Consider the following 60,948-nt stretch of genomic DNA (forward strand, 5'->3'; position numbering starts at 1 on the left):
CGCCGCCGGCCACCATGCGGCACACCGCCCATACCATTCGAACCCCCTCCCTCTGGCGCACCTCACCACCAATTCCCACCCCCATCCGGCCAGCCGTTTGGCCGGAAAACACCCTTGAAGCTCCACGGTTTTTAGCTCGATCCGCCTCCGTCGCTCCACCTCCGGCCACCATTTCTTCACCACTTCATCACCGGTCCCTTGCCGTTCTAACCCACCTATTTTCGGCCTCCAACGACCACCGGAACAACTCCCACGAGCTAGCTTTCCTTTTTGAGAAATTCGGCCTCTCTCCGGCATTTTCGCCGCCACCCACGGCCAACCACCACTTCCAATAGCTTCAAAATCATCCCTAGACCATTCCCTATCGATCCCAAGCTCTGGTTTGTCCCCGTTCAAAAGTGGGTATTTCACAACCCACGGCCACAGTGATTTTTCACTATAACGTTGCTTTTTCTCCGCCGTTTGCAATGCCGGGTGTTTTCTAAAATTACCGTATAGCGCTGTAAGTATTTTCCAAACCCTATTTTCAGATTTAAATATATATCGCTCATTCAATTTATTTTATCTGCTGGTTGGTTGATTCCGGACTGAGTCCGAGGAGTTTGGGAGTCGGATGGATGGAGGATGGAGTTGCTTGTTTTATTGTATTATGGTTGGTTGTTTGTTTTGTGCATTGATAATTGCATTTGCATGGTGCATGCACGTGTATTTTATTTTATTTGAGAAATCCTGTTTTGCTGGCGTGAATGGATTTTCGGGTGCGTGTGTCTCACGAGCCCAAGCCGGGATGGGTTATTATCTCGGTGGAGCTCCTCTGGTCACTCGGGAGTGGATAATACTGAGTGACGTCCCCTGAGTTGTCGCTGGGCGCGAGTCTGGGCATCGCTCTACTCACCGACTCCGTGGCCCTTCGCTGGCGAGGGCTAGAGGATGGCCTGGCCAGGTACGCGCTGGGCGCGAGTCTAGGCATCGCTCGTTTAGGTGTCACATGCGTAGTCGTTACCTGCGGTGTGGCACAGAGCTAGGATGTGCAGATGATCCCTAGGGGAGATCATGGTGCATGCAAAACCAGATTGTTTTTATGGTTTTCGGATGTGGGCCATTTTCTGGGAAAATGGCGAGTTTTGGTTTTGAGGCTTTTGATCCATTTTCTGGGAAAATGGTGGTTTGGGCCGTTATCTGGGATAAGGGCGAGGCTTGGTTTTGAGGATATGTTTTTATGGGCCAAATGGGTTTTTTGGCGTGCGTGGTAAAAATGTGGTTTTGCGGGACATGTGCATTGGCTTTTCTTGCATCCATGTTGCTTGAATTCTATGTGTTTTTATCTGGTGGTGTTTGGATTTTATGTACCTGCGGTACCATTTTCGGTTCCGTAGCTTTTGGTGCAGATTTCGAGGATGAGGAGGAGGAGGCTGAGCCCAAGGATGCGGCTCCGCCGGGTTGCTGATGTTATGCTTTGTATTTGATATTATATTATATTCGTGTTTTGTAATATTTATTTATGTCTGTTTTGAATAGCTTTGTATTAAACAAGAAAAATTCTGGTACTTAGTTATTGACTTGCTTTTCGCTGCGTATTTCTCGTGCACATTGTTGCTTTTACACACACTTGGCACACATTGTTAGGGTGGTGACCCGTGATGTCATTATCCGGACGTCTCGATTTCTCCGTGTCCGTGCGTGGGAATTTGGGGGCGTCACAACAATTATTCTCAAGTATTCTTAGATATTCGCATATATTTTCTTCTCAAACATAACATTTCTCAATTTCATTTCTTGAACTTTTTCTTCTAATCATTATCTAATTATTACAAATTCTCCAATCTTCTAGACCAAATACAAAAAATAATATAACTTTTTCAAATTTCAAAACTAAAATAATATTACAAATTTATGCTCAAACAATTTTTTACATCTTTATTCAACATTTTCTCTCTTATTTTTCAAAATCCAATTAAACATTTTAACTCAAATTATTTTACTACTATTCATAAATAATTTCACTATTATTGATAGATATTCTGAGATATTCTAAGTGTTCAAACGAGCCCTTAGACTTGTGATGTTTGTCATTGCAAACTAGTTGTTATGTAAGAGAAATTATATTTGCAGTCCAGGAGTGCCCAGTCCCTGCGTACTCCTTTAAAAAATATGGATAAATGTGAGACCCACATGAAAATATTTTATTCTAATGGTAGCCTCAACTCTTTTTTCATAAGGAATATGTAGGGAGTACACACTCTAGAATTGTATATATCATTACCCGTGTGTTATTGACTAATTATGGTTTCTAATTTGTGATTATTTTTGTCTTTTATATGTTCAGATAGATTTTTCGTTAACTCGAATTGATGTTGACTCAGACAAACTTGGGAGATACTTTGATAGATATCCAAGTTTCAAAACCCTTGAGTACCCCTATCCATAGTACTTGTCCAATTCCTAAGAAAAGAAAGAGGAAGGATCTAACGTCATTTGTGTGGGATCATTTTAAGAAGGTAAAGGATTGTACCGTATATGAACCTAAGGCTAAGTGTAACTATTGTGGCAAGATGTAAGCTTGACACTCAAAGAGAAATGAGATTTTTATCATGCAAAATCATTTGCCTGCATGTCCCAAAAATTTCCATAAACGTGGGTCATTAAATAGGTGATGGGCTCCAAGGTGGACCTAATCATAAAGATCCGTTGTAAGTTCCAGATAGGCTAATCACAAGATCGAGAGCTAAGAAGAGTAAGGAAGCAATGCAAGGATTGGTGCAATCCACTTGGGACATGTCTAGCAAGAGCCCAACATTCAAGATGGGCTTAAAAGATGAAGATCCAGTTTTAATTCATTTGATACAAGCTATGGAAGAGGGCAACAACATGACTTAAAGGCTTTGAGCACTTGAAGGCTTTCAACTTAGTTAATTCATTTAAATGACTTATTTTATTAATTTAGAATAATTGAGTTTATTATGAGAATGACTTAAGGGCATGTTGGAAAAGTTATTATTTTGTTTAACTAGGGTTTCAAATAGTTACTATAGCGTCGCACTGTTCACTTAATGGTATTTTTGGAAATGGGCCTTGGTTTTGGCCTAGGGTTATTTTTGTTGGGAAGTATTTAGACATCTTGTGGCCGCCTACTTCAAGTTAGACAATATTGAATTTTCATTGTGAGTTGAGTTTACCCCTCTTGTTCTTGATTGAACTTCGAACTTATCAAAAGTAAATCACAAACTTTGTAGCGTTCTTTCATGTAATCTGAGTTCTTGAGACAGGTTTTTCAACAGATCTAGATTTTAATATAATTTAGGTTCTTGAAATGAGTTCTCAACGGATCTAGATTCTCCATCCATTGACTTATTTTGCTTTCTTGGTGAGTTTTCAAATTGATTGTGGGTTTAAGGGATTCCAATTTCGCGAGTTCATATCAATAGGTACCAAGAAACATTAGTGAATGAGACAACACTTAAGGATGGGGTTGAATATAGTATTGGTGGTAGGATGAAGATCCTTGTAACTCACAAGTGTCGTAAAGAGGCTTTGAGGTTGGCCATTGCATAGATAGTAAATATTGATGAGTTGTCATTTAGAGTTGTTGAAGGTAAGGATTTAAGAAGGCGAATTGGTATCTTGAATCTCGGTTTAAAGTGTCATGTCGTATCACGGTTACAAGAGATTGTATGAAATTGTTTGCATTGGAAAAAGAAAAGTTCAAAGCGTTGTTTAAGGATGGTGGCATGAGGATTTCATCAACTACTGATACATGGATATCGATACAAAATATTAATTATGTGTCTTGTGATGACCCGTTTTTTAGTGTATTTTCGCTAATATGGTTGTTTTTATTTTAACTAATATATTAGTTATTTATTTTAATTTATTTGACGTTGTGTTTTATTTCTTTTAGTTGTTTTGTGGTTTTTAATATCTTTGCGGCGGTTTAGTTTTGTTTTCCGGAATGAGGATTAGACCTCATTTTTTTCCCTACATCTCTTTTTCCTTTTTCCCTTTTCTTTTTCTTTTTTCTCTTTTTCCTTCTTTCTTTTTCCTTTCCTCTTCTTTTTCTTCTTTTTCTTTTTTTTCTTCCTTTTCTTTTTTTCCCTCTCCCCCACGTCGACCCCCCCGATCTCTCTCTCTCTTCTCTCTCCTCACCCACGACCAGAGCTGTCTTCAGCCTAGACCGCCGCCGTCGACCGGCGTGGCCGACACAGCCACCGGCGTTCGGTTCGTCCACCTCCGGCGCACCACCCCACCGAAAACCACCCCCATCCGGCCGGCCGTTTGGCCGGAAAAGCTCCCCAAAGGCTGCACGGATTTTGCTCCGATCCGCCGCCGCCGCTCCACCTCCGGCCACCATTTCTTCACCACTTCATCACCGGTCCCTTGCCGTCCTAACCCACCCATTTCCGGCCTCCAACGACCACCGGAACAACTCCTACGAGCTTGCTTTCCGATTTGGGTTTTTCGGCCTCTTTCCGGCGACTCCGCCGCCACCCACGGCCAAACATCACTTCCAATAGCTTCACAACCATCCCTAGACCATTCCCTATCAATCCCAAGTTCTAGTTTGTCCCCGTTCAAAAGTGGGTTTTTCACAACCCACGGCCACAGTGAATTTTCACTGTGACGTTGCTTTTTCGCCGCCGTTTGCAACGCCGCTTGTTTTCTAAAATTGCCATATAGCGCTGTAAGTATTTTCCAAACCCTATTTTCAGATTTAAATATATATTGCTCATTCAATTTATTAAATCTGCTGGTTGGTTGATTCCGGACTGAGTCCGAGGAGTTCGGGGGTCGGGTGGATGGAGGACGGAGTTGCCTGTTTAATTGTTTATGTTGTTGGATTATTTTATTATGCATTGTTATGGCATTGCATGGTGCATGCACGTGTGTTTGTGGCAGTGTGTGAAAAGCCTGTGTATTGGCGTGAGTGGTTTTACGGGTGCGTGTGTATCACGACCCCAAGCCGGGATGGGGTATTATCCTGGTGGAGCTCCTCTGGTCACTCGGGAGCGGAATAAACTGAGTGATGTCCCCTGAGTTGTCGCTAGACGACGGGAGCGGGGGCTAGGGGTTGCTTGGCTACGAACGCGCCGGGTGCGGAACCGGGCATCGCCCTACGCACCGACTCCGTGGCCCTTCGCTGGTGAGGGCTAAAGGATGCTTGGCTACGCACGCGCGGGGCGCAGAACTGGGCATCGCTTGTTAGGTGGCACATGCGTGGTGGTACTCTGCGGTGTGGCACTGGAGCCAGGGTGTGCGGATGACCCCTAGGGGAGGTCATGGTGCATACGGTTAAAATTGGATAATGGTTTGAGAGGCCAAATGGGACTTTTGGCGTGGTATTGGGCCAAATGGACTTTTGGCGAGATATTGGGCCAAATGTGACTTTTGGCATGTTAGTTGGAAAGGTTGTGTGTTTTTGGGCCAAATGGGTTTTTTGGCGTGTGTGGAAAACTTGTGTTTTATGGGCTTTGTGCATTGGGCATGTTTCATGCATATTGTTTTAGTTTTATGTGTTTTAATCTGGTAGTGTTTGGGTTTTACTTACCTGCGGTACCATTTTTGGTTCCGTAGCTTTTGGTGCAGAGTTTGAGGACGAAGAGGAGGAGGCTGAACCCGAGGATGCGGCTCCGCCGGGTTGCTGATGATATGTTTTATATTTGTTTAAAACTGTATTTGGGTTTTTGTAATATTTTATTTATGTATGTTTTAAACAGCTTGTATTACGTTAAGAAAAATTCTGGTACTTAGTTAATGACTTTCGTTATCCGCTGCGTGTTTCTTGGGCACATATGTTACCTTTGCACACACTTGGCACCCGTCGATAGGATGGTGACCCGGGTTGTCACCATCCGGACGTCTCAATTTTCCCGTGTTCGGGCGTGGGGATTTGGGGGCGTCACAGGTGGTATCAGAGTGGTTTGGCTCTGGGTAAAACCACATGTCCCGTAGGTAGTACCAGAATGTTTTTTTTAAAAGTTGTGTTTAAAAAAAAAATTAATTATGTTAAATATAGTTGTTTTATTTGTTTTATTTGCTTGAGCTTGTTTGTTTGTTTTTATTTATTTAGTTATGTTTTTGGCATGCTGGTTTCTTTTGTTTCTTGTTGTGTGGTGTTGTTTTTGTTTTTGTTGGTTTTATGATGTTTTTTTTCGTTTTCTTAAAGGAGGGTCAAGAGTGGTGTTGTGGTAGGAATATGGGGAGACCAAGGAAATCTACCCAGGAACCACAGGACAATACCTCCAGGGATGACTCCATAGCCGAAGCAATACGGCAGATGACGGAATTTATGCAGCAGAGTGCGAGGTCTCAACAGACAGGGCCTTGGCCACCACAAGGGGGTCCTTGGCCACCATCAGGAGGACCTTATCCACCGTCAGGAGAGCCTTGTCCTCAACAAAGAGGGTTTTGGCCACAACCAGGAGGTCCTTGGCCATATCAGGGAGGGCCTTGGATGTATCCAGGAGGGTCCAGTAGCATGGTGCAAGTCGGATGCACCTATGAGCGCTTCCTGGCGCATAGGACTCCACACTTCACTGGAAATGAGGATCCACTTCAGGCTGGAAAATGGATCAAAGATCTGGAGAAAACCTTTGAGGTGTGTGGATGCACTGAGGCCAACAAGTACTCTACACCAGCTATCTCTTGCAAGGTATCGCTTCTGATTGGTGGGATTCCAAGAGGGTGTTGTTGGAATCTGAACTGGGATCTTTCGCTGCGGTGACCTGGCAGCGTTTCAAGAAGGAGTTCAATGACCGCTTCTTTCCCGCATCGGTAAGAAAGCAAAAGGCAAGAGAGTTCTCCAATCTGGTCCAAGGGGGCGCAACAGTGGAACAATACGCCCGGAGGTTCATAGAACTTGCGCGATTTGCTCCTCACCTTGTTGCCACTGAGGAGATGCGAGCAGATTGTTTTCAGGAGGGGCTACGACAGGACATACGCCGTATGGTGGTCAGCCATCGGATATCCACTTTTCAGGAGTTAGTGGATGTGGCCACCCTTGTAGAGCGGGAAAATAATCTGAGTATGGACTCCCCTCCAGGGCATAAGAGGCGGAGTTTCTCTGGTGAAGGAAGCAGCTCGGGTTCGCCCCAGAAATTTGTTCAGCGGACCGGAACTCGACCTCAAGCATCCTCAAGTGTTCGCATGGGAGGACGTGTGCCTGTTTGTGAAGCGTGTAATAGAGCTCATGAGGGCGAGTGTCGGACGAGTAGCGGACCCCAGTGTTACCGGTGCGGCCAAGTGGGACATATCGCTCGGGATTGCCCCGTCAGAGTTCAAGGAAGCCGTGGAGGTAGACACGGTGGAAGAACCAACCCGAGACAAGCAGTGCAAGCCCGGGTTTACGCTGTCACACCCGGAGAGGTGGATGATGAGGCACCAGCGACCCATGATGCGGGAGTAATCACAGGTATGGATTAATTTAATTTTTTTTAAGTTGGATTTAATTTTTGGTGCATTTGGTTTCTTCTTTGTTTTTTTTTAGATTTCATGGGTTGTGTGTTTGGTTCAGGAAGAGTCCGTTTGTATGAGTTTTATGCTTGTACTTTGTTTGATTCCGGTGCTTCACAATCGTTTGTGTCTTCCACGTTTGCACGGGTGTGTAATTTGGTCACGGAACCGTTGCCGAAGGCTATGGTAGTGGCTCTACCCGATGGTGAGATGGTGTGGTGTTCCAAGGTTGCTTTGGGATGCCCGTTAAATTTTGAGGGAAGATTCTTGGATGCTGATTTGGTGGTGTTCAAGCTGTTGGGTTTTGATATCATCCTCAGGATGGATTGGCTATACCGATATTCTACGAGTATTAATTGCAGAAGTCGGATAATTAGCTTTCAGCTTCCAGATGGTGATTGTCTGGAATTTGCGGGGAGTAGATTAAAAGAAAAGCCGATGATTATATCGGCGATTCAGGCAAGAAGAGAGATTTCATGGGGAGCGGATGCATTTTTGGTTCAGATGGTGTCCACGCCGTCTGAGAAGAAGTCCTTGGCAGACATTCCAGTTGTGGAAGAATTTCCCGATGTGTTTGTGGATGACTTGCCCGGACTACCCCCTGTGCGAGAGATGGAGTTTGTTATAGACCTGGAACCTGGAGCGGCTCCTGTGCATAAAGCTCCTTATCGCATGGCCCCGGCTGAATTGAAAGAGTTGAAGACTCAGTTGCAAGAACTGGTAGAGAAGGAATTTATTCAGCCTAGTACGTCGCCGTGGGGTGCACCAGTTTTATTTGTTAAAAAGAAAGATGGAACCCTCCGTATGTGCATTGATTATCGGGAATTGAACAAGGTGACCATCAAAAATAAATATCCTCTCCCGCGGATTGATGATTTGTTTGATTAGCTTCAAGGAGCAGCCGTGTTCTCTAAAATTGATCTGAGGTCGGGATACTACCAGCTGAGAATCAGAGACCAGGACGTGCCTAAAACTGCTTTCAGGTCGAGGTATAGGCATTATGAATTTAAGGTGATGCCGTTTGGGTTAGCTAATGCCCCTGCTGCTTTCATGGATTTGATGAATCGAGTGTTTCGACCTTATCTGGATTCCTTTGTGGTAGTATTTATTGACGATATACTGATTTATTCCCGAGATGTTGAAGAGCATGTGTATCATCTTAGTCTGGTACTTGAGAGATTGAGAGAACACCAGCTATACGCCAAGCTCAGCAAGTGTGAATTCTGGTTAGAGGAAGTTAAATTCCTTGGGCACGTAATTTCCCGGGGCAGAGTGGCAGTTGATCCTAGTAAGGTAGAAACCATTTTGTCATGGCAGCGCCCGACTACAGTGCGCGAGGTTCGGAGTTTCTTGGGGCTGGCGGGGTACTACCGAAGATTTGTAGAGGGTTTTGCTCGCCTATCCGGACCTCTCACAGCTTTGACTCGGAAGAATACAGAATTTGTTTGGTCAGAGAAATGTGAGAGAAGCTTCCAGGAATTAAAGAACAGGTTGACGACGGCACCAGTGTTAGCACTCCCAGAACCGCATAAGCCATTCGTAGTCTTTAGTGATGCGTCTAAGTTTGGTTTGGGTTGTGTCCTTATGCAGGAAGGATGGGTTGTAGCCTATGCATCTCGTCAGCTAAAGGACCATGAAAAGAATTATCCAACGCACGATCTAGAATTGGCTGCGATTGTTTTTGCCCTTAAGATCTGGCGGCACTTCTTGTATGGGGAAGCTTGCGAGGTATTTACCGATCACAAGAGCTTGAAGCATTTGTTTTCCCAGAAAAATCTGAACATGAGGCAGAGGCGATGGCTGGAGCTAATCAGTGACTATCAGTGTGAGATCAAGTACCACCCGGGGAAGGCTAATATAGTTGCTGATGCTTTGAGCCGGAAGTCTCATTTGGAAGATGAAGCCGAGCCATCGGAAGTGGATTCGTTGCTTTGTGGGATGAGAAGGCTCCTTATAGAGAGTTCGTAGCAAGTAGAGATCTTATCTTCAGTTCTTGATATTCGGGTAACTGATTTTGAAGAATTGAAGACTCTCCAGAGAAAGGATCCGAAGCTGCTGAACATCAGGAAAAGAGTCAGAAAATCTCGAGGGCCGTTGCATTATAGCATGGATAACGATGGGATACTTCGGTTCCGAGATCGCAGAGTGGTCCCCAAGGACTCTGAATTCAAAGAGCGGATCATGGCGGAAGCTCATGCGGCCCCTTATTCAGTTCATCCCGGCAGTACAAAGATGTATCGGGACTTGAAGAAAAATTACTGGTGGGATGGAATGAAGAAGGACATTGCCTTATATGTTGAGAAATGCCACACATGTCGTCAGGTAAAGGCTGAGCATCAGAGACCTGCAGGTATGCTCCAACCCCTCCCTATTCCGGAGTGGAAATGGGATGATATCACGATGGACTTTGTTGTGGGTTTGCCGAGAACGCCTAGTGGGAAGAATTCTGTTTGGGTGATTGTGGACCGGTTAACGAAGAGTGCTCATTTTCTGCCTGTTAATAATATCGACTCTTTGGGTAAGTTGACCCGTTTGTATGTCAAAGAGGTAGTGCGGCTACACGGCATACCAAAGAGTATAGTGTCGGATCGAGACCCGAGGTTCACATCGCAGTTCTGGAAGAGTTTGCAGGCAGCTTTGGGTACTAAGTTGAAGTTCAGTACTGCTTATCACCCGCAGACAGACGGCCAGTCAGAGCGCACCATTCAGACCCTGGAAGACATGTTGCGAGCATGTGTCATGGAATTCCAAGGGAGTTGGGAAAATCATTTGCCGCTCATCGAGTTTGCCTACAATAACAGCTTCCATGCGACCATTCAGATGGCTCCCTATGAAGCTCTCTATGGGAGAAAGTGCAGGTCGCCCTTGTGTTGGGACGAAGTTGGGGAGAGTAGGATAATCGGACCCGAAATAATTCAAGAGATGCAAAGCCAAGTCCGGATCATTAGAGATAAAATGGCGGCAGCTCAGAGTCGCCAGAAAAGCTACGCTGATACCAGGAGGAGAGAATTGTCATTTGAAGTTGGTGATTGGGTTTATCTTAAAGTCTCTCCCATGAGAGGTGTTAAGCGTTTTGGTAAGAAGAGGAAGCTAGATCCGAGGTATGTCGGCCCTTTTCAGATTTTGGAAAGAGTAGGGTCCGTCGCCTACAGAGTTGCTTTGCCAGATTATTTTGGGGATGTTCATGATGTCTTCCACGTATCATCCCTGAAGAAGAGCTTTGGACAGCAAGAGCCGCGCTTCGTCGACCCAGCGGGTATTCAGTTGCAACCGGATCTCACTTATGAAGTTGTTCCGTCGCAGATTTTGGATTGGAAGGAGCAACAGTTGAGGTCCAAGACGATACCTTTGGTTAAAGTGGCTTGGGGAGATCCGTTAGCTCAAGACTTCTCTTGGGAGCGAGCAGCGGACATGAGGGAGCAGTACCCGTACTTGTTCGAATAGAGGAGGTATGTATCTTAATCTTGATCACAGTTGGTTTATGTGCTTACTTGTGGCTTGCTTTAAGCTGGTGGTTGATTTGCAATTTCAAGGACAAAATTGTTTTTAAGGAGGGGAGGATGTGATGACCCGTTTTTGAGTGTATTTTCGCTGATATGGTTGTTTTTATTTTAACTAATATATTAGTTATTTATTTTAATTTATTTGACGTTGTGTTTTATTTCTTTTAGTTGTTTTGTGGTTTTTAATATCTTTGCGGCGGTTTAGTTTTGTTTTCCGGAATGAGGATTAGACCTCATTTTTTTTCCCTACATCTCTTTTTCCTTTTTCCCTTTTCTTTTTCTTTTTTCTCTTTTTCCTTCTTTCTTTTTCCTTTCCTCTTCTTTTTCTTCTTTTTCTTTTTTTTCTTCCTTTTCTTTTTTTCCCTCTCCCCCGCGTCGACCCCCCCGATCTCTCTCTCTCTTCTCTCTCCTCACCCACGGCCGGAGCTGTCTTCAGCCCAGACCGCCGTCGCCGACCGGCGTGGCTGACACAGCCACCGGCGTTCGGTTCGTCCACCTCCGGCGCACCACCCCACCGAAAACCACCCCCATCCGGCCGGCCGTTTGGCCGGAAAAGCTCCCCAAAGGCTGCACGGATTTTGCTCCGATCCGCCGCCGTCGCTCCACCTCCGGCCACCATTTCTTCACCACTTCATCACCGGTCCCTTGCCGTCCTAACCCACCCATTTCCGGCCTCCAACGACCACCGGAACAGCTCCTACGAGCTTGCTTTCCGATTTGGGTTTTTCGGCCTCTTTCCGGCGATTCCGCCACCACCCACGGCCAAACATCACTTCCAATAGCTTCACAACCATCCCTAGACCATTCCCTATCAATCCCAAGTTCTAGTTTGTCCCCGTTCAAAAGTGAGTTTTTCACAACCCACGGCCACAGTGAATTTTCACTGTGACGTTGCTTTTTCGCCGCCGTTTGCAACGCCGCTTGTTTTCTAAAATTGCCATATAGCGCTGTAAGTATTTTCCAAACCCTATTTTCAGATTTAAATATATATTGCTCATTCAATTTATTAAATCTGCTGGTTGGTTGATTCTGGACTGAGTCAGAGGAGTTCGGGGGTCGGGTGGATGGAGGACGGAGTTGCCTGTTTAATTATTTATGTTGTTGGATTATTTTATTATGCATTTTTATGGCATTGCATGGTGCATGCACGTGTGTTTGTGGCAGTGTGTGAAAAGCCTGTGTATTGGCGTGAGTGGTTTTATGGGTGCGTGTGTATCACGACCCCAAGCCGGGATGGGGTATTATCCCGGTGGAGCTCCTCTGGTCACTCGGGAGCGGAATAAACTGAGTGATGTCCCCTGAGTTGTCGCTAGACGACGGGAGCGGGGGCTAGGGGTTGCTTGGCTACGAACGCGCCGGACGCGGAACTGGGCATCGCCCTACGCACCGACTCCGTGGCCCTTCGCTGGTGAGGGCTAGAGGATGCTTGGCTACTCACGCGCGGGGCGCGGAACTGGGCATCGCTTGTTAGGTGGCACATGCGTGGTGGTACTCTGCGGTGTGGCACTGGAGCCAGGGTGTGCGGATGACCCCTAGGGGAGGTCATGGTGCATACGGTTAAAATTGGATAATGGTTTGAGAGGCCAAATGGGACTTTTGGCGTGGTATTGGGCCAAATGGACTTTTGGCGAGATATTGGGCCAAATGTGACTTTTGGCGTGTTAGTTGGAAAGGTTGTGTGTTTTTGGGCCAAATGGGTTTTTTGGTGTGTGTGGAAAACTTGTGTTTTATGGGCTTTGTGCATTGGGCATGTTTCATGCATATTGTTTTAGTTTTATGTGTTTTTATCTGGTAGTGTTTGGGTTTTACTTACCTGCGGTACCATTTTTGGTTCCGTAGCTTTTGGTGCAGAGTTTGAGGACGAAGAGGAGGAGGCTGAGCCCGAGGATGCGGCTCCGCCGAGTTGCTGATGATATGTTTTATATTTGTTTAAAACTGTATTTGGGTTTTTGTAATGTTTTATTTATGTATGTTTTAAACAGCTTGTATTACGTTAAGAAAAATTCTGGTACTTAGTTAATGACTTTCGTTATCCGCTGCGTGTTTCTTGGGCACATATGTTACCTTTGCACACACTTGGCACCCGTCGATAGGATGGTGACCCGGGTTGTCACCATCCGGACGTCTCGATTTTCCCGTGTTCGGGCGTGGGGATTTGGGGGCGTCACATGTCTAATTGCACATTTCATTGATAAGAATTGTAAATTGTACAAAAATTCTTTAATTTTTGTTTAATTCCTAATCATCGAGTTGAGACTATTGGGATATGTTAAGAGGATATTTACTGTAACTGTTGATAATGCAAGTTCAAATGATCTTGCAATTAAATATTTGTGACATTTTTTTACAAGGAATGTGTTCGAGGGAAAATATATTCACATGAGATGTTATGCTCATATTTGAACCTTGTTGTGGATGAGGGTTTGAGGAAATATAATGACGCCATCATAATGGTTCAAGATGCGGTTAGATATGTGCACTCGTCCCATACAATATTAGATAATTTTAAGAGATATGTAGAAAAAGCAAAAATTGATTCTAAAAAAATATTGTCTCTTAGTGTACTAAGTCGATGGAACTCAATATACATGATGTTGAAGGTAGCTGAAAATTTTGAGAATGCTTTCAAGTGGATGGAAGGTGAGGATTACAATTTCCTCTCTTATTTTGTTGTTGGACACATGGGGCCTCCTAAAGCTAAGGAATGAGACATAGTGTGGGTGTTTGTAAAGTTAAATGTTTTACGAATCTACTATGAGATTTTTTGGATCTTTGTATGTCATGATCAACATCAATTTCTAGGAAATTTGTCAACTCCAAAAAAAGTTATTTGGTTGAGCCATAGTGATAATCATTATTTGGTGAGCATGGCTACAATCATGAGAATGAAATATGATAAATATTGGGGGGTCATTCATTAGATAGGCTGAATTTGTTAATGTTGATTACAGTTGTGCTTGATCCATGTAGCAAGTTAGGACTTTTTAGTTTCTACTTGAACAAAATTCATAGTAGGCCCCGGACTGAAAAGTAGGTATCCAGTGTGATAGTTATTAGTGGATTAGTACGAAGATTATAAATGATACATGCGGTTCTACCATGACTAGCCAAGAACATGAACCCCCCTTAACATCTACAATCATAGATACTAAGATACGATGGTATGATGAGTGGGATCAAACGTCATCCACCTTGGATTCTGCTATTGCCAAAACAAAGGTGGGTTAGTATTTATCATATGGTGTTGCATCATAGTTCATTGGTTCTGAGAACTTAATGATTTGGTGAAAACTTAATAAGGCGCAAATTATATCTTTTGAATTGTTGATTTGATGAAAGCTTAATGAGGCTAACTATCTATACTTGTGAGAATTGCATAAGACTTATTAGTTATACATGTTTTTCATAGTTGCATTATAGTAGCATTTAGTATGAGAAGTCATGTGCTTGATCCTTTTTAGAGTTCATTAGTTTTGAGAACTGTCGAAACCCTTATTTGTGCTCAAAATTAGTTGAAATATCTATCGACATCAATTAATATTCAAGAGTCTATGAATAATGTGTTGAGCTTCTTTGTGGAATTTGGTAATGCTTTGATATTCATTCGATATTTATTTTCTTTTATAATTTAATTTTAGCATTTTTCATCATCCATATTCTCTAAATTAAATGTGTATCACAAGCATTGAAGATTGAACCAACGAGAGTGGAGAATAGAGAACTGTTAAAGATTATTTTTCTCATGTTTTGTAATTGTATATTTAGTAATATTTGTATGGTGCATTGGTGCTGGGGATAATTAGGTCTGTATTTATAATGTGTATTAAGCATCTAGTGGAGTTATTTTTATTTATCTTTTTAGTTATCTAATTATTATTTTACTATTTCTAATTTTATTTTTTTAACCAACATTACAAACATAGTTAAAAAGATTAAAATAAAACTTAAATATGAAAAAAGGCCTTTGTCACTAGATCAAATTAGGACTTTGATTCGGCCCCAAATTAATAATCTAGACATAGTTTTTTTTTTAAAAAGCACAAAAACTGCCCAAAACTGAGAGGAAAATCGACAAAATATTTGAAACCTATCAGGCCAGTTTTCTCCTCCTTAGTCAGTTGGTTTGACTGGTTTTATACAAATAAAAAATTGTTCAAATTGATTTTGGATCGAAATCGAATCGATCAGTTCATTTTGTAGCACTATTTTTAATGATATCACAATATTAATATCATTCTATTTTTCTTCTTTGCCATAATCACCATCACTTGTGTTATCTGGAATACCATAACATTATTCTTCATTTATGTAAAAGAGAAGAAAAGGAAGGGGAAAAAAAAAAGGATAAAGATGCAATACTTAAGAACAAACATTACTAAAAGTAAAAATATACATTTTAAAAAATTCAACCACAAAATTAATTTAAAAAGAAGAAGATAAATCTCATAAACTTCTTAATTGGTTCATTAGAAAACATTGGAAAAAGAAAAAAAATAATAAATCCCTAAAATAACATCATGATAGTCATTATTGTTTTTATAGATTTTTCAATGAGATTGATATAGTCCTTAAAAGCAATAAATATTTATATATGTGATTTTGTAAGGACTACCTCACTTGCATCCCTAAGAATCTCATAGTCATTTCTATCTCATTTATTTCCCCACAACAACCATAACATCTTCAATGCTACGACTAAATTTTTGGGATGATGTTATAATCTATTTTCATGTACATCACAAAGACATGTCAAATGTTGATCAAATATTTGAATTCCTTTTTTTCTTTTCCTACCTTAGAGTAGGACTAAGCCATTTATTTTCTTTCATTTGAGTGACTAACTCAGCCTGAATATAATCAATGTCATATAGATTAAGGGTGTATTTAGAAAGTGAGAAGATTTCATCTAATCTCAATATTTCTCAGAATTTTCTTTTCAAACATCACTCGAACACAAACACTTTTCAATTTCAAATTTTTAACTTTTTCATCTAATCATTATTAAATTATTATAAATTTTCCAAACTGCCAAACAAAACACAAAAAATAATACAAACTTTTTTAAATTTCAAAATAAAAATTATATTAAAAAATTATATTCTAATAATATGTTAACTTTATAATATTTTTATCCAGAGTTTTCTCTCTCCTTTGACACATTATTAAAACCCATTGTTTACCCATACTTATTATAGAAGGTTGTAATTTATGCTATTGTATCCATAGCTCCATGTTTTTTCTACCCTAATTGTTAACTCAACTACAAATTTAAACCAAGAAGAACACATTCCTAAGATAACCTGAGATCAAACTTATATAAGTTTTGACCTGATTCAATTATTAAACCTAACATAAAAACATAAAATGATTAAGAAATTCGTGGAAAATAAATAAATGGACGACAATAAAAACAATGTGCAAGATCACAAAGATTGAGATTATAGTCCCCACCAGTAACACTTGATTTACAGCTCTGGGTATGTTAATCTAAACATGTATTGATGTACATTATTGTTGTTTACTTGTAAAAACAACTCTATTTTTTTTTTCCTTTCATCTTTATCAATGTTCTAAATCCATGGATCTAGAAGTTCATGAATGATGATAATCATCTTGAGCCATTGATGAGCAATAGGCAGACAGGCTCTCATTTGTGTGTGTGTGTGTGTGTGTTTTTTCTTTTTATTTTTTTTTTTTTTTTTTTTGTGCTAAGGAGTATCTGAGCTAAACATTAAGAATAGAAAACTAATATGAGATAGAATTGTAATAAACAAAATCTAAGAATAGTGGATTTGTCGACAAAATGGGAGTATTTGCATTAAAATAGCCAAAGAAAAATGCAAAAGATCCAAATCAAAAAACCTCAAATTACTTTTTCATAGTTCACCACTCCGCCACAACAAAAATTATGCTGAAGCTACTTAAAACGCACTATACTTTATATCTTCAACTTTTGAGACTTGCTTTTCCTTCACCTTATGAGTCTTCAAGACCTTCTTCATAATTTTTTGCTCTTCAACCAAAAAGGCTTGAATGATCCTTTCTTTGGTACCACCTCCAAATGGTACCCCACCATAAGCTCTGTAAACAGTTCTTTAATTCCTAGATAACCTAGACCTCTTGTTACTTATATTCAGCAGGTCTCAAATGAGGAATCCCTTGGGCCTTGGATTCTCTTTCTAGTGATAGGACACTTACACCCACTTGCTCTCTTCTTAGCACTATGGTGATTTTATTTGTGAGAGACTCACATTTTTTTTTCTTTTTTCACTTACTTTTGTGAAAATTTTATTTACTATTCACATGCTTTTTTTTTGTTCACTTATTAATAGTAATACAAACTAAAAAAAAAATCCAATAACTTTTATATCATTACTTATTAGGTACTTTTTAGGTTTATTCTTGATCTATAAATTTTTCTTAAAGCATAGTGTTAAGGATGTGTTTTGTACACCTTTTGGCCAGACTCCTGGCGGTCTGGGTCTTCCATTTCTGGGGCCTGCAATAATGAAGAAATGATCGAAAAAGGTGGCCCAGATACCCTTCGATGCCTAAGTCAGTAATAGCTTACTAAGTAGTGGGGAAGCAAGAAGATAGTGAGTGTCAGTGTTTGAGCGGGAAGATTTGATTAGAGAGAAAGCTCATCCCTTTACCTGAAAGTCGAGGAACCTTATATACCTAGCCTTGAAGGTCAAATGGCTATACCCTATAGAACTGGGGGGAAGGGAAGTCCTCTTGGAGCTCCCTCCGCCATACCATCTTTAATGCGGCGTGGTCCTCTGGGATCAGTCATTAATGCGGTGTGATTGTCTAGTGAACTCATTTAATGCGACGTGATCTCCTGGTGCTACTTTAAGTGGCGTGCTCCTTTCCCTTTCTGCTGGTCTGACTTCTTGCGCTTCTTTTATAATGTCTCATCTTGACACAGGTAGGTATGCCCAGTTTATATGGGTCATGGGTTCTTCTTGAGTCGTTGGAAGGCTCTTATGAGCTTGGGCTAGGCCATTTTAGGCTATTTTGGAGTATGAGGAACCTGCCTGATGTTGGGCCGACGCTGGCCCCCGACGAAAATCCCCCAACACATAGAAAACAATGAGCAAGCCGAGAAAAATTGATTCTTTTTAAAAAAAGAAATATGTGGATAATTTGGAAAATAATATATGTTTAGAGAGCTCAATAATAACAGAATGTGATGCTTCTATCACTGTTGAGCGTCCCTCTAAAACTTCAAAAATCCAACCTAAAGCGATGGATGATCCCTCTTTGGAACATGATCAAGGATTATATCTACAAATATGGGAATTTCCTACTAACCTACAAGATGAGATCTGACGTGCCTATCTTAAACGAAATCCATATCATTCTAAACTTTCAGAATATCCATTTTCAAGAACATCCAATCAGCGTCGCCAATTTTAATTTTCTTGATTTTAAAGATATTCAAATTGGTTTGAGTATTCATCATCGAAAAATGTTGTATTTTATCTCTTATGCTATGCTTTTGCTAAGAAATCAACGGGTCGTCTAGGATTAGATGGATTTACCGATAAAGGTTTTGACAATTAGAAAAAGGTGAATGATAGAATAAACTATCTTTTAATAGAACATGTGGAAAGAGATCCAAATTCCCCACATAAAAATACAATGAAATGTTATGAGGATCTAATGAATCATTCAAGACATATCGACAAGTTAGTTGAAAAACAAGTATTACAAAAGATAGAGAATAATCGGTTGCGGCTCAAAACTTTAATAGATGGAATTCGATGGCTTACATTCCAAGCTTGTTCCTTTAGAGATCATGATGAAAGCTCTGACTCAAAAAATCAAGGTAACTTCATTGAACTGATAAATTTTCTTGCGAGTTAAAATGATCAAGTTGATAGAGTTGCCATGGAAAATGCTCCATAGAATACCAAATATACATCACCTAAAATTCAAAAGGAAATTTTGCATATATTTGCAAATAAAGTGCAAAATGTGATTCGTGAAGAAATCGAAGAAGCCAAATTTTGTATTCTCATTGATGAAGTTCAGGATGAGTTCAAAAGAAGAGAGAGAGAGAGAGAGAGAGAGAGAGAGAGAGAGAGTTTTTTTTACGTTTTTTCATGATAGGGTCAACTTTTTTTATAAAAGGTTTCCCTGAATCTTGTACATTTGGGGTTTTATATATCATTATTCATAATTTTACTCTTTTATATGCCCAACACTTTTCATCAACTATAGTTTTTTCAACACAATAAAAAATAAACGAAGTCGTTTATTTACCCATTAAACACGTTAGTAATTTTAAAAAACATCTATTAACCAATTAAACATAGTAACTAGTATCAAAGATGTTTATATTTTTTGTTTTGTAATATTTATAATAAATAATATATTTATATACAAACACTTCAATAACATAATAGTAAGGACATTCTAATTTTGACAAAAACTAACAAAAGAATAAAACAACATGTGGCTCTCCAAATTAAGTGGGCAGCTTATTCTCAACATGGTTGGACTTTGAGACAGAATTGTAATTTAGTTTGACAAAAATGAGTGGCACGGTTTGCCACAGTGGAGGATAATCTGATACCCCATTTTTACGTGTATTTTCACTAAAGGGTTGTTTTTAATTTAATTAATATATTAGTTTATTTATTTTAAATTAATGTATTTTAATTGGTTTTTTTATTTATTTGATGTTGCGTTTTATTTAATTAGTCGTTTTACGGTTTTTAATATCGTTTTCGGCGGATCTGTTTTTGGTTTCCAGAGTGAGGATTGGACCTCATTTCTTTTCTTTTCTCTTTTTCTTTTTCCCTTTTCCTTTTTCTTTTTCTTCTTTTCTTCCTTTTTCTTCCTCTTTCCTTCCCGGTTTCTCTCTCCCCGCGCAGCTCTTCTCTCTTTTCTCCTTCCCGTCGCCGCCACTTTGACCGCTCAGTTCTCCGCCGTCCGGCCACCGTTTAGTGCACCACCACTACCATTCTCTTCCCCTTCCACCAGAGATCATCCCCACCAATTTTCAGAGCCATCGGACCAGCCGTTAGCAACCGAGAGTCGCCGGAAGTCACTGCACCTGCTCTATTTTTGCCCCTGTCGCCGGTTGCTTTCGCAGCCCAGAATCGCCGCTCACCGGCGGCGTGGCCTACACCACCCATCCAGTTTTCTTTCCCTCTCACCGGTGAACATCCCCACCAAGTTTCACCTCCATCCGAGCCACCGTTAGCCACCACGAGCTCCTCCAAGCCATACGGTTTTTCACCGTTTCCGATGCCGTCGCACCACCCATTTCCAGCCTCGATCCATTACCGGAGCAGCTCCCACGAGCTCAACTCCGTTTAGCCCCTTTTCGGCCTTCGACCACCATTTCCACCACCACCCACGGCCAAAACTCATTTCCCTTAGCTTCATAAATATCTCAAGGCCATTTCCTATCAATCCCGAGCCTTGGTTTTTCCCCGTTCAAAAGTGGGTATTTTACAACCCACGACCACAGTGTAAATTACACTATTACGTTGCTTTTCCTCCGCCGTTTGCAACGTCGTGAGCTTTCAAAAAATACCATATAGCGCTGTAAGTATTTTTCAAACCCTACTTTTAGATTTAAATATATTTTTCTCTTTCAATAATTAATTTTTGTTGGTTGGCTGATTCCGGACGGAGTCCGAGGAGTTCGGGGGTCGGATGGATTGAGGACAGAGTGCTTGGTTTTGCTTGTTTGTGTTTGCTTGATTATTTGAGCCATGAGGCGTGAGTTGCATATTGTGTTTATGTGCATATTGTTTTAATCGAGAAAATCTCGTTTTGTTGGCGTAAATGGTTTTTGGGTGCGTGTGTCTCACGAGCCCAAGCCGGGATGGGTTATTATCTCGATGGAGCTCCTCTGGTCACTCAGGAGTGGATAATACTGAGTGACATCCCCTGGGTTGTCGCAGGGCGACGACTGAATTGTACGATACGGTAACGCTGTCGTGACGACTCCGTGGTCCCTAGAGTGGCGGGGACTAGAGGATGGCCTGGCCAGGTACGCGCGGGGCGCGAGTCTGGGCATCGCTCGTTTAGGTGTCACATGCGTAGTCGTTACCTGCGGTGTGGCACAGAGCCAGGGTGTGCGGGTGATCCCTAGGGGAGATTATGGTGCATGCATAACCGGTTTGTTTTTATGGTTTTCGGATGTGGGCCATTTTCTGGGAAAATGGCGATGTTGGTTTTCGAGGCTTTTGATCCATTTTCTGGGAAAATGGTGGTTTGGGCCATTATCTGGGATAATGGCGAGACTTGGTTTTAAGGATATGTTTTTGTGGGCCAAACGAGTTTTTGGCATGTGTGGAAAAATATGATTTTATGGGTTTTGCGCATTGGCATCACTTCATGCATATTGTTTGAGTTCTATATGTTTTTATCTGGTGGTGTTTGGGTTTTACTTACCTGCGACACCTTTTTTGGTTCCGTAGATTTTGGTACAGAGATCGAGGATGAGGAGGAGGAGGTTGAGCCCGAGGACGCGGCTCCGCCGGGGTGCTGAAGTTATGCTTTGTATTTAGTTTAAAATTATGTTTGTGTCCTGTAATATTTTAATATGTATGTTTTGAACAGCTTTGTATTAAATTAAGAAAAATTCTGGTACTTAGTTATATGACTTTGCTATCCGCTGCGTGTCCCTTTGTGCACATTTGTTGCTTTTGCACACTTTTGGCACACGTCGTTAGGGTGGTGACCCGTGATGTCATCATCCGGACGTCTCGATTTTCCCGTGTCCGTGCGTGGGGATTTGGGGGCGTCACAGATTAAGGGATTTGGCTTGCCAGTAACGGTAGCCATTGGAGTATATATCAGGAAATGTCATGTTATTTTTGCAACAGGAGGCAAGTTGGATCCTAATAATAATAATAATATACACATGTTATTGTTATTTTCCAAATAATATTCTACACCACCAACTGTTCACCACTTACATCAAGGTACAATAGACAGAACATAGTTTGTCGCCTGACTAAAAAGTACATTTAAAAAAAATGCAAATAACTAATAACATAGACATGCATCTGTATCTATGATTTGGGCAAGATCGGTTCTTTTCTCTTGAGAAACTCTTCTTGAGCTACATTTGAATCAAGGTCTACTACTCCGGTAAACGAAAGAGGAAGGGGAGCCACCATAGTGATAATTCTAAGAATCTCAGTAAGTTAAACATCTATGACAGTACTACTAATGAGAGATAATGCAAATGAATATGCATATACTATTTCATATAAATTGATTTGTCAACACATATTTTTGCACAATAAGAAATCACATCAAGGTGACAAATCACACTCTTATCAAAACACGTAAAATCCATATATCTCATATAAATACCAAGTGGGAAATCACTCCACCACTTGACGCAAGGACTCACTCTACTTGATCAACTTGCAAACTGATTCTCCAATTCCAAATCATCTAACACGGAGAGTCACTCAATCCAATTAATATGCCCAAAGAAAACACACATGATCAACCCAGAGAATCTCTCTACCTGGTCAACCAATTCGAAAATACCACACATGATCAACTCAGGGGTCTCTCTACCCGTTTGTCAAGGGAGAGTGATAAAAAAACAGTCCACCCCAATCATAATGGGGACTCACTCTACCTGTATGAAACTCGTGGCAATGTGTCGTAGGAATGGTGCGAGAACTCTTCAACCCATCCATGATAATTGACATACGATAAGATTCCACACCCACTTGGAAATCACAATTGTCACCATTTCACATCATTCAAACTCATTATCTCAAAATCATAGCGTAAAGATAATCCATGGACATAATAAAGAAGATATATTATAACCCCACATTCTCAGTAAACGTCCTTTACTTTTGGGTCACATGGTACTTTCTCAGCAAAGTCTCCACAGTTCAATTGCAAAAGTGAGAGCCTCGATCAATTATTAGAGCTCTTAGAATTCCAAACTTGGAGAATATGTTGGACTTGATAAAATCTATAACAACTTTAGAATCATCAGTCCAAGTAACTTTAGCTTCCACCCATTTCGAGACATAATCAACAACAAGAAAAATATAAACATAAACAAAATATACAGGGAACAGTCTCATGAAATCGATACCCCAAACATTAAAAATTTTGCAAAATAGTATGGGGGTTTGTGGCATATCATTCCTTTGGTATACATTACCTATCTTTTGACAAGGATCACATGACTTACAAAAAGAATATGAATTTCGGAATAAAGACGGCCAATAAATCCACAATCTAGCACTTTTTCGCCGTCCTCTTAGCTCCAAAGTAACCTCCACATTCCACAAGCATAAGAATGACAAAATGTGAGAATAGAAATAATTTCATTTTCATGAACACTCATTCTTATCACTTGATATGCACAATGCCTCCATAAGTATGGGTCATCCCACACATAGTATTTGGTATCATTCTTGATCTTATCTCTTTGAGTTAGGGCTGAGCAAAAATCCGAAAATGTAACTCCGGCTCTGACTCCGACGAATCGGAGTCAGAGTCGGAGTTCTTTTTTCACTGAAAGTTGGAGTCGGAGGTGGAGGTGTCCCGACTCCGAACCCGCTCCGATCCAACTCCGACACACCAACTCTGACTCCGATTAATCCTCCGACTCTAACTCCGACTCCGATATTGTGCATATTTTATAAAAATATGTGTTATCAATATATTAACATCTAATAAATAATAATGTATAAACATTATAATGAATAATATAAGTTAATATAGTTACTATAAGTTAATTTACATTACTAATTTACTATAAGTTACTATAAGTTAATATAGTTACACTATAACTTACTAATTACTATACCTTATATAGTTAATTTACATTACTAATTTACTTTAAGTTACTATAAGTTAATATAGTTACTATATAAGTTACTATACCTTATATAGTTAATTTACATTACTAATTTACTATAAGTTATTATATAAGTTACTATAACTTATTTTATATTTTACATTACTAGTTTACTATAAGTCAATATATAATATATAGTTATATTATATATTAAGGTTCCCCAAGGGGGTTTTTTGTGGCAAAAAGGTATTTTTTTGTGGGAATATACTTTTTCCCACAAGTTCTGCCCGTGGGAGTCTCGTGGCGTATAATTCACCTCAAATGCTCACATTTCCCATGATAACTCTAATTGATGGGGACTGAATGTTATATTTCGTGGTTAAATCCTCTACACTTTATCGCAAAAGCCAATTAATTTGCTATTAATATCATGGGTAAAAGAGATAATGCCACTAGATGCACCCGTGGGAAAAGGTATAATTCCCATCAGTACAACTCATAGGCAATGGAGTAATTCCCACCAGAGTTACCCTTGTGCAACAGTATAATTCCCATTAGTGGTACTCGTGGGTAATGAAGCAAGTCCCGCCTTAAAAATTCGTGGGTAAAGGAGCAACAGTGACAAATGGATTTTGTGGGGATACTTATTAGCCACTACTTTGTTGGTGGCAAATAAGCCCTGCTCCAAACATATATTTGTTGACTACCCATGATTGTGATGTGGGAATTACTTAATTTCCATGAATTAAGTGATGTGGCAAAAAGACATAATATATTGCCTCTAAATTTTTTTTTTTTTTTCCCCACAAAACTTCACTCCTAGGCAAAACTTTTTTGCCATGAGTTGAACCTTTAGGAAATGTGTCTGATTTTAACTGTGTGATTTTTTCCCCACAACCATATTCCATGTAATACCTATATTTTACATGGAGACATCCTGTGGCAAGGAACCTTTTATGTCTAAGGTAGTATTGATTCCCAGAAGTTCTGTTAGCCATGAGTTGATCGAGATAGACACCACCATTTACCAACAATTCTCGCACAACTTCAGTAAACATAATTCCCATACATTAATTACAAACATAATTCTTACAACCATGTTCCCATTAAACACAACTCTGCTGGGATATAGACAACAAATGTTACAAACATTTTCCCCATTTATATATTTACAACATTGATCAGGAATGTTCACATATGCATAGTCTTTGAAGGAAATGGAAAAACATTAATGTTTACTGTGTGGGAAGGAGAAGAGGGTCATCAGCATTTTTAACAACTACTTTGTTTATATGCATACAACAACTAGACAGTTCTACATGCATAGATTTTCATGGTGAAACTTCCTCCAAATTATGTTCACTGGTAGCTCCATTGAAAGCAGGTATGACATTATCGGAGTTGATCTCACCAGTTGACATTGATACTACCAGTTGATCCACATGCACACATGCCTCTCTATACTAGAAAATACTCACTGGCTGAATGAAAAAGACTTGAAAAGAGTTGTACATCGTGTTATGAATTTTTTTTTAAACACTAGCAGCAGCAGTAGTAGCCCTACAATTCAGCAAGCTACAACCTAACTTCAACAAATGACAACAAAGACCCTCTACCATCCAAAGAGCACTAATTAATATATCTGGATATGAACAATATTCCACCCAAGGATGTTAGAATGCAATCCCATGATAGCTGACAGAAAATTCCTACTGCAATTATAGGTTTTTATCCAACAATGCAAGTTTAAATGCGTATATTGACACCAAATACAAGATTTTGCAATCCCTACAATTCAGGTTATGGCACATTGTTATCAATTACCACTGAACATTGTTATCAATTACCACTGGTATCCAAAGTAAACATCCTTTAACAACAACCTGATCATTGTAGATGTCATTTCCGTATGGAATGTATGGTCAATATAGTGGAGAAGAATCTATTGATTGTATGTGTAAATGCCAAGTCCTAACCTATCATACTGAAATCCCATATTGAGGTGCTAATAAAAGAAAATTTTCTTACACATTTTTGGATAGCATGAAAATTCCTACAAACAAAAGTTAAACTGTACTTATCTTTCCCTATTTTCCATCAACAGTTACCTGCTGAGTTAGTAATCCCTAATATCCCCTATGGTCATATACTGTTGAAAAATTAAAATTCATTAATGCTTAATTCCCAGTCCATTATGCAAAACAGGGCAAGAAAACCTAGTTGTTCATATTCATGCTGCAAGGATCATATGTCCACATGTTTATAGAATATGGTATCCTATGAATTCAAAACCCATATTATCAACACCATGGGAAAATTGAACTTTTAGCCTAAATTGTGATATCTGTGTCCAATGAGGATGCATTACAGCTCCAATATGGAATTGTTTGCAACCAATCCTAACCAAAGTGATCGATAGCATTATACTATAAGTTATGGCAATATTTGCTTAACTTGCCATACAACTCTAGTGAGTGACCTAGGGAGTTACAGTGCACGTGAAAGCTTGAGGATTTTTGCTTACCATGTGGATTCCTCATTCAGATTCTAAAATAATACTGCTCTTAAGTAAATGAATTTTAAACCTTTTGCTCTAACCTTTTCAATGTTAACATATATATAGCCCAAATCTTGACTTCAAAATGTAATCATCTGATATGGGTTACAATATCAACCAATTTTGTTGGGACCAGACATATGAAGGTGGTTAATTGACTAAATACAGATAATTACCATCATTCCCCCCCAATTCGTAATCCACCTAATTACCTATTTCAACCCACTAGTCATTTCCTAATCAGATATATTTTCAACAAACATGTACAATGATTTCTCATTATCAAATTGTTATGGACTACCCTGAGGAGCATATAACAACATCATGGATTCTAAATATAGGAAATCAAATTTAATAAACCAAGAAAGTCAGAAAATATAAGCTACCATCACCCGATCTGGAACTTGTCCAATTAAGTTATGTAGGTCACTTCGCTTGGTGGTTGCCATTTCATTATACTTCCATGACTTTCCAATAATGCCTTCCATCACTAAAAAAAAAAAAAAAAAAAAAAAAAAACAAAAAAAAAAAAGACCTGCTGGAACCCTTATATGCAGATCCGTTAATGCACTACTGGTGTTTCCTTGCAGTGAAAAAATAACATGATTAGCAATCTGTACCCACTCAAGTAACATATATATCCAGAGCCTTCCAAACACTACTTCATAGTTGTAATGAAATATATACTCACTCATTCAGTAGCAAACCATCACCTGATGGTAACACATCTAATAATCTAGTACCCATTCCCATATTAAACTAGTTTATGGAATTCCCAAAACAAAAATTGTGTCCACTTACATGGAACACCTCCCATCCTTTTTTCTCAAAACATGACCCCCAACCTTTCCCCACGGTTGATCAAAACAAATACATTATAATTGTTTCCATTTCCAATAGGGGGAACAAAAACTAGTTATATCCCCATGACCTTCTTCAAAAAACCTTTACAATATATTTCAGATGTTATGCATCTCCTTGAGTCTCTTGTTGAGACTCCCTACTTGACCCCAAATGTGATGATATGGCCATGATTTGTTTGTCATGCTCAAAAAACTGTTTTCACAGCTCAGCCATATCACCCAGCAGTGCTTCTAGTTTACTCTTATAGAAGTCAGTAGATTCCTTGTTCCTTTCATTCTCCTCAGCTATACGTTTGAATGCCTTGTTCTTTTTCAGGAGCAGGGAGGGCTCAGGTATGATAGAGTGGCCCAGCCCTAGTGCATAGCTAGATTTGAACCCCAACACCTCTTTGAAAACATCACCATTGTCAAGTTCAACATCCTCTTCAGTTTCTTTCTCACCCAACCTCTCAAGCATTAGATTCTGAAAGGTTATACAATAACACCGTAAATGCTATTTTAAAATCAGCCATGCATAAGCCCATTATATAATTAGAAATCAGAATACGATTAGGGTAACTCACATAATTGTGTTCACTAGTTGCATTGATAAATTTACCCTTCTTATTGGACCAGTGTGTTTCTTTGTAAAACTCTATCATATTACGTGCCTAGTTAAGCCTCAATCCCTTTTATCAAAACACATAACACCCACTTCTATTAATGACACAGCTAGCTTACCCTCTCTTCCATAAGCCTAACAAATGATTTCCTCCCACTTGTATGTTTAATCTTCTATTTTTTCCTGTTGTTACTGTTCCTACGAGACTGCTCCTGAAATATGACAAGCAATAAATATTGTCATGCACTTAGAGTTATGTATGAGATCTCCTGAAAGTGTATTTATGTATAAATATGTATATATTTGTAGATGGATGAAAAAAACTTCAACTTGTATGGACTCAAATTGCATCTTCTTATAAAACCAGAATCTCTTACCTTGAATTTGGGGCTGGCCCACATTTGACATAGCCACTCCCATACATGTGGCTCCACCCATTCCTTCCGACCAGCTAATGCCTCCTCATGCGAAGCAAATTTCTTGTAGTGATTGTGTAATTCATAGTGGTAAGCGTTGTACCTATCAGCTAGTGTGTTTACTACAGCTTCGCGATGATTGTCTCTACTCCAATCCAACACGAAGTCAGCCTACATAGACATAGTGACTATATCACATTCTTCTTATCATTCGAAAACTGTCATCACATGATTCATAAATCACAACATAAACCATATATTTTTGAACTCCTACTCTAACACGATTGATGAGCTCGTGCTTCTCCCTGTCATCTATCACACTCCAACTTGCATGTCTCATATCCGCATGTACTCTTATAATCCAGCTCACCTGACTAGTGAATATTGTGGCATTTTTGCATGATGGGCCTCTATGCCCATCCTTTATATTTAATGGGATCTTCCCCATCTTTCGTAACCTCTCAAACATAGTACCCTTAGCAGGCCCTCTACCTCTTTTTTTTATGGGTGGCACTGTAACTGTGAAAACATAAATAAACTAGTTAACACGTTAGCTGGTTCACTACCAAATAAACTTGAGAAAGTATAGATACATGTTATGAGCAACAGGTTGATACTATACTGACAAACCTGTGCTGTTAGCCCCCTCATTTCCATCATGTTGTACATCGGGTTGAGACTCTTCTATGCCCACTGCTGGTACTGCTTCCTGTGAGGCATCAACATAAATATCCTCCTCATCTTTTAGGCTCCTCGTGGGATGCACCAAATCTGGAACTTCTTTGCCCACTGCTAGTACTGCTCCAGTTGATGCATTAAATATGGGATTGACGAAATCCCTTAGGCTCCTTGTTGGAGGCACCTGAACTGGAGCTTCATCACTAGGGCTTGCTACTATGAGCAGACGTCGAGGTCTAATTCTTCCCCTCCGGCCTCTTTTTCCAGATATCACCATTAATACCTACAATGTTTATTCCCATAAGTACAATATGTGACTGAATATGCTTTCTTTGAACATGTTCCTAACAATATTTATCTCCACTATAAGGAGTTGTTTCTTTTTCATCACTTTATTTATTCAGATTATGAAGCCACCATTAATTGTTCTAAGTAAATAAGAATGTTTGAAAGTGCCTAAAAATCGGCCATTAGTTCCTCAGGTTACAAAATAGAAATCATTGGTAGTTGACCCCTCTTTTTTTTAAATGTGAAAAGCTGTTCAACTTTTCACAGAAACTGCAACAGGGGGGAAAATATTTCGCCCCTTTCATTTCCCTAACACAATGTCAGGCATCTATTCTCTCTAATTTTTAGGATGAAATAATCTAACCCATTAGCTACATATTTGGAACTACATTTCTGCCCCTTTTCACATGACAAATATACTTAACACCTTGGATGCAGTTGGAAAATCAAAAAAGATACACCCTATACCGTAAACAGTTCAGTTTAGCACTCAACTTCATGGATTATACCAGGAAGTTCAAACTATTTCAACTGGAGTTAGGAAGTTCAGGGTCTCCTTTTAAAATCTTTGGACTTGTCACATTTAAGCAACTTTACTTTCTCGTCCAAAGTACCCATTATTTGGACAAACAAACCCAAAGCACCTCAATGAGGTTTTGCTCTAAACAACTCTTACCCTACCGGGTATGCAACTAGCCTGAATGGCTTCACTATACTCAGCAACAATGCCTGACAAAAATTCATCTAATGTTAACCACTAGGTCTGCATCTAACTACCACCCCACCAAACATGTTATCCACTATGTTCTGATTAATTATTCCTTATATTCAGTACATGTTATCCACTATGTACTGAGTGATGTCCCCTGAGTTGTCACTGGACGACGACGGGAGCGGGGGCTGGAGGATGCTTGGCTACGAACGCGCCGGGCACGGAACTGGGCATCACTCGTTTAGGTGTCACACGCGTGGTCATTACCTGCTGGGTGGCACAGGAGCCAGGGTGTGCGGATGACCCCTAGGGGAGGTCATGGTGCATACGGATTAATTGGTTAATGGTTTGAGTTTGACATGGGCCAAATGTGACTTTTGGCGTGATATTTGAAAAGGTTATGTTTTTGGGCCAAATGGGATTTTTGGCGTGTGTGGAAAAATATGATTTTATGAGTTTTGAGCTTTAGCATCCTTTCATGCATATTGTTTGAGTTTTATATGTTTTTATCTAGTGGTGTTTGGGTTTTACTTACCTGCGGCACCATTTTTGGTACTGTAGATTTTGGTGCAGAGTTCGAGGAAGAGGAGAAGGCCGAGCCCGAGGATGCGACTCCGCCGGGGTGCTGAAGTTAAATTTTAAGCTTTGTTGTTTGGTTTAAAAACAATATCTGTGCTTTGTAATATTTTATTATGTATGTTTTAAACAGTTTTGTATTAAATTAAGAAAAATTCTGGTACTTAGTTATTGACTTTGCTTTTGCTGCGTGTTTCTTGTGCACATTCGTGCTTATACACACACTTGGCATACGTCGATAGGGTGGTGACCCGTGATGTCATCATCCGGACGTCTCGATTTCTCCGTGTCCGTGCGTGGGGATTTGGGGGCGTCACAGGTGGTATCAAAGCGGTTTGGCTCTGGGTAAAACCACATGTCCCCGTTGGTAGTACCAGAATGTTTTTAAAGTTGTGGCTTTAAAAATTATGTTAAGTAAAGTTGCTATTTGATTTGTTTTATTTGTTTGAACTTGGTTGCTTGTTTTTATTTATTTAGTTATGTTATTGCATGCCGGTTTCTTTCGTTTCTTGCTATGTGGTGTTGGTTTTGGTTTTTGGTTTTATGTTGGTTTTATTTGTTTTCTTAAAGGGGGTCAAAGGTTGTGTTGTGGCAGGAAAAATGGTGAGACCAAGGAAATCTACTCAAGAGCCACGGGACGATACATCAAGAGATGACTCCATAGCCCAAGCAATACGGCAGATGACGAAGTTTATGCAGCAAAATTTTAGGCCACAGCAGGCAGGGCCTTGGCCACAACAAGGAGGACCTTGGCCACAACAAGGGGGTCCCTGGCCACAACAAGGAGGGCCTTGTCCACAACAAGGAGGGCTTTGGCCACAACCAGAAGGTCCTTGGCCACCTCAGGGAGGGCCTTGGCTATACCCAGGAGGGCCTAGTGGCATGGTGCAAGCTGGATGCACTTATGAGCGCTTTCTGGCTCATAGAACTCCACACTTCACTGGAGAAGAGGATCCACTTCAAGCTGAAAAGTGGATCAAAGACTTGGGAAGAACTTTTGAGGTGTGTGGTTGCACCGAGGCGCAACAAGTACTCTACGCCAGCTATCTGTTGCAAGGCACCGCTTCTAATTTGTGGAATACCAAGAGGGTGATGCTGGAATCAGAATTGGGATCTTTCGCCGCTATGACCTAGCAGCGCTTCAAGAAAGAGTTTAATGATCGCTTCTTTCCTGCTTATGTAAGGAAGCAAAAGGCAAGAGAGTTCTCAAATTTGGTCCAAGGGAGCACAACAGTGGAACAGTACAACTGAAGATTTATAGAACTTGGGCGATTTGCTCCCCACCTCATCGCCACAGAGGAAATGCGAGCTGAGCATTTCCAGGAGGGACTACGCCCTAATATACGCCGTATGGTGGTCAGTCACTGGATATCCACTTTTCAGGACTTAGTGGATGTGGCCACCCTTGTGGAGTGAGAGAATAATCTAAGTATGGGCTCCCCTCCGGGACATAAGAGGCAGAGTTTTTCGGGTGAAGGAAGCAGCTCGGGTTCGCCTCAGAAATTTATTCAGCGGACCAGAACTCGACTGCAAGCGTCCTCAGGTGTTCATATAGGAGGACGGGTGCCAATTTGTAGAGTTTGTAATAGAGCTCATGAGGGCGAGTGTCGGCTAAGTGGTGGACCCCAATGTTACCGATGCGGCCAAGTGGGACATATTGCTCGTGAGTGCCCTGTCAGAGTTCAAGGAAGCCGTGGAGGTAGACGCGGTGGAAGGACAAATCCAAGACAAGCAGTGCAAGCCCAGGTTTATGCTGTCACACCCGGAGATGTGGATGATGAGGCACCAGGGACCCATGATGTTGGAGTAATCACAGGTATGGATTTAATTTAATTTTATGTTGGATTTGATTTTTGGTGTGCTTTGATTTCTTTGTGTATTTGGATTTCATGGGTTATGTGTTTGGTTCAGGGAGAGTCCGTTTATATGAGTTTTATGCTTGCACTTTGTTTGATTCGGGTGCTTCACAGTCATTAGTATCTTCCACGTTTGCGCGGATGTGTAATTTGGTCACGGAACCTTTGCCGAAGTCATTGGTAGTGGCTCTACCCAATGGTGAAATGGTGTGGTGTTCCAAGCTTGCTTTGGGATGCCCATTAAATTTTGATGGAAGGTTCTTGGATGCTGATTTGGTGGTGTTCAAACTGTTGGGTTTTGATATCATTCTCGGGATGGATTGGTTATACCGATATTCTGCGAGTATTAATTGCAGAAGTCGGGTAATTAGCTTTCAGCTTCCAGATGGTGATCGTCTGGAATTTGGGGGGAGTAAGCTAAAAGAAAAGCCGGTAATTGTATCGGCAATTCAAGCAAAAAGAGAGATTGCATGGGGAGCGGAAGCCTTCTTAGTTCAGATGGTGTCTACGCCGTCTGAGAAGAAGTCTTTGGTAGACATTCCCGTTGTGGAAGAATATCCGGACGTGTTTATGGATGACTTGCCTGGACTACCCCCTGTTCGAGAAATGGAGTTTGTTATAGACTTGGAACCTGGAGCGGCTATACATAAAGCTCCTTACCACATGGCACCGGCTGAATTAAAAGAGTTGAAGACTCAATTGCAAGAGCTGGTAGAAAAGGGGTTCATTCAACCAAGTACTTCGCCGTGGGGTGCGCCAATTCTGGTTGTTAAAAAGAAAGATGGAACCCTCCGTATGTGCATTGATTATCGAGAATTAAATAAGGTGACCATCAAGAATAAATATCCTCTCCCACAGATCGATGATTTATTTGATCAGCTTCAACGAGCAGCTGTGTTCTCAAAGATAGAGTTGAGGTCGGGATACTACCAGTTGAGGATCAGAGACAAGGATGTGCCCAAAACTGCCTTCAGGTCGAGATATGGGCATTATGAATTTAAGGTGATGCCATTTGGATTAGCCAATACCCCTGCTGCTTTCATGGATTTAATGAATCGAGTATTTCGACCTTATCTGGATTCCTTTGTGGTAGTATTCATTGATGATATTCTGATTTATTCCCGAGATGTTGAAGAGCATGTGTATCATCTTCATCTAGTTCTTGGGAAATTGAGAGAACACCAGTTATATGTCAAGCTCAGCAAGAGTGAATTCTGGTTGGAGGAAGTCAGATTTCTTGGGCATGTGATTTCCCAAGACGGAGTGACTGTTGATCCTAGTAAGGTGGAAGCCATTTTGTCATGGCAGCGTCCGACTACAGTGCGCAAGATCCATAGTTTCTTGGGACTTGCTGGATATTACCGAAGATTTGTGGAAGGATTTGCTCGCCTATCCGGACCTCTCACAGCTTTGACTCGGAAGAATGCAGAATTTGTTTGATCAGATAAGTGTGAGAGAAGCTTCCAAGAATTGAAGAACAGGTTGACGACGGCACCAGTGTTAGCGCTTCCAGAACCGCATAAGCCATTCGTAGTCTTCAGCGATACGTCTAAATTATCCGATTGGGTTGTATCCTTATGCAGGAAGGACGGGTTGTTGCTTATGCATCTCGTCAACTAAAGGACCATGAGAAGAATTATCCGACACACGATTTGGAATTGGTTGCGATTGTTTTTGCTCTCAAGATCTGGCGACACTTTTTGTATAGGGAAGCTTGCGAAGTATACACTGATCACAAGAGCTTGAAGCACTTGTTTTCCCAGAAGAATCTGAACATGAGGCAGAGACGATGGCTGGAGTTAATCAGTGACTACCAGTGCGAGATCAAGTATCATCCGGGGAAGGCAAATATAGTTGCTGATGCTTTGAGCCGAAAATCGCACTTGGAAGATGAAGCTTAGCCGTCAGAATTGGATTCTTTGCTTTGTGGGATGAGAAGGCTCCTTATTGAAAGTTCACAGCAAGAAGAGATTTTATCTTCAGTTCTTGATATGCGGGTAACTGATTTTGAGGAATTGAAGACTCTTCAAAGGAAGGATCCGAAGCTGCTGGATATCAAGAAAAGAGTCAGAAAATCTCGAGGGCCGTTGCACTATAGTATGGATAAAGATGGAATCCTTCGGTTCTGAGATCGTAGAGTGGTCCCCAAAGATTCAGAATTCAAGGAGCGGATCATGGCAGAAGCTCATACGGCCCCTTATTCAGTTCATCCCAGCAGTACAAAGATGTACCGGGACTTGAAGAAAAATTATTAGTGGGATGGAATGAAGAGGGATATTGCCTTGTATGTTGAGAAATGTCACACATGACGTCAAGTCAAGGCCGAGCATCAAAGACCCACAGGTATGCTCCAACCCCTCCCTATTCCTGAGTGGAAGTGGGATGACATCACGATGGACTTTGTAGTGGGCTTGCCGAGGACGCCTAGTGGGAAAAATTCTGTTTGGGTGATTGTTGACCGGTTAACGAAAAGTGCTCATTTCTTGCCTGTTAATAACACCAATTCCTTGGGTAAGTTGACCCACTTGTACATCAAGGAGATAGTGCGGTTGCACGGTATACCAAAGAGTATAGTGTCGAATCGAGACCCAAGGTTCACGTCTTAGTTCTGGAAGAGTTTACAGGCAGCATTGGGTACTAAGTTGAAGTTCAGTACTGCATATCCCCCGCAGACAAATGGCCAATCAAAGCGCACCATTCAGACCCTTGAAGACATGTTGCGAGCATATGTCATGGAATTTCAAGGGAGTTGGGAAAACCACTTGCCGCTCATAGAGTTTGCGTATAATAATAGCTTCCATGTGACCATTCAGATGGCTCCTTATGAAGCTCTCTACGGGAGGAAGTGCAGATCGCCCTTTTATTGGGATGAAGTCGGGAGAGTAGGATAATTGGACCCGAAATAGTTTAAGAGATGCAAAGCCAAGTTCGAATCATCAGAGATAAAATGGCGGCATCTCAGAGTCGTCAGAAAAGCTACGCTGATACCAAGAGGAGAGAGTTATCTTTTGAAGAAGGTGATTGGGTTTATCTCAAAGTCTCTCCCATGAGAAGAGTTAAGCGTTTTGGTAAGAAGAGGAAACTGGATCCGAGGTATGTTGGCCCTTTTCAGATTCTGGAGAAGGTAGGGTCCGTCACCTATAGAGTTGCTTTGCCATAATATTTTGGGGATATTCATGATGTCCTCCACGTATCGTCCTTGAAGAAGAGTTTTGGACAACAAGAGCCACGCTTTGTCGACCCAGAGAGTATTCAGTTGCAACCGGACCTTACTTATGAAGTTGTTCCATCGCAGATCATGGATTGGAAGGAGCAACAGTTGAGGTCCAAGACGATACCTTTGATTAAGGTGGCATGGGGAGATCCATTAGCTCAAGATTTTTCTTGGGAGAGAGTAGCAGATATGAGAGAGCAGTACCCATACTTGTTTAAGTAATGACGGTACGTTTCTTAATCTTGGTCACAGGTGGTTTATGTGATATTATGTGACTTGTTTCAAGTTGGTGTTTGATCTTGCAAATTTTGAGATCGAAATTTGTTTTTAAGGGAGGAGGATGTGATGACCCGCTTTTACGTGTATTTTCACTGAATGGTTGTTTTTAATTTAATCAATATATTGGTTTATTTATTTAAATTATTGCGTTTTAAATTGGTTTTTAATTTATTTGATGTTGTGTTTTATTTATTTAGTCGTTTTACGATTTTTAATATCGTTTTCGGCGAACTTGCTTTGGTTTCCAGAGTGAGGACTGGACCTCATTTCTTTTCCCTCATCTTTTCTTTTTCTCTTTTCCTTTTCTTTTCTTCTTTCTCTTTTTCTTCTTTTTCTTTCTTTTTTCTCTTCCTCCCCGATTCTCTCCCGCGCGACACTCTCTCTCCTCTCCCTCACACCGTTCCGTCCAACCGCCCAGACCCACTGCCACCAGCCACCATGCAGCACACCACCACCACCAATCTCTTCTCCTCCCTCCGGTGAACCAACCCACCAACTTTCATCCTCAACCGTGCCGCTGTTTAGCCGGAAAACCATCATCAAGCCGCACGGTTTTAGCTCCGATTTGCCGCCGTCACTCCACCTCCGGCCACCACCTCTTCACCACTTCATCACCGACTCCTTGCCATCCTAACCCACCTATTTTCGACCTCAATCCGTCGCCGGAACAGTCCCCACGAGCTAGCTTTCCAATTTGGGTATTTTGGACTTCCTCCGCCGTTTTCACCACCACTCACAGCCAAACTCCACTTCCACTAGCTTCATAAACATCCCTAGACCATTCCCTATCAATCCCGAGCTTTGGTTTGTCCCCGTTCAAAAGTGGGTATTTTACAACCCACGGCCACAGTGAAATTTCACTGTTACGTTGCTTTTCTTCCGCCGTTTGCAACACCGCGAGCTTTCAAAAAATACCATATAGCGCTGTAAGTATTTTCCAAACCCTATTTTTTAGATTTAAATATATTTTGCTCATTCAATAAATATTTGTTGTTGGTTGGTTGATTCCGGACTGAGTCCGAGGAGTTCGAGGGTCGGATGGTTTGAGGACGGAATGCTTGGTTCTGTCTGTTTGTGATTGCTTGGTTATTTGTGCCATGAGGCGTGTGTTACATATTGCATACATGTGCATTTTATTTTAAGTGAGAAAATCATGTTTTTTGTTGGCGTAAATGGTTTTTGGGAGCGTGTGTCTCACGAGCCCAAATTAGGATGGGTTATTATCTCGGTGGAGCTCCTCTGGTCACTCGGGAGCGTAATATACTGAGTGACGTCCCCTGAGTTGTCACTGGACGACAACGGGAGTGGGGGCTAGAGGATGCTTGGCTACGAACACGCCGGGTGCGAAACTGGACATCGCTTGTTTAGGTGTCACACGTGTGGTCGTTACCTGCGGTGTGGCACAGGAGCCAAGGTGTGCGGATGACCCCTAGGGGAGGTCACGGTGCATACTAATTAATTGGTTAATGGTTTGAGTTTGACATGACCCAAATGTGACTTTTGGCATGATATTTGGAAATGTTATGTTTTTGGGCCAAATGGGATTTTTAGCGTGTGTGGAAATATGATTTTATGGGTTTGAGCTTTAGCATCCTTTCATGCATATTGTTTGAGTTTTATATGTTTTTATCTAGTGGTGTTTGGGTTTTACTTACCTGCGGCACCATTTTTGGTATCGTAGATTTTGGTGCAGAGTTCGAGGAAAAGGAGGAGGCTGAGCCCGAGGATGCGACTCCGCCGGGGTGCTGAAGTTAAAGTTTAAGTTTTGTTGTTTGGTTTAAAAATAATATTTGTGCTTTGTAATATTTTATTATGTATGTTTTAAACAGCTCTGTATTAAATTAAGAAAAATTCTGGTACTTAGTTATTGACTTTGCTTTTCGCTGCGTGTTTCTCGTGCACATTCGTTGCTTATACACACACTTGGCACACGTCGATAGGGTGGTGACCCGTGATGTCATCATCCGGACGTCTCGATTTCCCCGTGTCCGTGCGTGGGGATTTGGGGGCGTCACATTTCATACCCTTTTAGCTCAGTAGGTTTGTACAAAACTAATCTAAAATTTTTAGTACATGTCTATTTCATGCCATTTCCATTCTACTACTATCATAGCAATATCTCATAGTAGTTTTTGTTTACTTATCCCCCTTTCATGCCCTTTTAGCTCAATTTATTGTACAAAACTAATCTAAAATTTTTTAAGCACCCCCATTTCATGCCATAACATACTGCTACTATCGTAGCAGTATGTTAATGTTTGAATTGTTTACCTTATCCCCCTTTCATGCCCTTTTCGATCAGTTTAATTGGACAAAACTAATCTAAAATTTGTTGTATGCTCAAACTTATATTTTCAGCCAAATGTTACACACTTAGCTTGCTATACGTTTGCTCACACCATTTCCATTTTTCTAATCCATTTTCTACTCCGCCATGTACTTGTTGCATGTAAATGGCAGGTTCCAAACTAAACCATAAAGTTGCTATAATTTATGGGTACACAACAAAGGATATTTGTTCTCTGTTCTCGCATGGGCTACCTATCAGCAAGTCCATGAACCCCTACTGTGAATGTGGGTTTGAAAAAGAGGGTCCCATGCATATATTTCAGGACTGCAACTGCTTCGGAAGTAGATAGGCTTCAAATCTTCCAACCAAAAGTTCACAGTTTCAAGGCCAAATGTTCACACTACAAGAAATTGTTCTATGAGTGCAAATGCATTACGCACACTATATATGGCTCTGCTTGCTTACTTCATCAGTATATTTGCATTTAAACCTCACAAACTATACATTAATGCCAGCTGGAAAAGAGCTTTCAACTTAGATGTATGTTTTCAATTTGAGGAAAATCAGCCCCAAGAAAGACCTTATTTGGCTTGTAATAAATTAAAAAACGTGATATACCTACACAGCAGTTGACATAACTGTCCAATATAACCCCCAAAAAGACCTAATTTGGGGCTGTATCATAATGTAGCCTTATATTCATGCTTGCAATAAGGTGTGGATTTGTAGAAACACCAAGGCGACCAATAGGGTTTACCTAATCCAATGTACTCTATGACTTCAAAATAGCTCCATTGAAGTCAGCAGTCCAATATGCATGGAAAGACATTTAAAAGTAAATTGGGACAATCCATAAAATCTAGAAACTCTAATGTCAATGAAGGGGAACTTGCTACAAAAAATTCCTTTCTCATTCTACAGCTCCTAAATATGGCTCCAATGGGGCTCCAATGGAATTCCCATTGGAGTCATATTGAAGCCCTAGAATGGGTAGCCTGCTTTAGGATGGCATCTAAATTGATGTTATAGCATTCTAAATTTAGCAAATGGAAAAATCTAGTTGAAAGATCGCCTACCTTTTTTATTTCAGAGCCACTTATATTTTATAATGGAGAGAATAACATAAACATCTAAGAGTTTGGTGCTTTTTTTTTTTTTGAAATACTGATCTCATTAACCAAGATATTACAATCAGACACTACACTTTACAACCCAACAAGCATAGTGATGAGAAAACTACAACAGTTCTGAAGCCACAATGGACTTAATACATTGAGGACACACTTCAATATCATAGATATCCTCGGACTCCACCAAAGCCGACTTTGCTAGCTGGTGGGCAGCCTTGTTTGCTTCCCTTTTGACATGAGACGCTGTCCACCTGATGCTTGAGTTTAGTATTTTCCTAGCATCCTCAACCAGGCAACCCCCCATGCTCCAGTCCACTTCCTTGCTAAGTAACAGATTCACCACATGCTTAGAATCACCCTCAAGACAGACCTGCTGCAGACCAAGTTCCTTGCAAAAAACTGCAGCCACAAGTAGACCATAAGCTTCAGCATCCGATGAACAGCCTTTGAGAGACCTTTGAGCACGGAGAGTACCTATAACCAAACCTTGGGAGTCTCTGACCACAGCACCTATGCCAATACGCCCCTCCCTGTCTCTAACTGCAGCATCCCAATTAAGTTTAAACCAGTTACTTTCAGGTTTCTTCCACCTCTGGATGACTACTGGAACACTTTCACTGGTTTCACCTGAGGGTGTGACAGATTCTTCATAAGCTCTAGCCTCTTCTACTGCCTTCTGAAACACACTTGTGGGATGCAAGAAGTTCTTTCCATGGAGGACACCGTTCCTCCTGGACCAGACACCCTTCAAAACTGCAGCACATTGTATTAACTCACTAGAGTCCAAATTCTCAGCAAGGAGAGACCACACATCAAAGATGAAGTCACTATGGCACACCATCCTCTGGATCTTTTTGCTGCTCTGGGTCCAAACATCTTGTGTAGCAGGGCAGCTCCATAATGCATGGCTAGAAGTTTCAGGTTCTTGCTTGCAGATAAAACACAAGTCATCACCCACAATCTTCCTTCTCTTCAGATTTGCCATGGTTGGTAATGCCTCACTGCATGCTCTCCACACAAGCATCTTGACCCTAGGAGGGATTCTCAGCTTCCATATACCCTTCCAAATATGCTTGTCCCGAGCTCTATTTGATGACTCCCCTTCCAATTCATCCTCCAATTGTTGATGGAAATGGTATCCACTCCTCACTGAGTATTGTCCATTGGTAGTATACGGCCAAACCATCCTATCCTCTCTACCTCCCACGCTTACTGGAATGGCTTTTATTGCTTCAACCTCCCTTGGTGAAAATAGCTGTTGTAAGAGTGAGTCCTTCCAGGTCTTCAAGTGTACCTCAATGAGATCACTGACCTGATCACACCTGCAATCAACTGGTCGAGGAGATGTAATCTGGAATGCAGGGAGGGAAGGGACCCAGCTATCCTTCCATATGTGCACCTTGCTTCCACTCCCTACCCTCCATATGAGGCCTTTTTTCAGAATCCCCAAACCTGCCTGGATACCCCTCCATGCAAAGGATGGTCTTGACCCCAATTGTGCTTCCAACAGATTAGTCTTGCTAAAATACTTTTGCTTGAGTACCCTTGCTGCTAGAGAAGTGGGATTCTGAAGGATTCTCCACCCTTGCTTTGAGAGTAAAGCCAAGTTGAAGCTTCTAAAGTCTCTAAAACCAAGCCCCCCACTCTCTTTGCTATGACTAATCTGTTTCCAATTGACCCACTGAATCTTTGAGGATTCCTCATTATAGCCCCACCAGAACTTCCTTAGTAATTGATTCAACTTTCTTGTTATTGAGCTTGGAATCAGAAAAATACTCGGAATAGGTAGGGATGGCTTGCAATACTGCTTTGAGAAGAACTTCTTTACCTGCTGCAGATAGGAACTTAGCTTTCCAGTTAGTAATTCGAGCCCAAGTCCTGTCCACAAGATTATGGAACTCTGCAATTTTCCTTCTACCCACAAGTGCTGGTAATCCCAAGTACCTTTCAAAGTTGCTACAAGAATTTACCCCTGCCTGTTTCAGAACTTGGTCCCTCACACCCCGACTGGTGTTTTTGCTAAAGAAAATGGAAGACTTTTCTTTGTTGAGTACTTGGCCTGAGGCTCTACCATAAACTGTGAGAATGTCAAGCACAGTAGCCAGCTCTTGGGGGTTGGATTGACAGAAGAGAAGGCTATCATCAGCAAAAAATAGGTGGTTGACCGATATGGGACCTCTCCCTATTGGTGCAGGTGTAATTAGACCAGATTGTTCTGCATTGTTCAACAAAGCTGTGAGAGCTTCAGCACACATAATAAAGATATAAGGGGACATGGGATCCCCCTGTCTAAGGCCTCTAGAGGGTCTAAACTTCCTTTGAGCTTCCCCATTAACCAAGATAGAGTATGAAACTGAGTTGAGGCAGGATTGAATGAGGTTAATCCAATGGGAGGGGAAGTCCATCTTTACCATAACTGCTTTGACAAAACACCACTCTACCCTATCATAAGCCTTACTCATGTCTAACTTTAAGGCCATGCACCCTTTTTTCCCTGACATCCTTGACTTCATAGAGTGTAATGCTTCATAGGCAACTAGAACATTGTCTGAAATGAGTCTATTCGGCACAAAAGCACTTTGGTTCAAGGAGATGAGTCTAGGCAATATCACTTTCAACCTATTTGCAATTGTTTTTGAAACAATCTTGTAGATAACATTGCAAAGACTAATTGGCCTGTATTCACCAACTTTCTTTGGCCTTGCAACCTTTGGAATGAGTGAGATATAAGTGTCATTGACTTCCTGAAGAGAGCCATTATGGTTGAGTACCCGCAGGGCAAAAAGACAGACCTCATTTCCAACTACCTCCCAATGCTTCTGAAAGAAGTGGGCAGGGAACCCATCAGGGCCTGGAGAGCCAAGAGGGTTCATTTGAAAGGCTGCCTCTCTTACCTCTTCCTTGGTGAAGGGATTTTTAAGCCACTGTGCCATCTCATCATTCAGTTTTGAGCACATAGACCCCAAACACTCTTCAAAGCCAGTTGGGACAGAAGTTCTAAAAAGGGAAGAAAAATAACCTGTGAATACCTCCCCTACTTCCTCTTGCTCAGCAACAATCCTACCTTGAGGATCCTCCACACATCTTATGGTATTAGTTTTTCTCCTCTGAGATGCAAGTAAGTGAAAGAACCGTGTGTTTCTGTCACCAAACTGCAGCCAGTGTTGCTTGGCTCTCTGACGCCACTTTAGCTCCTCAACTGCCATTGAATCTTCTACTGTTTTCTGTAATTGAATCATGGAGGGGATATGTGTGCCAGTCCCAACTTGTTGGTAGTGTCGAATCTGGTCCAAAGCTATTTTGGTGGCCTTCTGGTTGGAAAACTTCGTTTCTTGCTGCCACTTCTGTAGACCCCTTTGGCATGCCTCCAGTTTATGTCTCACTGTACCTGCCCCATGCCCTCCAAGATTAAGGCTCTTCCACCCCTCAGAAACAACTCTTTGGCATTCTTCACTTAGATCCCAGGCTGCTTCATATCTAAAGCAAAAGCTCTTTCTCTTCCTGCCACTGTTTGGCTTCTGTTTTGTGACATGCAAAGGAGAGTGATCTGATTTTACTGCTGCTAGTACACTGCAGGTTGCATCACTAAACATCAAGTTCCATTCTTTATTTGCCATCGCTCTATCTAAGCGCTCCTTTGTGAAATCTCCCCCACTTCTATTGTTTGACCAGGTAAATTGAGTTCCCTGAGTGTGTATATCACTGAGGTCACATGCTTCTACTGCTCTTCTAAAGTCTTCTATCTGGTTATAAGGTCTTCTAGCTCCTCCTACCTTTTCTTTTTGGTCCAATATTTCATTGAAATCTCCGGCACAGAGCCAGGCAGTAGGGTTGGATGGTTTTAGCATTTCAAGTAGGGTCCAGCTGCTCTTTCTCTTTGCAGTTACCGGATGTCCATAAAAGCCTGTGAACTGCCATGTTTGACCAGTTTCAACCTCATGTACTAGTGCACTTATGTGCCATTTTGTGTAGCTAATGACTTTGACTTGCCATTCCTCCCTCCACAGAAGAGCAATTCCTCCACTTAAGTTGACACTATCGACTGCAAAACACCCATACATTTGCAACTGCAACCTCACTTCCTCAAGTTTTTGTTTCCTGCTCTTAGTTTCCATCAAGAAAACTAAGAATGGGTTCTTTTCCTTAGTAAGATTCCTAAGGATTCTAACTGACCGAGGGTTCCCAAGCCCTCGGCAGTTCCAAGTTAAGAGACTCATTGATTATGGCAGGGCTGGGAGCCAGCCACTGCCATTGGTTGAAGGTTTTCAGTTTGGTCCACCCTTCTCTTTTGATTCTTCCCCTCATGTTCTTTCTCATCAAAATGTCTTTTGAGACTACCTCTAGTACAGATCTTCAAAGGGTTATTAGAGATTTCTGTTAAAGCTTTCCTAGTGTTCAGATTAGTGCTGATATCCCTCTCTCTTGCAAGCCTTTTCCATTTTCTGCCCATCGTGATTTCACCCTCCCTGATAGGATTCTTACATGAACCAACATGTTGAGTGATACCACTTAGTTCCTTTCCAATGCCTGGTTCTGTTTGATTTCCCTCAGAGGTTGAAAGTTTTTCTCGTATTGATTGATGCTGTGATGTTTTTATGTTAACTACCTCATGTTGAAATAAGCTTGTGTCAGGGTCCAAATCCATACCTTTTGCTTGTGTGTGGTTTTGGTCAGTAGAGTCAGCTACCAGGCTGGCTGTCCCCTGTATGTACGACCCTAGTGGCACTTTTGGGATTGGACTTGTAAGTCTCTCTTCATTGGGAAAGTTAGAAGTGCCAGCTGTAAGTTCCACATTGGTAGATTGCATTCTACTTTCCTTCTGTGTCTTGCCTACTTGAGGGTCATGTACCAACTTTTCTGCTTCTGTCAAGTCAACCACGTCCGAGACCTGTTCATGCATAGCCTTCTGGCCTCCTGACCTAGGCTCGCCCCTTATGCCTGTGCTTCTCCCTTCTGGTTGCTACTTGTGGTGGTTGCCACCATGAGAGCCACCATACTTTCGACAGTCAAAGATGTTGGTATGCATTGGTTGGGCTCTAAGCCAAGGACCAAACTGTTGTGGTAGACTCTCTCCTTCCTGTTGCTCATACCTCTGTCTCATGCAATTTCTTCCTCGATGATAAAGAATCCCGCATTGAAAGCAAAAACTTTGAAGCCTCTCATATTTGAAAGAAATCCAGTGACGTTGGTTATTGACCACCATCCATTTTCCTCTCAGCAAAGGTTTGTGGAGATCTATAGCCACTCGAACCCTCATGCATCGACCCCATGCACGTCCATCTGACTCGGTTTCCACTCTGATAACATGCCCGATGGATGCCCCTAGCTCAGTGCCGACCTCTTCTGTCATTGTTACTAATGGAAGGTTGTGCATCTGTACCCAGAAAGGCTCATAGCGAAGCTTAAGGTTGTTGATGGACACCTTTCCATCCAGCTCTTCCACCGTTAGCAGACTCCGATCAAAAAACCAGGGCCTCCCACTCAGCACCTTTTCTTTGTCTTCTAGATGTTGAAATTCAATCAAGAAACACTGATCTCCTAGCTCCTTGTATCTTACCCAGCCCACCAAACGCCATATGTGGGACATGGTAGTTCTGAAAGCCTCGCTGTTCACACTCTTTTCCGTTAGAGCTCTCCCAACTATGCAGAATCGACCTTTTACATCTCCCTGTTCGATCCCCTCCTGCTTAACATGGAAACATGTGCTTTCCTCAATTGAGAGGTTTAACCTCTCCCACCGTTTTGCTAAGTCCTCCTCCTCCATATTACCAGTAACGCTTGGACACCAGGAAGACTAAGAAAAAACCACTCCCGATAACACGACAACTAAACTCACAAGATGTGAGACCGAACTCCTCCACTGGAACTCCAGTGAAGGTACTGAAGCCTTACTCTGTCTCTAGAGAGCAGAGAAGGCACTCCAAAAAATCTTTTCCAAAAGAGTTGGTAATCAGACCGGGAGTTTGGTGCTTGAAGCATAATGCAAACATGTGAAGTACATGCTATGCATCCAAAGTGCTCGTACACCCAAAAAATCTAAAGACAACCGTTTGTCATTGACCAATGACATGACGTATATATTGCTATCAAGAAAAGTTTCATGACATGGTGTGTAGGTAACAAAATTTACCTACATGCATATACCGTGATGGCCAATGCTATATCCAATTGGTCAAGATATGACACTATCCAACTTATTTTTTACATGATCATTTCCAATGGAAAGTTTATACAAATTTCCTATTATTTTTTATAACAATATAAATATTTGCATATGGGATGATAAAAGTTATATGGTTTAGTTAATGCATTAAACCTCACAAAAAAATATATATTCCGAAAGAAAAAAGAAAATATATGGCATAGATAACCCATCAATCATAGTGCGAAAAACTTGAAGCAAGGGTTTCCACACGTCGAGGTCTAACCTTTGTGTTTAGCCAATAGAGCGAACGTGCAACAGCAACACCCTGTGAAGCCAAAAAATGGCAAAAAGAAATGACAAGGCAAGAATATATGAGTGGATAATGGATGGAAAAACCATAAAACTATATACACACCAAGGGAAAATATCAACAATCAGTTGTAATCATTTTAGCCTAATATCAACATTGAAGTAGAATAAAAATCATCGGATGAATTACCAAATACATCCATAATTCAGCCTACTCAGATGCTATCAGTTAGAGAGCAAAACTTGAAGCAAATACAAAAATTTTGTGACGAGCAAAACTTATAATAAATCATCATAATGATGTTTGTGGTTGCTAAAGATAGGAAGATATGACAACATGGTCCAACATCAAGTTTCATGACATAAAGTGACGTTATGTAACTGACTATTAAGTAGGCAAAACTGTGATATCACTTTTATTCATGGACCAATCTAATTACCACCCGAGTTGCTATAGAATAACAGAGAGCAACTAACCAAATAATGTTTATACTAGTTTAGAATGCTTGCTGTCAGATGAAAGTTCGAGTGCTAAAGACAACTGAAGACAACCGTAGTTCATGGACCAATAATATGAACAATATTGCTATCAACTTCAGTTTCATGTCTATACCTAGATTGATGCCTTTTACGAATGATTGAGAATAGTATAATAAACAGACATAGTGAATATACACTAGACAGATGTGAATGAATCAAACATTAAAATAAAACTAGTACGTTAGATGGTGGTCAGATATAAGCAACTGAGGTAGACAATATAGAACCAAAATAGCAAGTATGTACACAATTAACATAGTTATGTCTTTTTAAAGTGGTTAAAAAGACATAATTTCCTAACCAACACTAGTTCTGTGTAGACCTCAAAATTTCATACAACTCGTGGGTAACAGTGAGGTGGTTATAGCAAAGAAATTTAATATAAAATCTGAGGATACCATCACTGAGATTTCATACATTTAGCAGAATTTTGACGTCATTTCGATTAAAAATCAAAGACAAGCATATGCATGTATATCACGTTTTGCTATAACAGAAACTTTCAGAATGCAAACCCAACTTATCATATTGTGTTGTGTTCTACTGGAGGCAATATTAAACCCAAAATGCAAGAACATTCAGTTTTTTACAGTAAATTAATCCAGTAGTACTGGTGTAATTAAAACAGGATGTAGTGCGTCTTCGACAAACTAAGCGCATCAATTTATACATCCAAATACTGAGGAAAGACCACTGTATATCCAACTCAGATAATGATATAGATAGATATTTTAACATATCTACAATATACATGCACTAGACACACCTGATGGTGACATGCACCCACATTATAAAGTTAAACTATATTCATAAGCAAATATTACAAATTTTTTTAACCCTCACAATTCTGGATTTTTGTTGCAAAATACCCATAATCCTGCTACATCACATGGGACATTCATGGTTGAGTCTTTCTCATGCATAGATATGTATAGGATCATGTGAGGCATATGATATTTACCAAGACAGCCAGCCTACTACCTCTCCATGGCGAGCTATTGATGATTTAAATAGATAATTTAACTCATCTAACCAGAGCATGTATTCTTGTGGCAGTGAAATAGCCAAATGCTTAGAATGCATGAACATGCTTGTGTAATCTTCCTATGAGGAGGTTGATCTCAATTCTAGATCCTGTGATGGTTAATCGAACTCATAGAGTTTTGGAGAGTAAAGTTACTATGAATGTTTTATTTTCTTAGTATTCGTATAACATATCTATCTCTGACTCCCTACAATACTTAACCAACTAACAACCGACCCAACTCCATTGATTGTTGGGCCTTCCGCTACTTGTAGGTCATGTAGGCCTTCCCCGTAAAGGAACAGAAACCCATTAGCAAATCCTCATTTTTTTAAAAGAGGAACTGCTGATAATTTGGTGCTAGGCTAGCTGCTCATATTGAGAAATTACCACACCTCCCCCATCCTTTTCTATACTAATTAAATTGGAACTCAACCTCAAAGTCAGGAATACATAACTTACTGCAACCATTTCTTTAATCACCACATTGAAAATTCCATGTAGTTGTATTTTGGCTCTTGAGAGAGAGAGAGAGAGAGAGAGAGAGAGAGAGAGAGAGAGAGAGAGAGAGAGAGAGAGAGAGAGAGAGAGAGAGAGAGAGATATCATGTTATTTAGGGTTTGAGCTGACAAATGGAAGTAAAGCCCAGCAGAGGTTAGGAAGCTCTGCTGGGATTCATATTCGACAACTACTTAGTGCTGATGTGGTGGTTCTTGGAACCACAGTTAACCTTGGACTATGGGATACTGTGGGTAATTAGTACTATGTCATTGTAACCAGAAATTTTTTCAAGTAAGGGCTACAAAGTTATCTGCGATTGACGATGGTAACAAACTATTTTAATTAATTATACAGCTGGGTGAAAACAGGACAGGACAATTATAAGAGGCTGAGGACTTTGAGTAACAACAACTACCCTGTTTTCTTGCTGGCTTACTCACTCATCTGCTCCATACAGATAAGCCAATATATGAATCCCATATTTAAAACCCCCACTGAATAATTGTGTCTTTGAAGGAAAAATTTATTCCTTAATGCTTTATGATTCAAGTTCTACATTCAGATCTCACTCAACTGATTACAAGTGATCAATTTCATGGCTCCCATGCAGTGGAATATATCTGAGTTGAGGCATTACGGTGGCCAAACTGTGCCGGTAGTCAGTGTTGTAACCCAACTTGGTACGGATTAATCCTTACATATATATATATATATATATATATATATATATATATATATATATATATATGTTTATGCATTAACTTCGCGTTAATGCTACAAATGTAAACATGTAAGTTAATTTCCATCAACATCTAACAGATCTAAGGGAAGACAATTAGTGGTTAATTGATCCCCAAGGAGCTGCATCATTCTCAATAGGGGGGAAATCTCCATGTTTCCCATGTTTCACTTCTGATTTCCTGGAATTTGATAATTAATTCCATAAAATTGCTCTTACACACGAAATTCAGGAATATAAAATAACACCGTAGGGTGAAGAGCTCAAGAAAGCCATCGACAGCAGGTTTACATTCTCATGCATAGCCAAGGTGCCACCAGGTAATTTACCTAATTAATTAGCAGCAATTGTTGTCATGTATGAAAGGTTTCTAGCATGTGCATAGATCTACCTAAAGAAAGGAAATTAAAATTTGGATTTGGCATTAAACCTCAAACCTAATTATGTATAGTTATGGCTAAACATAATACAATGAAAAACTGTGAAAAAGAAACCGGACTCATGAACCAAAGATTTATAGACACAAAGAAGAGGCACTAATAGGTGAGAGATTTACTAGGCGGAGAGGGAGAGATAGTCGATTTGAGAAGAGAACACGCTGCGCTAGTTGTGTGTGGTGTCAACTGGCGGCAGAAGAGAGGAATAGGATGGCAATTGTCGGCAGCAACTGGACATACGTTGAAGGGGGCCGACGCAAGCAAACCACTGGCGTTGATTCCACCAGATGAGAGTATTCGAAGGACGTGGGGGATTTTGCAGGTTGGGGCTCGGGGAGTATATGGTAAACGAAGCAATATTGGTATGACAATGGAATAAGAAAAAGACTTACTGGGCACTGCTAATTCCCAAAAGCTTTTAACACGACATATATGTCGTCGTTGAAGGCATTTACCCACTACTTATGGCTCGCCGCACGCAATCTGGTGGCATTTGGGAAAACTTTATGCGTTGGTGACTTTTTGTGCCATAAGCTCCATATTGCCCACTAGTGGTTGTCATGGGATAACAAAATCATGGCTAAATCCTATATTTCTCGTAGTTAATTTATATTACTAATTTACTATAAGTTACTATATAATAATATAGTTACTATATAAGTTACTATACTTTATATAGTTAATTTACATTACTAATTTACTATAAGTTACTATAAGTTACTATAAATTACTATATAAGTTACTATAGCTTATTTTATATTTTATATTACTAATTTAATATAAGTTAATATAGACTATATAGTTACTATATAAGTTACTATAGCTCATTTTATATTTTACATTACTAGTTTACTATAAGTTAATATATAATATATAGTTATATTATATATAATTATAGATTATATATATACTATATATATTAAGGGCTTATATAATATATAGTTACTATACTATTTATTTTTATACATTAATCATATATATTTACGTATTTTATATAACTATACCTTATATAGTTAATTTACATTACTAATTTACTATAAGTTACTATATAAGTAACTATACCTTATTTTAATATCAAATATCTTATTTTATTTTATATATTATAATATTATATATATAGTATAGTTTATATATATATATATAATATATACTATATAACTATATATATATACTGTATAGTATTAGAGTCATTAGACTATATATATTTATACTTATATAATATATATAGTTATATAATATATAGTTAATATATATAGTATTAAAACAAAATTAATATTTGATTTAGGGTTTAAAAAAAAGGGGGGGCTGAAAATACCAAAACAGAGCCCAAACGGCGTCATTGGACTCTCTTTTGGTTGCCAAAACAGAGTTAATTGTAGTAAAACGGAGCCGTTTTGGAGGTAAACGGCGTCATTGGACTCTGTTTTGGTTGCCAAAACAGAGTTAATTGTAGTAAAACGGAACCGTTTTAGAGGTAAACGGCGTCGTTTACTTCAGTCAGGACTCCCGACTCAAGACCAATTTAATTATTCCCCCCCCCCCCCGACACTGAAGTCTGATAGTATTTGATTAGGGTTTACTTTCAAAGTTCAGTCCTTCAGCCCCCACGAAACGGCGCAGCCCCAGCTTCCGACGGCTTCTCCGGTATCTTCTCTCTCTCTCTCTCTCTCTCTCTCTCTCTCTCTCTCTAGTGTTTGATTCATGGATGATGGATATGGGTTTGAAATCGTAGTCGGTGCCCCACTTATTCTCTTCATTCTCCGGCACCACGATATTATTTTTGATCATATTATCTATTTTAGTTGTTTTGATTTCTCTTTTATCTGTTATGGGTTTGGTTGTTGATTTGTTTGTTGGTTGTTGATTTGTTTGTTGGTTTTTTTGAAGCTCTGTTTTCAGGTGCCCCAGTCGGCACTCGACAGTCCCCGTCGGCCATCGCCCGAGTCCCTACCCCCAGTCGGATATATCTGTGATCACAGACCTAGTTCCCAACTTGGCCGAGTCCCCAAGTCGTCACAGATCTGGGTCATCGCACGATGCCCACTGCCCTCCTACGGTCTCACCAACTCCATCCCGACTCTGCTCCGACAAGTCAGATTCGGAGCCAAAGAGGAGCATATAGCCCTCGGAGCCAGAGTTGGAGGTCGAACTCAGTCTCCGACAAAGTTGGAGTCGGAGTCAGAGCCTTGGACAAACCAAGAGGTAACATATTAGTAACCAAATAATTTTCAATATTCGCATACCAAGGTAATGTCACACTAGTAGAGAACAATTGCTCATTAGGGAATGTTTCCTGCAGACAAAGTTCATCCTCCACATGAACTAAACAACTCAAATAATATGGGAAACGATTTTCTGTCCCTCTTTTATTTTTGATCTCCAAATCAACTTCACTCAAGAAAAGTATCCGTCATGTTAATCTTGGTTTTTCCTCATTCTTCGTCATCAAATAACAAAGAGCTGCATGATTAGAGTAAACAAAAATTCTAGTACCAAGCAAATAAGATCAAAACTTTTCTAAAGCAAAAACAATAGCTAAAAGTTCTTTTTCAACAGTATAGTAATTTCTCTGGGCATCATTCAAAGTCCTTGAAGCATAATAAATGGCATGAGATGCTTTTCAAATCCTTTGACCCAAAATAACGCCTACTGCATAATCACTTACGTCGCACATTATCTCGAAATGAACATTCCAATTAGAGGGCTGGATAACTAGGGTAGAAGTCAACAGTTCTTTCAGCTTATCAAATGCCTTTTTACACACCTCATCGAGCTCAAAAGCCCCATCCTTTTGTAGTAACTTGCATAGGGGTAATGCTATTTTGGAGAAATCCTTGATAAATTTTCAGCAAAAACCTGCATGTCTAAGAAAAAAAGGAACTTCCCGCACACTAGTGGGATAAGCTAAAGATTGAATAATATCAACTTTAGCTTTATCTACCTCAATTCCCCTAAATCCTCCCAAAACTATACCTTGTTTGACCATAAAATGACATTTTTCAGAATTTAACACAATATTAGTTTCTATGCATCTTTGAAGAACAAGTATAAGGTTATGCAAACAATTATCAAATGAGTTCCATAAACTGTGAAATCATCCATAAAGACTTCTATGATATGCTCAATATAATCTGAAAATATGCTAACCAACACCTTTGGAAAGTAGCTGGGGCGTTGCAAAGGCCAAAGGGCATGCAACGATATGCAAAAGTTCCGAATGGGCATGTAAAAGTCATCTTTTCATGATCTTTCGGGGTAATTACAATCTGAAAATAACCTAAATAACCATCAAGGAAACAATAGTAAGAATGACCAACTAACCTTTCAAGCATTTGATTAATAAAAGATAAAAGGAAGTGATCCTTACAGGTTATAGCATTTAATTTTCTATAATCTATACAAACCTGCCACCCATTCTGAACATGGGTAGGAACTAACTCATCATTCTGATTTTTGACAACAGTTATCCCAGTGTTTTTAGGAACCACTTGAAGCGAGCTAACCCAATTGCTATCTGAAATAGGATAAATCACTCCAACTTCAAGAAGTTTGAGGATTTCTTTCTTCACTACATCCATTATGGGCAGGTTCAATCTTCTTTGTGGTTGACAAGAAGGTTTTGCTCATTCTTCAAGTAAGATACGATGCATGCATGTAAACAGGCTAATTCCTTTAATATCGACAATTGTCCAACTAATAGCCATATTATGCTCCTTAAGGGCCTGTACAAGCTTTTTTTCTTGCGGTGCATTAATTTTACTGGAGATGATCACTGGTAACGTTCCTCCATCTCCAAGGAACACATACTTGAGGTAACTGGGGAGAGGTTTCAAATCTGGAATGGGAGCCTGCAAAACAGAGGGAAATACAAAGGCCTCTCATTAGAAATTAGTAACGCAATATAAAGAATGTTACTTGACTGTTGTAACTTCGAAAAATCATTCAACTCTGCAACAGTTTCCAGCAAATTAGTACTCAAGGCTAACTCCTCATTCTCTTTCTCAAGATGCTTACTAATGGCAACTTCCAATCCATCTTTTCCATCAAGTTCAAAAACTTTATATGCTAAAGAATCAATCACATTAATAGAATAAATAGGATTATCATTACCAGGATATTTCATGGCATCATAAATATTAAACTAAACAATTTCACCATCAAATTTCATGGTAAGTGTGCCACTATGAACATCTATCTTAGTCTTGGATGTCTTTAAGAATGGTCTTCCTAACAAAATAGGAGCAATTTGATCACCATTTTCCATATCAAGCACATAGAAGTCAGTAGGGAAAATCAAATCATTAACTTGCACCAAAACATCCTCAACTATACCCTTAGGATAGGCATTAGATCTATCAACCAATTGAATCACAACACTAATTTTATTCAAAGGTCCAAGTTTCAAAGAAGTATATATAGAATATGGCATGACATTGATAGAAACTCATAAATCTATCATTGCATTCTCAAATCTAGTGTTACCTATCGTACAAGGGATAGTAAACATATATGGATCTTTGCAGTTCGCAGGGAGTTTTCTTTGAATAACTGTAGAAACATTCTCTCCTACTCTCACCTTCTCACATCCTCTAAGTTTCTGTTTCCTCTTAATTGTAACAGTTCTTTCAGAAATTTAGCATAACGAGGTACTTGTTTAATAGTATCTAAAAGTGGAATATTTACCTTGTATCTACGAAAAGTCTCATATAAATCTTTATTTTACTCATCTTTTTTGATTCTGCTAAAGCCTGAACAAAAGAAGGTACTGGTTTATAATCAGAAAGAGGCGAAAACTTACACTTAGGTCTGTCATCATCATTGGGAACGTTCCTGTCTGCAATGACATTTTTCTCATTTTCTTGCTCTGACAATGTAGGAGCTACCTTTACTGGAATCTCAACCTCTTTACCACTTCTCAAGACGATTGCACTTACTTTTTCTCTTGAATTTACAACCGTTTGAGAGGGTTTTTTTCCCCAAAATTTGCACCAAAATTTGGTGTGTTGTCGCAGGCAATCAAAAATAAAACCTATACTCCTAAAAATACATGTAGTTGTGCAAGTAAGTATCATTCTCATAGAGAGTATTTAGCCTAGTTTTATGCTACTGAACAAGGATGGAGGGAGCTTGAGTATAATGAAAACAATTTTAAGAAAAACAACTAAGTAACAATTCAAATTAAATTATCAAAATCAATCAAAAGAACCAACATTGGTCTAAGTCAACATCCACCATTGGAATTTTACAACTGATCATCGATGCAAATATATATCAATTCATCCTTTAAATATTCACCATTGGCACTATTTTCCTATCTCTCCTTAGTTGCAGTTAATTAGAAAACAAATGATCTAATTAACCTTAACTACTAAACAATCCAAGACAAGCGCTAAAGATTTAATCTAGTAGTAGTTTTAAGAACTAGAGAGATAGATGAAACTGAACCACACAAACACAAGCAGTTGTATTTAATTTAGTCGAGCATTCTTATTAAAATCAAATCTTACTTGCTTCACAAATTAGAGAGATCAAACAATTATGGATTTGATATCTAACCTAACGATAGATTGCAACGAATAATAAACTAGTAGGCCTCCTAGTAATTAAACGAGACAATCATGAAAATAGTCACAGAATAACATCTGATACTTAAAGCATAAATTGAACAATAAAAACAAATTAGATCTCATAGTTTTATTGATTCTAAGGCTTCTGTTTTTTTCGACCAATTATAAAAGTTTAGTCACACAAGACCATGATGAAAACTCGAATGAGAAGTTGGAGAAGAGGGGAGGGAGAGGCGTGTGTCTCCTAATTTCTCCCCCCTCTTAACACGTTCAATTCAATTTTTTGAAGCCTACAAAATCTCCTAAAATTATTCTAAGTATTATCCTAAAATAACAATATCTAAATCTGATTAATTAAGGAAAATATTAAAAATAAAATAAAGTCCCAATATAACTAGAAAAGTGGTATTTTCAGCTAAAATTTCCGTGCACCATATCTTGAAAACTTCCGAAAATAAACTGCATAAAATCCGTGTATTAGAATTGTAGGCTAAGTAACGTTCCAGAACGTCAATAATGCAGGTGCATCAACTTCAAGCCCAATTTCGACCTTGATTCAGCTAGTATCTCTCAAAACTCAAAACATGAAAGGTTTACAGATTTTTCTTGGCGTTCCATAGAATTTTGAATTATCTCAATCGGAGCTCAAATGAGTTATTTATGCTCAGATTATAATGTAATATCGAAACTATCCAAAATCGCCCAATTAGCTTCATTTTGCATTTAACGACTCTATTTGCATCCTAAATCAAAATATAAGAATAATGAGTATATTTAGGCACCAAATAAGTATAAAAGACTAAACATTAAGGGAGAAAAATATGACATTTTGCATTCTCATCACTTACTCCAAATGTGACATCTCTGTGTATGACACGTTCTGTCTTTGAGAATCCCCGCATTATCCCAAAGAACCCTCACATTTGTATTGATCTTATCCTTTACCATTACTCGCCCTTTGACCATTACTCACCATTGTCTATAGCTCACCCTTTGTTGCAACCTTTTTTTTTCCAGAACTATCTGCCTCTTCAGCTCAACGTTCTTGCGATAGTATGATTAACACAATTTTTGTTTGCCGGTCATAGGTGTGATGACCCGCTTTTTCGTGTATTTTCACTGAAGGGTTGTTTTTAATTTAATTAATATAGTGGTTTATTTATTTTAAATAATTGTGTTTTAAATTGATTTTTTAATTTATTTGATATTGTGTTTTATTTATTTAGTCGTTTTACGGTTTTTAAAATCGTTTTCGGCAGATCTGTTTCGGTTTCTGGAGTGAGGACTGGACCTCATTTCTTTTCCATCATCTTTTCTTTTTCTCTTTTCTTTTTTTTTCTTCTTTCTCTTTTTTCTTCTTTTTCTTTATTTTTTTCTTTCTTTTCTCTCCTCCTCGGTTCTCTCTCCCGCGCGACACACTCTCTCTCCTCTCCCTCACGCCGTTCCGTCCAACCACCCAGGACCGCCGCTCGCCAGCACCGTGAGGCACACCACCACCACCAATTTCTTCCCCTCCCTCTGGTGAACCACCCCACCAACTTTCATCCCCAACCATGCCGCCGTTTAGCCGGAAAACCTTCATCAAGCCGCACGGTTTTGGCTCCGATTTGCTACCGTCGCTCCATCTCCGGTCACCACCTCTTCACCACTTCATCACCGACTCCTTGCCGTCCTAACCCACCCATTTCCGGCCTCATTCCGTCACCGGAGCAGCTCCCACGAGCTAGCTTTCCGATTTGGGTATTTTGGCCTTCCTCCGACGTTTTTGCCGCCACCCACGGCCAAACTCTACTTCCACTAGCTTCATAAACAGCTTCATAAACAGCTTCATAAACATCCTTAGGCTATTCCCTATCAATCCCGAGCTTTGGTTTGTCCCCGTTCAAAAGTGGGTATTTTACAACCCACAGCCACAGTGAAATTTCACTGTTACGTTGCTTTTCTTCTGCTTTTTACAACGTCGCGAGCTTTCAAAAAATACCATATAGTGCTGTAAGTATTTTTCAAACTCTACTTTTAGATTTAAATGTATTTTACTCATACATTAAATATTTTGCTGTTGGTTGGCTGATTCCGGACTGAGTCTGAGGAGTTCGGGGGTCGGATGGTTTGAGGACGGAGTGCTTGGTTATGTTTGTTTGTGATTTGGTTGGTTATTCGTGCCATGAGGCTTGCGTTGCATATTGCATATTTGTGCATTTCATTTTAATTGAGAAAATCTCGTTTTATTGGTGTAAATGGTTTTTTTGGGTGTGTGTGTCTCATGAGCCCAAGTCGGGATGGGTTATTATCTCGGTGGAGCTCATCTGGTCACTCAGAAGTGGATAATACTAAGTGAAATCCTCTGGGTTGTCGCAGGGCGACGACTGGATCGCACAATACGGTAACGCTGTCGTGTCGACTCCGTGGTCCCTAGAGTGGCGTGGACTAGAGGATGGCCTGGCCAGGTACGCGCGGGGCGCTAGTCTGGACATCACTCATTTAGGTGTCACATGTGTAGTCATTACCTGCGGTGTGGCACAGAGCCAGGGTGTGCAGATGATCCCTAGGGGAGATCATGGTGCATGCATAATTGGATGGTTTTTATGGTTTTCGGATACGGGCCATTTTCTGGGAAAATGACGAGATTTGGTTTTGAGACTTTTGATCCATTTTCTGGGAAAATGGTGGTTTGGGCCATTATCTGGGATAATGGCGAGATTTGGTTTTAAGCGATATGTTTTTTGGGCCAAATGGGTTTTTGGCGTGCGTGGAAAAATATGGTTTTACGAGACGTGTGCGTTGGTTTTCCTTTCATGCATATTGTTTGAGTCTTATATATTTTTATCTAGTGGTGTTTAGATTTTACTTACCGGCGGCACCATTTTTGGTTCCGTAGATTTTGGTGCAAGGTTCGAAGAAGAGGAGGAGGCTGAGCCCGAGGATGCGGCTCCGCCGGAGTTCTGAGTTAAAGTTTAAGCTTTGATGTTTGGTTTAAAACTATATTTGTGTTTTGTAATATTTTATTATGTATGTTTTAAACAGTTTTGTATTAAATTAAGAAAAATTCTGGTACTTAGTTATTGACTTTGCTTTTCGCTGCGTGTTTCTCGTACACATTCGTTGCTTATCCACACACTTGGCACACGTCGATAGGGTGGTGACCCATGATGTCATCATCCGGACGTCTCGATTTTTCCGTGTCCGTGCATGGGGATTTGGGGGCGTCACAATAGGTTGAAAAGTCCTTTATCACCCATTGTGAGACCATATCAATTAGGATTTTTACATAGTGCTACTCACCCTCCATGGTACCTTGCTCGTGTGAAGGAGTCTCTTCCCTTACTTCAGCACGATCCTCACATGTCATTCAAGGTAGAAACATTCAAGACGGTCCTATCTTAGCTCAAGAAGTTTTCCACAAAATGAAGATGAGAAAAGGGAGGAGCAACCTTTAGACCAACAAATCACCTCAAAATTTAGAGCCACTTATAAATCAGTTAAATGGCATGAACGTCCTCCTCCCAATCAATGTGGCATCCAAGGTGGACTTAAGCATGACTTATACAAGAGACACAACCCTAAAACATTTTTAACTACACTAACAAGTTATTAAGCATTTTGTAATCCAGATTGAGTATAGGAAGCTGGGATTTACAAGTGTGGTGGGACTTCTTTTTTTTTTTTTGTTTTTTTGTGGTGTGATATCTATGGTAAGTCCGGCTCATTTAACTACTTACCAACCTAGTTTGGCAATTTTTTATGGTAAATACCTTCCAAGTATATTGGAAGGAGTTTTGATGTGCACATTCAACTTCTCTCTGATAATAGCTCTTTGAATTACTTGCCACTACGTACTTACACCAAATCCATCTAAACTTTATGTACCAAGAGTGATGATGATGATGATGAATGAAAGTAAAGTTTTGAATTAACCATCCAAAGTTGATTTCTTAGTTATATGGCTTGAGGCAATCAAAGCAATAAGCACAAAGATTTCCTTTAGTCATTGGCCTATCAAACCATGGTGCCAAGCCTCATTTGTGCAATTCCTTGTTTTCAGGTAGGAACTTATCCTTTATCATATATGATGTGTATGAGTTATTTTGCTAATCTATATTCAAAGTGATATAATAGTATCAAGAGTGCTAGGTTAATTTATGTCGAAAGAATATTGTTTGTTATGTATGGAACTACAAGTATTCTTTTCCTCTCCATTCTTTTGGCAATACAGTTATCAGCATGATTGTCCAAGTAGGTAGCTTTGCCTTGTGCTTCTTCTGTTTGACCTTTGGTTATCAGAATCATCTAAATAAATAAGTTAAAGTTGTGGAGATGGGATATATTATTCTTGGGCAATAGAGATACCTATTACCACAATAGTCAGAGCTTACTAGTGTTTAGGATGAATTTTAATATTGCTCAACCTACTAGATTTCAAGCATTCATCAATTCAGCATTACTAGTGTCAAAACTATCATATATCTTTCTGTAATGTCATATTTTTCTTGAAACAACCTTTATGAAATCCTTAGTGGAACTATTGAAAAGCAAATAAAATGATAGACATTTTCTTTTTTTTTTTTTTGAAAGGATCAACTGCATTTCATTAGAGTAAATGCTGGATACATGGAGGGTAATCCTCCAGAAGGATACAATCCTCTGAACAATTCAGAGCAAACTTTGCTAGAGTATGGGCAATTACATTCAACTCTCTAGGAACATGATGAATTGACCACTCTTGGAACCTTGACAACAAGGACTTGACATCTCTAACTACCATACCAACAGCACTCCAGTTTTCTGCCGCGTCTTGGACAGCCTGAACCACATTGAGAGCATCACCTTCTAAGACAATATGAGTTAAACCCAGTTCAGCACACAAAGTGGTGGCTCTTAGTGCTGCTGCCGCCTCCCCAAGCAAAGGATCAGGGGTTAGATTGATGGAAGAACAGAGAGAGGCCGTGACCAAGCCTTCTGAGTCTCTTACAATCACCCCAATTCCAACCCTGGAACTACCCTTATCAATGGCTGCATCCCAATTGGCTTTGAAGAAAGCTGGTTGAGGAGCAGACCAAATGGATCCAGACACCACCTGGTGTTTAACCTGCCTTACCCCACTGTCCACCCAGGAATCAATGGCTTCCATCTCAGCATGAACCTGCTGTGACACCTGAGAAGGGGATTGAAATTTATCCTCAAAGATCCAAATGTTTCTCCTTTGCCACACTGCCTTAGCTGTTACTGCAATTTCTGTCAATTCTCTCTTGGATAACTGGTTCCATAGTGGCATTAGGATTTCTCTGAATGAGACATTCAGGACATCTAGCTTCTGAATCCTTCTTGAGCTTTTTGACCACACGTCTTGAGCTGCTGCACAAGTCCAGAGAGCATGTGAGACTGATTCAGGATACTTGAGACATATTGGGCATGCAGGGGACTTCAACACCTTTTTCCTAAACAGGTTCGAATTCGTAGCTAGGGACTCCCTTACAGCCCTCCACAGAAAGCTTTTGGTGGCTTGAGGAGCTTGGAGGCCCCATATCTTGTTCCAAAAACCTGAAGAGCATTGTTTTTCTGAGGGTTGGCCTTTGCTTTCTTCTCTGATGGAGCCTTGTAAGTGGTAAGCACTTCTAACTGTGAACCTCCCATTTCTTGAGCATCTCCAGGTCAAAACATCTTGGTTCCTGCATGGGCTAAGGGTCATCTTGTAAATTGAGCTTGCCTCAGTCTCTGAAAAAATAGCTTGGATGAGAGGTAGATCCCACTGCATTGTATCACTGTTAATAAGTTCAGAAACTGTTGCATCGGCATTGAGGATGGAAATAGGAGATTGCACTCTATAGGTTGAGGGGCATGGGAGCCACTTATCCTGCCAAATCTTCACATGCTGTCCATTCCCTATCCGCCACATGAGTCCCTCCTTGAGAACTGATCTTGCTGAGAGGAAGCTCCTCCAAACAAATGAATCACTAGCTTTTGGTTTGACTGAGAGGAACTCTGAATTCAGATAGTATTTAGCCTTAAGGATCTGAGCTACAAGGGATGATGGATTTTTGATGATCCTCCATCCTTGCTTGGCCAATAAAGCAAAATTAAAAAACTCAAAATCCCTAAAGCCTAGACCCCCTTCCTTCTTTGGTTTTCCAAGGGCCTGCCAGCTCAGCCAGTGTATTTTCGACCTGTTCTCTTTCTGACCCCACCAAAAGGACTGCAACAACTGGTTGAGACCTCTTATGATAGACTTGGGAAGTTTAAAGATACCCATGCTATAGGTTGGGATTGACTGCAATACCGACTTTAACAAGGTCTCTTTACCAGCTTGGGATAGCACACCAGTCTTCCAATTTGCCATTTTTGATTTGACTCTATCTAGCAGTGAACTGAAGGCTTTTGTTTTTTGTCTTCCAATATAGGATGGTAAACCCAAGTACTTATCAAAAGCACCAGAGGCTCTAATCCCTGCTTGTTGGAGGATGGTTTGTTGCAC

The 60,948-nt window shown here is 40.2% G+C and overlaps 1 protein-coding gene across 1 annotated transcript; it reads right to left on the minus strand.

Annotated features, from left to right (window-relative positions):
* Window positions 1–27,376: 27,376 nt before the first annotated feature.
* Window positions 27,377–43,434, minus strand: LOC122278504. Its single transcript, XM_043088687.1, has 7 exons — window positions 40,933–43,434; window positions 39,359–40,880; window positions 29,837–29,889; window positions 28,825–29,155; window positions 28,565–28,713; window positions 28,156–28,365; window positions 27,377–27,640 (listed from the first exon to the last, which is right to left on the minus strand). The coding sequence occupies exons 1-7, from the start codon at window positions 43,432–43,434 to the stop codon at window positions 27,377–27,379; spliced, it is 5,031 nt and encodes a 1,676-aa protein (XP_042944621.1).
* Between the last annotated feature and the right edge of the window lie 17,514 nt (window positions 43,435–60,948).

The sequence above is a fragment of the Carya illinoinensis genome, chromosome 10 (genome assembly GCF_018687715.1).
Source record: "Carya illinoinensis cultivar Pawnee chromosome 10, C.illinoinensisPawnee_v1, whole genome shotgun sequence".
In the NCBI taxonomy this organism is placed as follows: domain Eukaryota; kingdom Viridiplantae; phylum Streptophyta; class Magnoliopsida; order Fagales; family Juglandaceae; genus Carya; species Carya illinoinensis.

Coding starts and splice junctions, on each gene's coding strand:
- LOC122278504 (XM_043088687.1), bottom strand. CDS start 43,434: ATGAGTCTCTTAACTTGGAACTGCCGAGGGCTTGGGAACCCTCGGTCA. Junction 40,881..40,932: donor CAATTACTAAGGAAGTTCTG/GTGGGGCTATAA, acceptor AATTGGAAACAG/ATTAGTCATAGCAAAGAGAG. Junction 28,366..28,564: donor CCACAATATTCACTAGTCAG/GTGAGCTGGATT, acceptor ATGTCTATGTAG/GCTGACTTCGTGTTGGATTG.